Here is a 68,765-nt window from a genome sequence, read left to right on the forward strand (position 1 = left end):
TAAGTTCCTCCAGTTCTTTTATAAGCCACTAATCCATTCATGAGAGTAGAATTTTCATGACCCAAAGTCCACACCTCTCAATATTGTTGTATTGGGGCTTAAATTTTAATGTGAATTTTGAAGGAACATGAACATTCAAATAGTAACAATTAATTTACAAATTAAAATAAAATTAGCATATAAATACAAATTAAGAGTATATGTTAAGATAAATATATTAAAATGATAACATTCTGATTGATACATTGATACCAACTGAATTTAGTTATAAGACTCAATAACCAAAACAATGATCCTAACTAAGAATACTTTGAATGTCTTGCTTCCTGACATTCATATGGTAGTTTTAACAAAGGTGATTTCCCTGGAAGTTTGAGTCAACAGATGCATACTGCATTCTCATCCTGGTCCCTCTTTCCACAAGATCAACATTGAAGGTGGATACTGGAAAATAATTTTATACAAGTACATGAGCTTTTCTCCAAAACTGCTTATCAAGACAGAAAGAATTAGAAGGACAGGAACTTGTGTGAGGACACTAGTAGGTAGGGGTGAAGAGAGGGGTATTGAGCTACTCTGTAAGAGGTTCTATTTACCTGGCCTGCCTTGCTCATAATTGCTTATAAGATTTATTTGCCATCTCAAAAAATTCCTGGAGACACTCTTTATCAATGGATATCACACAGATAACTAAATCCCACACTGTGGAATGAAAACTACACACACACACACACACACACACACAGGTATATACACATATGCACATGTTATATGTGTGTATATTTAAATAGGTTCTGGGGTACATCCACTGGGCATACATGCCAGCTGTACGCCCAGTGGGTGTACCCCAGTGTTCTAAACCCTGCCCTTTTGTCATTCTGCCACCTTGGTTTTCGAGCTGCCATTATATTATTATTTGACACTAAATACTTTTCTTTCAAATACTTCATCACAGCTAAATTCCTGTAACAGGTGCTCTGCATCTGCTGCTCCATCATCTCACAATAGACTTCTTAAAATTTTACTTTTATTACTTTATTCTGTATTATTTCTACTTTTTCTTAATTTGTTTATTCTTGTTTGTTACTGTATTACTTTTAATACTGGGCTAGAATTCATACACTCTCTGTATGCTCTAAAATCACCAGTTTAGGAAGAGAACCAGGAGGTCAATGAGCAATGAAGAGCCACTCACCAAATTCCAATTTCAGCTGGACACCATGAATACATCATAGAACAGGTCAACTGCCCGGAACTTTCATAAAAGCTTGGTTTTCATTAGATTCCCCTCCAACTTTTTCATAATCTAGGCTTCCTGCCCTGTGTTGATTATGTTTCTGACCCAAAACCAACAAACTAAGAGGCTGCACGTTGTGATGGAAAGTGTCCTGGACCAGATGCCAAAAACCATGAAATTCAGGGCCAACTCTAGAGCGAACCAGCTGTGTGACCTTGAACAAGTCACTGTTTCTCAAAACTGTCATCCCTTCATGTTTTTATTGAATAGTTAATAAAATTATGTCTGTAATTTCTCCCAGATCACAATTATGTCATCCTTTGACACTAGATGCCTTTCTTCTTACTAGAAATATACCATGTATAACAACATAGCTTACAACTAAGTTTTTGACTACTTCTTACTAAATGTAAATTACTACTCTTGAGCTATATAACACCAAAAATAAACAATATGTGCAATTTCAAAAACAAGTTTGTTAAACTTATTATTTCAGGTATGATTCAGCAAATGAAGTATTTAACACACCACTGTGAGAGCAAAGCTTGCTTTTAAAATTTAGCAAATAAAAGCTGGATCTGAGAAACCAGCTAAGATTGGCAGAGGTCCATCATCTTTATGAGAGTAGAGGGATTTAAAATATACCATTTGTCAAGGAACAGGGTAGATAATCTGGAACAAGAGGGCAGGGGGTGGTAAATTGGTGGGAAAATTTAAGATACATTTTTCCCCAGCTGTTTGATTTTTCATGCTGTTGAGTTTTAAGGTTACAGAATGTAACCAGAATATGAAACATCACCAGGAAGGAGGAAAGGAACTCATTTAATATTATGTTAGTTGTAGAATTATAACTAGGTATAAAACAAAGAAAGTAGTTATCTATTATTCATTCTTTCTGAATAGACATTTCCTGTCTGTGAATACAAAGCATGATTAGAGTTCACCTGCTGAAACTCAGAGATGCTCCAAGAGAACATTTCATTTTCATTTGATCTGACCTTGTATATGATAATGGAGCCTCTTGAAAACACTGACACTTGTCTGTTCGCTTTAGATTGTACCCCTGAGAATGATTTCTATCCCTGACCTCAAAGGTAGGGAAATTAACCTCCAAGGGTCTCAGTGACTTGCCAAGGTTGCTGCAAGGCTCTGTCTTTAGGCACCCCTGAAGAGGTCTGGACATGCAAACCTTTCAAGCTTATTATCTACTCTGTCTATAGGTGACTTCCCATATTATATGAAGGATTTTTCTCATGGATATCTGAGCACACTCAACCTACCAGTGCAGAATGACCAAAAATTAACCTACATCGTTCATTATGCCAAGTGTCCCTCGCTGCTGAGTGAACCTGCAAATTAATGAAAAGTAGATTCTCAGCATGATTATAGAGGAGAAAATGTCCCAGCAATGATGTGGTGCCAGACACAGATGTACTGGTCATAGTGTACCAGATACAGATAAACCTTGTGCTTAACTGCTGAATCAGGTGTTTTTTGACAAGGCCCTGATCTTAACCAAAACATAGAACCCCAAACTGCAAAGAATCCCAATAAACTGAGATCAGACCTACTTGGTTTTCTTTTTGTTTGTTTGTTGTTGTTGTTATAGTTGTTATTGTTGTTGTTGTTTTGTAAGGGTAAAAGAAATTGAAGTTAAAGTGTAAAAGTTAAAGTGTAAAAGACCGGGCATTGTAAAGTTTCTAGGCTGCAAGGCCTGAGTTAAAATGTAAAGGATTAGGTATTGTTAACCTGAAATTCCTGTGGCTGTTAAGACAATGCTTGGAACCGCCCAGTAAATATTCCCCCTGACTGCTTGGTTGTTTAATAACTCAGGGCTCTGTATGATCTTGCACATAGGCATTGCAGGGCCTGGACCAATCAGTTTGAATGTGTACCCCGTTTAGAACTGACCTATCACCCCCGCCCGACCTGTTCCTGCCAATGAATGAACTAATCATGTTTAGGAATTGTTGTTTGATTTTCCCGCGGTGTATGATGATTTGTTAAAGGAGACTGTGATGTATGTAAAGTTCCCGCCCTCCCCAAAAAAGTGTACTTAAGCATTGCACAACCCCTGCTCTGGGCTCTGAACTGCTTTCCCTTCCTGGGTGAGCCTGGAGCCTCAGCGCGCTGAATCGGATCCTCATAAATCCCCTTCTGCCAATTGCATGAGTGGTCACTTGGTGGTCTCTTTCTCCGACGCTTCGCGACGCTTCGCCGGACCCTTACAGTTTGTCTACCTCCAACTAAATTACGAACTAGATCAATTTTTAAATTCGGTTTTAAGATAAAAATATACTCATTTTCTAAAAATCATTAAATCAAAACAAAATCTTATTGAATTGATATGTCATCTGGTCCAAGCCAGACAAAATCTGATCAGTAGGTGAACAGAGAGATGAATGTGTTAATGGGGGGGAGTTGGGGGATGGAGGGAAGGAGAAATGGGAAGGGAAGAAGGGAAGATGGGTGAATCTCTTTTCCCCAGATCTGTTGGTTCCAGCCTCCAAGGCTACCTAACATACTCCTTCACCTAACTATCCCTTTGCTCAAATCCTGCACTGATTAAAAAGTGAACTTAACAAATTTTCTCTGATGAGCTTTTTATCATGTTCACAAAGAGACATCTGATATAAAGTAGTAAAACAAAAACAAACAAACCTATAATTTGGAGTAGCAGCTCCAGGGACAATAACAAGGTTTTCCAATCTCCAAGATCATAATTAACAGTGTAAGGAATTAAAGAGAAGTTCAGGAAGGAGTGTTTAAACCTTTTTGTAAATTTAAAAACAAGTAATGATCTCCTTGCTGTTCTCCAGGTTTATTCAAATTTGGACAATTAGGACAATTAAACATAAAACAGAGACAGTTCTAAAGAGGGAGCTGCAACAAAGCAGAATAATTGCTGGTCGGGGCTATCAAATTTACATAAAAAAAGATTAAAAAGCTGATTTACATTTAAAAAACAAGATCAGGCAATATCTAAAATAGATAACACAACCTGCTGAGAAAAGCTCTTTTCATCAATAAAGGCGAAGCAAAGGTGATTATACATAACAAAACTAATCTTCTATATTGCTTTAATCACCTAAACCACTTTAACTGTTTATTTGGGAACTGTTATATTAAAAAAAAAAAAAAAAAAAAAAAAAAAATTACATGTGAAAATGTCTAATTTCCAGGTTTGCAATAAAACATAGACACTATTAAATCATGCTCATATTCTCAGCTTACTACCTGCTCTCCTTTCTAGATCTCATCTTCTCTTGAAGACCAAAATTTTCACAAATTACAAATCCACCCATTCTACAACGTGAAAATTTACCATGTAGTTGATCTAACAGATGCTTCCAGAATAGAGGTTCTGTTTCTGTGTGTTTACATTTCACACAGAAAAAGCAGATTATAAAGTCTTTTCCTTCCAGTTTTATTAAGTTTTGAGCTTTTTTAAAAACAGAAAATAACATAATTACCTAATTTTAATACATGCTGTAGGGAATGAAAAAGCTACACTCTCTACCCATCTTAGGTTCTCCAGGTGACACCCTGCTAGTTTGCTAATAAGAGGCAGATTAACAAGAGAAAAACAGACAAATTTATTTAACAAGATTTATGTGACAAAGATCCCTTCATAATAAAAAGAATACCCAAAGAAATGATGAAGCCTATGTGTTTTTATACTAAGTTCAAAGAAGAATGCAAAGTCATGGGAAAATGTGATAACACTAAGGGTGTGAACAAAGAATAGTAAACTGGTAATCTCACAAAGCCTATGTGCTCAGATTTTTCTTAGCATCTCTCCATTTTTGAAAGTAAGGATTTTCCTTTCCTCCAGGTAAAGGAATAGCACATGAAGATACTGTGACTTGCCTCAGGAGAGAAAGGGAAACCTTTCTTGCACCTACTATTTCTCAAATTCCTTCAGCTTAAAATATTTAACATGTCAAGGTACCATATTTGGGAGGAGTAGTTTCTAAACCCTACCAATACCAGATCCCTTATTAATATTAATTATAGAGTGGATTTATCTGAGAATAATTATTTACTTATTAATACGGCATATTCATGACTTGAGCCTAAAACACAAAATAAACTTAGATCTCAAAATTGAGTAACTAATTGCCATTAATACATACTTTGTTAAATCACTCTAGAAGTTAAGAAGAATCTTACAATTATCCAAGCCATGAGTTTGTGTTAAGAAAAACAGAGTTTTGGAGAAAGGGCAGAGCAACATAGTCGAATAGGACTCTCCAGCAATCATTTTCCCTCAAAAACATTAATTTGAACAAGTATCCATGCATAAAAAAAAAAAAAAAAAAAACTTCTGCTTGAGTGGAGCAAATTAAGTGAGAGGTCACATGACCTGGTATACTATCATGATAAGAAAGCTGCATTAAAGAGTGTAAGAAGAACAGTTTGACACACTCACATCACCCATCTCCAAACCCCAAGCAGCACAGTGTGAAGAGAGATACCACAAGCCTGGGGAAAGACAGGAAATTGAGCACAGAACTTTGACTTAAAAACCCAGCACCAGACAGATCCCCTGAATCCAGGTCAATATCCATGGATTGAATCTCTACACCTATTTGGGCACAAGATGGAAACCTGTAGACACAGCAAGACAACCCACCTCAATGCTGCCCAACTACAGTGGAACTGGGCTCAGAATAACTCACAGTGACAGGAAGACTTCAGCAACCAGGACTGGGATTCCAGCCTGGCACAGCACCAGTCTAGCAGTCTTGGACTTAGGAAAAGAACTTGGACTACAACAGAAGACCTACCTAAAACTGCTAGACAGACTTACTGATAAGCAATGCCCCAAATAAAGCCATACTGAAAAGTCTGAAGTGAACACCTATATCTTCAATGTACAGACATTGATACATGCCCACAAGGGACAAAAATAGTCAAAAATATCATCATATGGACAAAACAAGGTACCAGTGACTGAATCTAAAGAGATGAAGATGCATGAACCTGCAGACAAAGAATTCAGAAAAGCTGGGCTGGGGATGTGGCTCAAGCGGTAGCATGCTCATCTGGCATGCGTGCTGCCCGGGTTCGATCCTCAGCACCACATACAAACAAAGATGTTGTGTCAGCCAAAAACTGAAAAATAAATATTGAAATTCTCTCTCTCTCTCTAAAAAAAAAAAAAAAAAAAAAAAAGAATGCAAAAAAAAAAAAAAAGAATTCAGAAAAGCTGTTTTCAGGAAGTTCAACAAACTAAAAACAATTCAGAAAATTAGAGAAATTTAATAGAGATTGAAATAATTTTTAAAAATCAAATAGAAATCCTGGAGCCGAAAATTATAATGAACAATATAAAAAATGCTTATAGAACACATCAATAATAGAATTGATCAAGGAGAAGAAAGAATCTGTGAACTCAACAACAGGTTATTTGAAAATACATAGTCAAAATATTAAAAAGAATAAAAGGGAATGAAGAAAGCTTGCAGGATTTATGGGATAATGTCAAAGGAGAAGATGTATGAATCATTGGCATACAATAGTGAGTAGAGATAGAAAAGTTTAAAGAAATAATCGAAAAAAAAACTTTCTAAATTTAGAGAAAAATATAAATATCCAGATACAGGACAAAGAATACCAATAAGAATCTATTCAAATAAGACTATCTTATGCATATTATAAGAAAAAGATCAAAGATAGGGTCCAGAAAGCAGAAAAGGAAAAGAAGCAAATCACTTAGAAAGGAATTGCACTATGCCTAGCAACAGACTTCTCAGCATAAACATTTCAGTCAGCCTCAGGAAAACAAGTACCACATCATTTCATATATATGAAATCTATAAAAGCTGATCTCATGGGCTGGAGATGTAGCTCATGTACGTGCGAGGCCTTGGGTTAAATCCCTAGACTGGAGGGAGAGAGAGAGAGAGAGAGAGAAAGAGAGAGAGATCTCATAGAAGCACAGAGTACAATCGTAATTACCAGAGACTTTAGTGGATAAGAGGGAGGAAAAGACGGGGAGATGTTGATCAAAGGATATAAAATTATAATTAGGAGAAATACTGTTAGAATATTTAGAATAGGCTATTTTTACAGATAGAGAGATAAGTGATTGCCTGTTGTGTGGAGTACAGTTGAGAGAAAGAGGTAGGTGATCAGGGAAGAGAAATGGGAAGTAACTATGAATGTTTATAGAGTTTCTTTTTGAGGTATTGAAAATGTTCTAACATTAACTGTGGCAATGCCTGCACAACTTTGTGAACAAACTAAAGAACCAATGGATTGTACACTTTGAATGAATAAATTGTATGATAACTGAATTATATTTCAAAGAAAAAAATTAAAAGCTAGAAATTAGGAGAAATTCTCATTTCAGTCTGTTTATAAAGAAGGAATTTTCCGGGTACAGTGGCACACGCCTATAATTTCAGCTTGGGAGGCTGAAACAGGAAGATCATGAGTTCAAAGCTAGCTATGTGAGGTGCTAAGCAACTCAATGAGACCCTGTCTCTAAATAAAACATGAAATAGGGCTGGGATGTGGTTTAGTGGCCGAGTGCCCCTGAATTCAGTCCCTGGTACCCATCCCAAAAAAGAAGCAATTAGATTTTGATAAAGTCAAGAGCTTTTATTAAATAAGCAAACCACAAATCAAACAAAAACCAAAACAAAATTCAAATTTTGAGCAAGCAAGAAGATGCATTCAATTTTAAACTGTTCTACAAATTCTCTCAAAACTTATTCTCTTCACTAGCAGTCATGTCTTAAAACTCTCCATTTGCCTATTGTATATTTTCATGGACTATTTCCACGTGCATGTATTTGTGAATCAAATAATAAGTATTTGTGTGTTATTGAAGACTTCAAATATTATGTGTCCAGATTTGCTTCAACTCTTTTTTATCAAATGAATCCTGTTTTTCAACTCATTTCATTTAAAAATCAGAAACATGATCCCATAGGAAAGAAAACTTTTGGTCCCCCAAAATAAAAATGATGAGAAGATAGGCAGTAATGTGGCCTTTCCAGACTCATGGTCCCCAGTATAGTGAACTCCCCAGAAACTTCAAATATCATCTGCTTTTACTATAGAAAGGCATCATTTAATACCTCCTTTATCATGTTTGTACATTTACAACTTCCCCTATTTGATTTGTTTAAAATTAATATCTATAAAAAGCATCACAAAAGTTGGAAGAAAAAAATAAGTGTAAAGACAAGCCATCAGCCCACACACACACACACACACACACAATGAAAGAATAGCATAATAAGAACTCATATAATAATAGTATTCCAAAACTTTCAACTTCTAATACTTGTGGTTGTACTAATGTACCTGCTTCCATGGGGATAATACTAAAGCACTTCCCAGGGATGAGAACACCCTGGGATTGGATCCAAGAAAAAGAATAAGATAAAAGTAAACAGTTCCTCTGTTTTGCCACTCTGTTTTCTAGGACTTGGGATCAGTGTCTTCTCAGAGCATCTTAGCTTACCCATGAGCAAAAGGGTAAGCTTTTGATGCCTTTACTGCCAAGCTCTAAGAGAAAATAAAAAGATGAACTAGAAACAGAAAGCCAGTCTGAATCCATCGGATAAAGTTCCTATTAATATCTATTACTATTGTTATCATTGCAATAAAACATGCTATAGTCCCAGATTCGACTATTTCAACTATGCGTGCAATACAACCAGGGGAGAAAATAAAAATTCATTTCATTAAGTAATAGTATGAACTAGATTTTAGTCAGCAGTCACCTGCAGAATATAATAATATGTGAAATATTCAAAGATAATCTGAACTTTGACAAGGATTCAAGGTAAAAGGGAAGACAAGGCAAAATATAATAATGAAACAAAAATACATAATAAGAAAAGCTGTATTCCTAACACCAAAAAATAAAAGTGACACTATAAATATAAAAAAAAAAAAACTGTGGGTGAATCTCACATAACAATGAGTGAAGGAAGGCAAATACAAAGGAATACAGATTGTATGATTCACTTATATGAAGTTCAAAAGCACATGAAACTGTGTTACTGGAAGCCATGACAGTGTTTACCTCTAACAGGTGGGCAAATGATAATGTACTGATAAAGTGCACAGGGCACTGGAAATATTCTAGATCTTGATCCAAGTGGTGGTTTCCTGGACAAATGCATATGTAAAAATTCCTCAATCTGCTCACTTAAGTATATCGTTTGTGCATATTGTACCACAAAAAAAAACTTATAAATTAATAAAGAAAGGTTATAGGTGCCTTAAGTATGATAGGGGCAGAAAAGTATAATACCTTTCCTCACCCATCATCAGGGGCACAGCCATCACTCCTATAATAAGACAGGATAACAAGAGAAAAGCATGACACATTCACTTCATCAAATTTTTTACATAACATGGGAACCTTCAGAAATAAAGACCCAGAGCCAAGCATGATGGCACATGCCTATAATCCCACCATCCCAGGAGGCTGAGACAGGAGAATGGTAAATTCAAGGCCAGCCTCAGCAATTTAGCGAGGTGCTAAGTAACTTAGCAAGACCCTGTCTCAAAAAACAAAAAGGACTGGGGATGTGGCTCAGTAGTTAAGAACCCCTGGGGTTCAATCCCCAGTACCAAATAAATATATAAATAGCCAAACACATGGGAAAAACTATTTTTATACTTAGAGACTAAATGTAATGGGACAAAAAGGTATAATAATCTAATAGTCAGAGACTGAGGGGTCTGTCTGTCCTTCTTGAACTCTCTGTGCTGCCCTACTTCCTCCTGCATATGGGGCAGGACTGGTCAGTGTGTATGTGTGTGTGTGTGTGTGTGTGAGAGAGAGAGAGAGAGAGAGAGTGTGTGTGTGTGTGTGTGTGTGTTGCTAGGGATCGAACCCAGGGCCTTGCACATGCTAAGCAAACACTATCATAGAGCAACATCTCCCGCCCTAGAATGAGAGTCTTCAAGGGAGAAAAGAAAAGGGAGAGAGTGACCTCTCTAGGTTTGGTGGCTTGCTTTGGGGAAAAAAAGTTCTAGTGTCTGAATTGCCTTGAGGAAAAGAAATTCTGACTTCTATAACTCACTTCAGATGAGAAAGTGAGAAGAAGACAGGAAGGCAGGCAAAAGTCAGGTCTTGAGGACTTTGCTTCCAAGACTTCCTTTTTATGTTGCCCAGGCTGACCCGGCACTGGTCAGCCTCGGCCTCCTGAGTAGCTGGGATTACAAGCATTGTGCCACGGTGCCTGGCTTCTGAGGCTTCTTCTGAGGCCTTCCAATCTCTTTCAGCTCGCAAAGTGAGATAGTTTGGGTTATTGTGTTTTGAGCCCTGACAGATTGAACACAGTTGTGTGAAATATAATGAATGAAGGTCAGAGAGATGCGGGAATGACTGGAGTGGCTAGAAAGGGTCAGGGTCCCTCAGAGAATTATCCAGGAGTGTGGTTTCAATATGATGAAGAGTGCAGCAAATGCGGAAGAGAGAAGGTATTCTCTACAGAGGAACAGCAAGAGGTTCCCAGATAGTTACATACTATTTTAAAGTCATCAAAAAGATACCATGAACTACAACAAAAGCCTCAAGGACAAAAGAGCTGGCACAAATGCTCTCAGCAGAACAAATGGTGGACATTTTCTGATGCAAAAAAAAAAATGGTGTACATATTGTCTATCCTGAGACGGTTTCAGGTCAGAATGTTCAAAGTCTTCTCACAACAGGTGAAAGTCAGAACTCAACTATTTATGTCCACAGATTCCTCAGATGCAGCCATCAAAATGGTTCCTATTCCAAGAGCATTCTGAGAAGCAGCCCTGGGCAAATGAACTGAATGCAAATACGGCAAGTGCACCTGTCTCTGTCTACCTTTAACCTAAAATTCCTTCCACAATCCGACAGAGAGAAGGCCTGGGTTCCCTAGAAGAAGAGCTGGAGATGAGGATTCAGGAACACATGATTTATGGAGGACACATTCATCAGAAAAAAGTGGAGAGGCTAAAAGGAAATGAGGGAAGCTGACTGGGGAAGTTTAGGAGATCCTGAGTAGACCATAGGAGGCCTTGGCTGAGGTGAACCTCCATATCAGCCACTTACAGGCTTGGTGGCAGCGGCAGGACCTCCTTTAGGGAGGCTTCTGCCTGCCTTGAGCAATTCTTTGGAGAAAGAAAAGCTGGGTAATATTATCAGTCAACACTACCAATAACTGGGATGGGGCCTTAGCCTGGGAAAGGGATCTAGGCTGGGCAGTGTCCATCACTATAGCCTCTTCCATCTTTAATTGAGCAGCTCATGTAGGCCATCAGACAAGACATTTGCCTTAACACAGTCCTCATGATTTTGCACAGCCAACCTCCATATATATATATATATATATATATATATATATATATATATATATATATATAAATTATTTGGCTTTCCAACAACAGAAATCTCATCTTGACTAAGGATATAGATCAGAAGCAGAGGGTTTGTCCAGCATACACCAAGCCCTGAGTTCAATCCCCAGTACTGCAAAAACAAAAAAGAAATCTCATCAATTCCAAAGACACAGGTTGGTCTCAGTAATCTATATCTCCTGCATTCACAGCAATAGTAAAACAATGTAATCACAATTATCAGTAGGTGTGATCATAGGCTTCAGTTAGACTTCAGAAAAGAATTTCTCTCAGATCCTGAGAAATTGGGGAGTAAGAGAGAAAAAGAAGGAAAGTGGGAAAGGGGGATAGAAAGTGTCTTCTCTCGAGCCGTAAATCATAGAAATTGAATTAGATCATCTCAAATTGAGGGACAAAAAGCCAGTTATAGATCCATTTCACGACACTGGCTGACATGGATTCCATTTGTGACTCACTGAGCAACATTACTTACTCTAAGTGCTCCTCTGACAATGCAGGCACTTAACATGAAGACACACGGAACGCTACAGGAGGAAAAAGAAAGAGCAAACTCTGACAATCTGCCTAGAAAGCAAACTCTGAACGTCAGCATGTGCATGTCTGAAGCCTGCTCTCAGTTTCTCAGTTAAATTCTGTTTTTTGCATAGCTCCCCAATTTCCAGGATCCCATTCTCTTTCCAGACACGATCAACACAATTAAATCATTTTATCTTAACATTAGGGAATTCAATCAATTCTAGAAAACTAAGTATATGGTAACTGAATGAGTCGGGGATCCAGACAAGGTAACTGAGGAGACCTCAGTGGAGACTATATTTGTGGGTGTGGGTTAGGCTGGGAAAGTGCCCCAGGGATTATGACAGCACAGCAGTTACCTGGCATAGGTGAGAAGTCAGAAAGGGAGGGGAATTCTGACAGAGAAGGGCTGAGACTTGAGAGCTGTGGTCCCCAGGGAAGAACTTTGGTAAAGCAAGTAGGGAGAGTAAATATCCTGATGGCCTGTCTGTGCCACCTTTGTCTGGACCCATTCAGAAGCCAGGGAACCAAGGTCTGACCGATACATCCTCATAGGTACAGAGTAGGGTAGAGAAGAGTAGAAAGAAGATCTGAGACAATAAACATCATCTCCAACAAAGCATGGCATTGAAAAAGGTTGTCATTGATATCTTTTGTGGACAAGTTTGGCAGTTATAGTTCTAAAAACAAACAAACAAACAAAAAAAAGAACTGTGACTCACTTTGAATTATTCCTTTTTAGAAACTCTTCACATATTATCCATAACAATGGCCACTTGTCAGGCACTGTAGCAGTTGCTTTACCGTTACTTATTTTATGCTGTTAAGTTTTCACAATAACTGTGCTGTAAAGCCAAATTAGCTTCATTGTGCAAATGATCAACTGGAAGCTTAGTGTGAACTCAGGAACTGGCTGAAGTTCACCCAGAGAGGACGTGAAGGAGGCAAGGCAAAAACCTCTGACCTCACAGCCTGTGTTCCCTCCTCTGTCCTGCTTTTCTAGAACAAAGGCACTGCCATTGTTCCAAATGTTTAGAAGTCTTGATCACTTTCAGAATGTCTTTAGGAGTCTTACTCTCCCACCCCTCCAAAGAAAAAAATCAATGGCATTACTTTGTAGTCACACATTATTACCAAAAACAAAAAAAAAAAGAGGATGATGATTCACTCCACCACGTTCACCAGATGTAAGGCCAGATGATGTTTGAATATTTCTAAAAGTCAAATCCAATTCACCCTCCAAGAACTGAGAATATTAAAAATAAGTTTTTGAAAGGTAACTCCAAAAAAGAAGTCTCAAAAACAACATCTGTAATGCGGACACCCACCCTGGCTCAGAAAGCAATGCCTTTAAAACTGACCGTGGTTTTCCCACAGAATAATCCCTAGGCCTCTCAGAGGCCCAGACCTTATTTACAAGAGCATGACAATTGGAAACAATCTAAATCTCCAAAAATAGGAAAATGAGTAGATACACATGTGTGTGTACTACCGTCCCCTGCTCCCACTCAACCCTCACCATATGGAAACCAGCATTGGGGCAGGAACTGGCCGCCTCATGTCGTTCTGTACCCTGCATCCCATGTCTGGCCCATGGTGAAGCCTCAGTAGCTACCCACTGAATGAATGGTGACTGGAATGAATGAATGGTGACTGGAATGAATGAATGGAGAGAATTCTTCCTTCCTAGACGTGACCTTACATAAATATCACATGCCTTTTGATGTTATTTTGCATAAAGGAGAACTGGCAATAATGAGCACAAAGTGTTTTGTTCCCTCATGTATAAGACCAGCAAATCAGCTACAGAATTGTCTATGGGAAAGTAGGAAAATAAATGCCCCCCCTCACTGCTCTCATCCACACCCGATTCCCCCACTCTCTATCACATTCCAAGGTCAAACAATCACCCGGGTCCCTTTGGCAGACATCAAGCATCTTTTTCCTGCAAGGCTATCCAAAATATAATGAGTATTATTATATTTCCTTCACAGCCATGTAATTGGCTAATACTAAAAGTGCTAAGAGAGATGGCGTTTTTGCTGGTTCACATCTAAAATTTAGACAATCAACCATGAATGCCTCAGGCTGATCACATGCTGGGAGAAGCAATAATAATACGTCTGGCCAGATTTCCCTGCCAACTGGAAGGCCCAGGTTTGGGAGCAGATGTGCCGTGGAGGTGATGCATTTGGTTTTCAGTGGGGAGGGTCTGCAGGTCTCATCTGTCTTCCGCACCCCTACTGGTCAGCTCCAAGCTCAGCACTAATGCCAGCTGCTTAAGGGCTTGCTCTTGTGTGAGGCATCCAGACATGGGGGAGAGAAATATACCCTAAGGAGGAGACAGCCCCAAAGCGTTCTGTGACCCAGCAGCACTGCCAGCTTCTCTTTTGGATATACCATCAACCCTTCCCTTCCCCACAGCCAGAGTTTGGTGGCCTTCTGTTATGTGATCGCAGTGTTCCCCTGCCATAAATTCTGCTCCTGCATATCGAATCAGCCTGCAGATCTCATGTCGGCTGGAAGCCACAGATGACCAAGTGCAAAATCAATAGGCCTCTGTCGCTGCCACAGGAGGGAGATTCCAAGCTTATCAGCAGCATCATGATAAGTACCTATTTGCCTGACAGCTCCTCAATCAATAACTTTGTTATTGTTTGCATTATCTGACTATAAGTTTGGTCAATAGTATATCCAGGCTAATGGGTAACATGAGCCAAGATTGCCTTTCAACTTTTTTTTTTAAGTTTAACTCTCTCTGTGCCAGTAGGAGTCACTAAGTGACCCTTACCAGCCCTGCATCTGCCTTTGCTGAGTTTTATCAAATCCTTCTATGATATGGGCTGTCTTGAGACAAGGAAATTAATGTTGCCCAGATCTAAAGCAAATTGAATAAACCCTGCCTCTCTTTGCTATTACTTTTATTAGGTTTTCACAAGGATGGACAGATGGTTTGTGTGTGTGTGTGTGTGTGTGTGTGTGTATGTTTTCTTAATGCACTTGAGAGACGAGAATAAACTTGCTAGTGGGTAGAACAAGATGCACAATGGTATCAGAGCCTGCAAAACGTGTGTAGGTCCAAAGAGGTTTTGAAACTGTCTACATGATTAACCTAAAATAAATAAGGCAATGCCATAATAAAGATAAATATTCTTGAAATGGGTGATGAATCAGCTCCATGCTCCCTACAAGAAAGGCCCTGGCCACTATCTGGGGAATTACAAGAAAATGGTCTGGCACCTGGAGGAGGCTCCACCTGGCCTCTCACCCATCTCCTGGTGGCACAGGGCTCTTGTACTAGATCAGGCCCAAAGGTTATAGTTAATAATATTAATAATAATAAAAGAAATAAATCTCTTAGTCACAACAGTGCGCAATGCACAGAAAGCTTTGAAATTTCTTGTCACATTAAAAATATTTACTGGTTTCTCCAGCCCAGCTTTAGTGGCAACCCCAAGTACAGAGGAAATAAACAAATTATTCACCAGAATGAGCCGGGTAGGACCATTGCCTTCTTCATCATTCAGCCGTTTACTGCTTTTTTTTTTTTCTTTTTGTGATTGGCTCTAATAAGTTATTCATATATAATGGCATTGGTAATGGGGTATAAATATACAGATCACAGGAAGAGTAGGGATTTTTATTTACATAAATTAACTCTCAAAGCGTGCTGCCGGATTTTCAAATTGCCAACTGCCATTTCCTAGTTCATGAACTCAGAGAACCCTAGAGCCAGCCTTACTTAGAGCACATCCAGTCTGGTTGCTTGATTTTTACAGCTGAGATAACTGAGGCCCAGAGAGATGATGACTGCTCAAGTCAAATCCCTCCTTCATCTCAGTGCTGGATCCTAAGTCCCTGCCACCAGACCCCCTGCCCAGCAGGCCTCCCATAAATCTTTTTGGTGGTGGTGTTTGCTTTGTTTGTGGTGCTGGTGATCAATACCAGGGCCTTGCTCACGGTAGGCAAGTGCTCTGTCTTAAGACAGGGTCTCACTAAATTGTCCAGGCTGACCTCAAACTTAGGATCCTCCTGCCTCAGTCTCCCAAGTAGCAGAGATTGCAGGTGTGTGCCACCATGCCTGACACCCACACACCTTTTTATTTTGTGGTCCTGATGTCCCCACTTCTGATTCCTCCTCAACTTCTCATCTCTTTTGTTCATTAGAGAGGGCACAGTGATGAGGGACAACCGCCAAGGGGGAAGAAAATACTTGACCACTACCATAAACCCTAGTCTTGTCCTTCAAACCCTCTTTGTGATTTGTAAGGGGCAGGAAAGCAAGAAGGGAAGGGTAGAAAACCAGAAAGTGCCAGAGAGTAAGGGATACAATTAAAAAATAATAATAACAGGCAAGCGGGGAGGCTTGTGCCTACCCCAGAGCTCCCCTCCCTCCTCCCTGGACTGTTGACTTAACCTAAAGTCCTAACAAGAATTGATCCAGCTAACAAATAGATCCGAAGGGGCTAATGGGGTTGATACGGATGTATCATGGGAAATAAGGCATCATGGAAAATTATGAATGAAAAATAAGTGGGATCAATATATGATTATAGACACAAGGGATGGGGTAATGATTCTGAGCCACAGACTCCTTTGTTTCATATCATGACCCTGGACCCTGAGAGCTCGAGGCTGGACCATACAGTTATGACCAGCATTCAGCGCCCTGTGCTCACTGGCTGAACCGGATAAAAGTTACTTCTTCAGCTCTCTTTTCTTCTAGTTTAACCAAAATCACACCTTTGAGTGCTGTCATTCTGCCTTTCTGTTCTATTCTCTTTATCCCTGTCATATGATCCTTCCTTTAAATTTGGGGAGGGTGGGGAAAGAAGGTGGGGAGAGATGGCGCACACAGTGACCATGTAAGCTCATGAGCCTAAGAGAGAAAAGAGACACCCTGGGTTGTGCTGGGCCTTCCTGCATGTGGCATGTCTTACTGATGGCCTGCCCTTTTTACCTTCTTCTACATCTTTTTAGGATCCCAGATGCTAACCCTAGGTGTCCTCATTGATGAACCGGGAGGTGTTAGTGATGGGCCCATGCGCACACTCAGTTCTGATAGAAGGCTAATCTGGGCTTCCCAAATCCCCAATGGCAAATAACAAGACTCTTAAGAAGTGAGTTCAAGAAACTCTGTCCTTGGTACTATAATCTGACACCCAGCAATTCAGCCTCTCTGGCCAACTTCATCTGTGTGTCTCTGGCTTGCAGAATTAAACTGGAAGGTCAGAGTCTGCCTAGATAGGATTTCTTGCTTCATCGTCTGGCAGGGAAGTGGCCTCTTCTGGTATATTTACATTAGCCCTACTAACACATTTCCAAATTCTCTAGCTGCCGCGTTACATGAACCAGGTCAAGTCTGGGAGGGAGAGGTGTGCTTTTCCTTCCTGTGACCTCAGGACTGATTTAATTAAGCATCTCCTCCAGCCCCGATTTATAGTCTGCAAAGTGTTCTCGCAGAGGCCCTTCGATGTGCTCTGCTTTTCAATGAGTTGCAATGCAATCAGTTAGATGGAAACACCATTCTGAGTGTCTGCTGCCACCCCGAGAGCATTGCAACAAGCACATCTGCCTCCAGCACTGAACTGCTGGGCAGTCAGGGAAAGCAGCAGTGGTTTCCTTTGGCAACTTAGCACACTTCCGCAAGACAGATGAGAGGATTTGAATTTCTCCCTGAACTCTCAGGACACAAAGCTTTCTCCCTGTATTCCTGCAGTGAGGAAGAAATAACCTTCTAAATAATAGTTCATGTATCTTTTTTTTTTCAAGATGAAAAATAAAAATCAGGAATCCTTCACACATAAGGGTGGGAAGGCTGAGCAATGAATGGGGAAAAGGATAAAATATGTCACCGTGGAACTGTCCCTAGTGGCTTTTTGTTTTCCCATCAGGCCACAGCTGTCCTCCCCAGTTTGACCATCCTGACCTTACAGCCTGCCACCTAGGGATGAATGAAGCAGAATCTCCCACAGGATATGCTCTCTCCTAGCCTCTCAAAGCCTTCAACCTCACAATGAAATCTGACAAAAGAAACAAATTAGATTACACTGCAGAGCTAAAGGCCTTGGATTGCTCAGATAAAAGAATCTAGAGAGAGTTGTTAGGACTGAGAGCAATCATCTACAACTTGGAGGAAAAAAAAAAAAAAAAAACCTGTTATCTTTCATCTTCTTTCCTACAGCCATTCCTGTTGGCTGTGATACCAATTTTATCATCATATGAAGATCAAGAAGAGACAATGAGAAATGGAAGAATTGAGCAGCCACAAAACACCAGGCAAGTAACCTGTAGGACCAGAAGCCAGGCAAGTAACTTGTGTGATAAAACTGGATCAAGTGGTGGTTTTTATATAAACTCTCCCATATTTTTAAATATTCACAATTCATTCGATTTTTTAAAAAGGAAAGGAAGAAAAAGAAGAAAGAAAAAAAAAACTGCTGTTCCTGCAATGTTTACTGAGCGCTTTCTGTGCACCCAGCACTTTATATATCCATTATGAAGCCCTGTGAGGTAGAGGCTATTATTACCTTCAATTCACTGAGGGGGAAGAGCAAATCTCTAAGTGGCAGAATCAACACCTGCCCACAGCTGAGGCCCATTTTTACCCACTACACTAGATCGCCTAAGAGCTTTAAAAATAGTACTGAAACTGAGCAACTGACTGGGATCAACTCACATGGCCAGGATCTTTAAAGAACAGGCTGATTTTTAAAACAAATAATCAAACTACAAAAATTGGGTACAGAATATGAAGACAATACACTGGGAAAAAAGAATAAAATAAAAGGAGGGTAAAAGATATGTGCCATGGTTAGACAATAATTAGCTTATTCCTAATGACTACCCAGACCGAGAGATTAAAAATGTTTTACTGAAAAAAAACGTGAATTTAAGCATGAATAATACTGCTTCTATTATTATTCCTTGTGTCTGAAACCAAATATGGTGGATGGGCTTCACAAAAATATCTGAGGTTCAAATTTAGTTGCAATTCTGTGATTTGTGTAGACAATGCTGCCCTCTCGTGGTCAATTTCTTAATAGCATGATTCTGTTTAATATCAGGTCGCTTTTTTGTCCCTTGTACTCCCAAAATGCTTTATAGAACAGTGCATCCACTTAGCATTGCATGTGTGCATAAAATAAATATATTACATGCATAGCACATCACCCTTTTTACATTTATATCTAATTTGGGATTGGGTTTGTACAGTTTTTTACATGTGTTTTACAGGGCACTGGAAGAAATGAATAAAAAATAACATTGTGCTACTGTTCCCCTGAACTTTCAGAATTCAATTCCTTGGGGAAGAAATGTTTTTCTCATGAAAGCAAACTTAGAAGAATTCTAGAACAGAATATGTTGAAGTTTCTCTAATCTGAACACCATCTGAGAGACTACTATCCTCTTCCTCCAGGGAGAAGAGTTTGTTCTATTTGAAGGAAACAAGTTCATTAATATCTTTTTAGGTTAAAAAAAAATAATGGCTTATGGTTATGAATGTAAAATTGCCTTCTGGTTTTCTTCAGGAACAGATCATATAAAATGACAAAGAAATCACAACCAAAAGGAGAAGGTGAGATATGAGACACTGTGTGGCAATTTGCTTACACCTGACTTCGGAGGCCTACACCTCCCTGTCTGTTCATAAGTCCCTGTCCATGAGAGGGCAACCTACACAGGAACTAGATGTGGAGAGTGTGTAGACAACAGCCCTGAGGAGAGGAAATGCCTTTTACAGAAACAAGGTTAGGGATATCTATCGAGTAAGAAAGACACTCGTCATGAGGCCCCTCATGAGGAATATGTACAAGTGAAAGGAAAAACTATACTCACCAGATCAATCCTTCCTTGGTGGCACTCCAACTCTGAAAATATGTGGAAAGCAAAAATCAAATATGCCAAGAATAGGCAGAGGCCTAGAGGTCACACTTCACTTGCAAACATACTAAAATGAACTATAGTGGGTTTCTTTACAAAACGTTTTACATAAAAATCCAATTTTGGATTTCTTAGTAAAATCAGAAGACTTGGCAGGACTGGGCTCATTTTTTCACCGGAGCTGAGGAGTGACCACCTCCTGAGATGCAGCATGACCTCTATCAATTGCCACAATCCCCACCACTCCCTTACATACACCCAGCTCATTTCACTGATTTTCACTATTGTCTGTGCCCAGTGTCTTTAGGTTAAATCCTTTTTGCTCTATCTCTGAGAATTGTGATGCATATATTTATTCTTTAGCAGCCATAGAACTCAGCAAATCTAAATGCAAAAGGGCAGGAGGCAAAATTTGCATACAGGAATTCTCATTTATCCCTTCCCACTTCCTTTGCCCTTTTCCTCCATCTTCTCCCTTCACCATTACAACTTCCCATTAAAGGTTTTAGGCTTTATTTAAATAATAAGTTATCTCTAAAGTACCAAAAGTTTCAGGAAAAAAAAATGGTTTTCACATAAATCTACATTTTAAATCATTAAAATAGGCTGATGGAAAGCACACTGAATTAGGGAGCCAAAAACCCATGGCCTTATTCAAATCTTTCCCTTTGATAAACTTAGTGACATTAAGTAATCCTTCAAAACCCTCCAAATCTTTCACTACTCCATCAATAAGATGTGATGATACTTGTTCCTCATACTTCACCAGGATTTTGAAAAGTAACCATAAGGCAGAGGACATTTGTTAGATATAAAATACATATTATTAAAGTGTTATTCAAAGTGGACCTGATAAAGAATTGTAATATGATCACATGTTCAGAAAATACATATCAAAATGTTACTGTTAGTAACTTCTAGATAATACAATTTAGGGTGATTTCCCACCTCTCAGTAGCTTCTACCTATTTTTTGCTTTCTCATTTGTGAACATGTGTTAGCTGTGTGATAAAAATTATCACAAATAATAATTTTTGAAACGACAAAGATTTTGGAGAAAGGAAATAAAACCTCTTCCATTTTTAATACACTTGAATAATCACTAATTGCTACTGAAATCCTTTCTAAAATTTCTTTTTTGTATACTAAGAATATGTATGTATTATGTTGGGGTTCAGGACAGGCTGTGCCAAGGTGTTTTTAATTGAAAAAATTTGGGAAGATGGCAGAAACAAGTAGGTTACTCTCACCATTCCCCAACCTTTTTTCCCCTGGAACAGGTCATGAAGGGTCCTCTGACCTTGCTCTGAAGTAGATTACAAGAGCCTCATGGGAAAGAGCCCTCCCTATACCAGAGGGAAGGGGACACCATTCTTCCTGAACCACAGAAGAGGGTCTGAACCATCAGACCTAATTTCCCAGACTCTCACCACCAGGCCTTTGGGCCCTCTGATGTTTTCCCATGGCTTTTTACTCTTCATCAAACCTAGAATAAAAACACTCAGATTTGTTCATTTCTTAGAGGTCTTAATTTCCTTACAAAGGCTCTTGTTTCACATTAAAACTTATATTAGATGAATATGTATGCTCTGCTCTTGTAAATCATGAGGGCCTCAGCCATGAACCTCAAATGAGTAGAGGAAGAGGTATTTTTTCCCTCTCCTACACAATTAGAATATCCCCAGGAAACAGCCCACAATGTATCATGAGCATCCTGGACTGGTCAGGGAGATGCTCGGTTTTGTTCCTTCACTTTCCCAGGATTTGCTGGACCAGTCAATTAGGCAGACTGAGGCCAGTACTGGGAAGCTGACCCCTGATCCCACTTTATGACAGACTGGGTGTGTATAAAGTGTCCCTGAACTGCCACATCAGCAGTTGAGATTTCTAATCCCTGACGTCCTCCAGCCACTTTGTGCTTTGTAGAGAACCTGTCACTACACTTCTGGACTGAACATGACGGTGAGCCTGTGGTTCCCAGCTGGGGACCATATTGCCCCAGGGACATTTGGCCATCTCTGGATGTTTTCTGTTGTCACACTGAGGCAGGGTGCTACTGGCACCTGTCAGGTAGAGGCTAGGGATGCCACTGAACATCCTATAATGCACACGACAGCCCCTTGCCATAAAGAATTGGTAATGCTGGGTTGAGGAGTCTTGCTTAAATGAAAAATGCTCTCTAAGTTCACATATCGTGAGGGTCACAAGGGACTTTCTGTAGTCACAGAGATGAAGGTTCATCCACTGTCCAACAGGGTGGGAAGTTTTAACAGATTTGAAAGTTCAAATCACTTACCTGGTGATTTTAGTATCTCACAAAACTTTTTCTAGTTCTTGTCATAATAGTTATTGCTTATTGTTAAATAAGATCATTTCTTCTTACATGTATTTGAACTCTGTGGAAGGTTAAAAAAATCAGGGAAAGACTTGTGAAGAGCTTAGTCTATCACTGTTTACATTTCTCTCTATGCAGGGAGAGGAGAGAGAGAATGAGCTAAATGCTTTTCTGAAATAAAATAAAATGCACGTCCTCAGCACCAGACATGCTGCCAACACATCACGCACCGGAAGTTCAGAGGGAATGGAACCCTCAACAGGAGTGTGGAAGCTCAAGGTAGTAAACATTTTACAAAGCATTTTTCTTTATAACTAAAAAGAAAAAATAGATTTTTTTAAAAAAGAATATTTCTTAAAACTTATTCTGAAAAACAGTATCCTTAACAAAGGAAGATCAACTCTACACAAGAATCTTAGAAACACTTTCATTGAAGTAGAGCAAAAGCAAGAAAGTATATTTAGATACAAATGCAGTACTATTTTCCTTTATCACTCCAGAAATTTCTCCAGTTAGGAAAATAAAAGGCTTTAAAGACATTCTGATGTGTTTATTAGTGTGGATTTTTGTTTCTTTTATGTTTTCAAAAAGTATAAGAGAAAACGGGGTTTTGGAAGTCACAGAATTATTCAAAATAAAAATCAGCAAGTCAGTTTTTTGGGCAAAAGTTTTACTCACTTTTAAAATCCTGTTACCACTCTAGAGAGAGACCCTTTAGGAAAAAAGAACTGAAAAATGAGGAGACAAGACATATGGTGCCTTTGTCTTTTGTTATCTTTCAGCTGAATTCTTGACTCTATGTATTATTAATATCTTATGTTTATAATTGACATTATCATAGAATCATTTGCCTGATTATTCTATTTTTTGACCATAGATTATAGAGCATCCTACTTATAATTCTACTTCAGGAAGAAATATAAGAAGGGAAACAACACAAAATAGCCTCAATGCTTCATCACTTAGCAAGCTAGTTGGGCCTCTGAAACCCTGACCTCACTCTTGGATTTACTGCATTAGAGAGCAAGAGAGAGAGCTGAACATTAGAAGAGGTCTTGAACAGAATATTGTCCAAGCATGTGGTACTATCTTGTGTACTTTAGATCCCAAGAAGAAAAAATAGATATAAAGATGTAATAAAAGCCTAATAAAATCCATTTCAAACCACTGCAGGGTTGAGTCAAGAGTCTTGGGGAGAGTCCAGGATTAAAAATGGGTGACAGCTGAAATTAACATCTATCCTGCCAATCACTTTGCTGTGACTGGCACCCACATCAAGAGCCTATCTCATCCCAGTGGTTCATGGCATTCAGCTGCTAGGCTCCTTCTCCCAGGCACCAAAGCCACTAAGCTGTTCCCTAAAGAACTCCCTTAGGAGTTCTTTTCTGAACCAGAGAATAATGTCAAAGCAGACTCAGGAGAAATATGGTATTATTTGTTTATTTGTTTGTTTTTGCTACTGGGGATTAAATCCAAGGGTGTTTAACCACTGAGCCACATCCCCAATGCTTTACATTTAATTTTGAGACAGGTTCTCAGTAAGTTATTTAGGTTTTGAACTTGCAATCCTGTCTCAGCCTCTGAGCCACTGGGATATTACAGGCATGTGCCACAGTGCCCAGCCAAAATATGTTTTTTAAAGAAGAGGGTGAGGAGAAGGAAAAGAAGACGGCAGTGAAGAAAACCCTCATGAACTTAGGTGTGGTAGAAGGCAAGCCTGTACTTTTGGACTAATCCCATTTGTTTTTAAATAAATAATTGGAAAATACTATATAATCATAGCTAACTTCCGTGGAGTGTTTTATTATGTGCCCAGCTCTTTCTAATCTCTTTTTATATATTAACTCAATTACTCTTCACATCAGTACCTGTAGTTTGTACAATCACCCCCCTTGACAGACAGAACAAGTGGGACACATACCCTTGGTTACACAGCTAATAAATGGCAGCCAGGAAGAGGACTCAGGCAGTGTGATTTGGGAACCCACTCATTGCGCCTCATTGTCTTGTGTAGCCTCTCGTCCACCCAGTGCCTATGCTGGATGTCATGGCCGTGGTTCGTGCTTTACAGAACAAAAATGAGAAGCAGAAGGCCTGTGTAAGCATCTCACAATCATCTTGCAATGAACATTTAACTTCCATTTAATGGCAAACAGGATAAAGTAAATATTTTCAATCAAGAACAGAAGCATCCTCCCCTTCTTCCTTACCAAGAAAATTCTATTCCATTTGCAATGATAAAGCTTTCAGTTCAACCCCTCCCCTCCCTTGGATTCCCTATGGTTAGAGGCAGCCATGAAATTCATGCTGGCTGATGAAATGTAGGCACAAGTCAGGGTGGCTCTTCCAGGAAAGCATTTTATTTATTAATTTATTTATTTATTGGGGAGGGCGGTGTACCAAGGATTGAAGTCAGGGGCACTCAACCACTAAGCCACATCCCCAGCCCTATTTTGTATTTTATTTAAAGACAGGGTCTCACTGAGTTGCTTAGCGCCTCACTATTGCTAAGGCTGGCTTTGAACTCACGATCCTCCTGTCTCAGCCTCCAGAGCCACTGGGATTACTGGCATGTGCCACTACACCTGGCCTCCAGGAAAGCATTTTAAAGGGTATCAGGTCTACAGGACTCTGACCTTCACTTTTGCTCCTCATCTCCCATGTTTTCTTGTCTGGAGCATAAACACAATGCCTGGTTGTCCTGCTGAGCCCACTGTGGAGAAGCAGGAAGGAGGTCCTCTGTGACTTCCTCTGGTACCAGCAACTGCTCTGGACCATCCCACTCCATGCCACACAAAGAGTACATCATCTTCCTGTCAGAGCCTAAGAAGCCAAATATCCCTTCCACATATCTGAACGTAAGCCCAGTTGCTAGTGGCTGTTGCCCGAGTATCCCTGCTTTCTCCCTATGGCTTTGAGAAACACATGTCTAATTCCAAATGAATGGCCACAGGTACAGATCCAAAAAGAAGAAAAAGAAAGGCTAAAGGAGATTCAATTAAACATTACTAACTGCACATTACATAATTTTTACAGGTTTGATTATTTTGGGAAATTATTTGGAAGGGAAACAGATTCGCTATAACAATTTTTTTTTCCTGCAAGGTCCCCATCTGTTTATTTTTTACACCTCATTTTGATGAGGTGTTCATGTTATTTTCCTTTTTAAAGAGTTTCTAATACGAGGCTTTTGAATGATCTCTTACTAGACTTTTCCAGTCGATTTTAATTTCCATTTCCTGTTCCAAAACTAAATTCTACCATGACATCTAGGATCCTTTATACAGTGTTGGATTTGAAACACCATGTGGTTTATTCTTAGAGTTGAAATCTTTATCACTCTTAAATCATAGTTGTTCCACTAAGAAGTCTTCATATAACTTTTAAGAGGCATATCCAAATGACTTATCAAAAAATGCTAAAGAAATCAATTTGTTCTATCAGATGTTGCAAAATCATGGTCATCAGATACACAGAGTAAAGTACTTTATCCTCGGCTAATATTTGTCCCGTCCGGCAGGACACATCAACGTGGGCAGCGAACCTAGATGGGGAGGAATGAAGGGACAAGAGACACGAAAGGTGACAGCAAGACAAAAATTCTGATCAAGCTGCAAACTTTTATTGTTCACATAGGGGTATTTATATGCTGGGGATGGGGAAGCTCTCTAATCAACAACTGCTGGATGTGGGTGGTAAAACTGCCAGGTGCAAGATGTCTGATGATCCTGATAACCACAGGATGTTCCAGGGAGATAGGTAGCTGCAGGATGCCTCCCAGGCAGGATGTCTCCCAGGGGGCTGTCAGGCTAATCTTTGAAGGAGAATTTCCTTCTAGTCCCTGACAAATATTCCGTAATTAAAAGTATTTAAATCAAGCTCAATGTTTTTTTGGAACTTTACATATTTTTTAACTTCACTGAACTGCCTCACAAAGTTGATATGTCAAGATGCCATCGGCTAAATCTACACACATTCATATTTCACAAGTAAAAAACACTACCCTGCTTTGTTTAATTGCCTCATAGTTGCAAGAAGAGTTGGCTGATGATTGGGGGTTATCAGAACAACTGTCTTACTTACCCCAAAACATCAGTACTCTTCACCTTTTATTGTGAGGATCTAACTTATAATTTGGTCTTAGGAAAAAATATTGTAAAATAAACTTACAACTGAAAAAACAAACATTAAAAAAAACTTGCCTGGCATTTATTCAAGTTCTACAAACTCATAAATAACTAGCAGGTGAAGTTCAGGGCTGATGAATTGCTGTGTGGCACGGGAAATTTATTTTCTATGACAACCTCTGGCTTTCAGATGCCTAAATTGCATCCATCTCTTAAATACAAATGACTGCATCAGCCAGTTGGCTCCCCAAACACCCTTTTCCTCTCCACTGTCATTATTTGGAATTTCTTTCTCCTGTCTCCTTTCTCCTTCTCTTCCCTAACTAGAACCGTATGCTGTTGAGGGATAAAAATCTTTGGGGGCATGAAAAAAAGAAACAAAGGGCAATGTGAGGGAGGAAGGGCATGACCCTTCATTGCCCATTGCTTCTGTCCCTTTGAACCTTCAACTTCTTGCACTGCCTGTTAAAGTGAATGGATAGGGAGATCCACCTTACTACAGCACACAATGCCCTCCATGACCTGGTTCCTGAGTATCTTTTCTGATGTTATTACCTAAAACACTGAGTGATTCCTGGAAGAAACTCTATGTTAGCTCCAACATCAGTCCAAGGTGGGTTTGGCTCCTTCCTGACCTCCCAGAGTGAACATTGAGCATTCTCCCCATTTACTCTTTCTCAGTCTATCATCTTCTTCTCTGCACATTCAGGAACTTCAGAACAGAAAATATCAATTCATCTGCATCTTTAAGGCCTAGCAGCCCTAAGTGTCTGGTGCTGAATTGATAGGGAAAAAAAAAAATGGTGCTCTAAAATCACCTGTTGTAGCATTAATGAATGGCCCCAGCACTTCTCCAAGTGACTTATTTCAGAGACCCTTCTCTGGCCCACACCCCACTTTTCCCACTCCAGAAGTTACTCACATGATAAAGTAGGCAGAGGAAGTTCACTGAGCTGCTCTCCCAATGTGAAAATGAAGCTGCTTAGCTCTGTCAGCCTGAGATCCAGTTGTCAACTTTGTCTCTAAATGCTAAACAGATGACAGGGGTCACTACAGAAGCCCAGATTTTCATTAAATGGATGGGTCTTTTAGAAGAAGAAAGGTGAAGAAAAGGTTATAGATAATAACAACCATCATTTAGTTAGTCTTTATTCGGTCTAGATTCTACTGTCAATATACCAAGGATTGAACCCAGAGGTGCTTAACCACTGAGCCACATCCCCAGCCCTTTTTATTTTTTATTTTGAAACAGAGTCTTACTATGTTGCTTGGGGCTATGCTAAATTGCTGAGGCTGGCTTTGAACTTGAGATCCTCCTGCCTCAGCCCGCAGAGCCATTGGGATTATAGGAGAGCATCACCATCCCCAGCTGTCACCTTTCATTTTTTTAATCAAACTTCTGATATCTTTAAGTTCTCCCCGAATCAGAACTCAGAACACACTTTCTGTTCTCCATTAACATTCACTCAACGGAATATAATAAGGCATTAAAAATAAGTGAGCAGCAGAGCACAGTGGCACATACATGTAATTCTGGTCATTCAGGAGGCTGAGGCAGGAAGACCAAAAGTTCAAGGTCAGACTCAACAATAGAGCAAGAGCCTCTCTCCAATAAAGTTTTTAAAAAAGGGGGGGGTGACTACTGGGTAGGATTCTAGAGAAATGTGAATATAATTAGCAAGAATAGTAAGATAACCCATAATCTACAGCTATATATCAATGTAATAAGGACTGAAATATCTAAAAATGAGAGCACTTGAGTTAAATAAGCAGTGTTTTTTCTATATGTTATAAATTATTGTTAAAAACTTGTAATATAATTTGAAATGTTCTGGACTTATGTTCCAATGAATATAAGAACCAACACATACTTCAGTGAATACTTAAAAGACTCCTAGAGAATACTTGAAATTCTTACCTTTCCTTTTGCTCTATAATGTTAATCTCATCTAAGTGCTCATTTAAGATACTGAGAGGGGAAGAAGGGGAATTCACTCTTGTGAGTTGGGCAGGGGAACTGGGGGTGGGTGAGTCATAGCCCAACCTCCATCACTCATTCAGTCCCACCCTGTTCCACAGAAATGTATGTCAAATGTATAATGTCAGATATATGCCATCCTTCTGTCCCAATAAATCAGCACCCCTGAGCCCTGCCTATCAGGAAATGCTAGAGCCACCAGAAGCTGCGTACCTTTGGCAGCCTTTGAGAAGCTTGGCCAAACAGTGGCCTTTCTCACTCAGGTCAGAAACAGTAGAGCTGTATAATAAGAAGTAAAAGCAGGCCTAGCAAAAAATCAGTGAGGGATGACTCTAAAGCTCAGTATCGAAAGTTGTTCCAATTCAGAGATTTGGGCTGGCAGTTTTAATGCCCCATATCTCCTGGCCCCAAATTCCCAGACCATCTATCCACAGAAACACAAATCCAGACTGTCCTTACCAGATAGGTATTCTACCCCTAACCAACCTTGATTGGCTCAGAAATTAACAGTCCCTGCCTTGGTCTGTTTTGTGTTGCCATAACAGAATATTTAAGATTTGGGAATTTATAAAATATAAAAGTTTGTTTGTCTCATGCCTCTGGAGGCTGGGAAGTCTCAGAATGGGTGTCTTCTGGCTGCATCATAACATGTCATAGAGAGAGAAAGAAGTTTATAAGAATCCTAGACACTCTTATGCTAATTAACCCACTCCCATGATGATAAGAGCATTAATCCATTTAAGACCTAACCACCTTAAAAGTTCTGCCTCTCAACACTGTTGTACGGAGATTACCTCAACACTCATGTGTTTGGGGGACACATTCAAACCATTTAACAAACTGATTGGAAAGGAAGCAAGAGGTATACTATGCTTTGGATATGAAGTGTCCACAAAGACTCATGTGTTGAAGGCTTGGTCCCCAACGTAGCAATGTTCAGAGGTAGGAATTTTGAGAAGGAATTGGATCATGAAGGCTCTTTATTATGGGGAGGCGGCCAGCGCCTGATTAGGGAGGTTTTTCTTCCTGCTCAGGAGGGTGTAAGCCACCTAAGAAATTAAAATCTAGAATAATTAGTGAAGAACAAAAGACAAAGTCAGAATTAGGTTTAAAGGATGGAGCACCTAATAGATCCAGCCCACACTGGAGCTGGAGCTGGACAATTAGAAAATGTCTCCTGTGGCTTATTTAAGTGGATACATCAAAGGCAGGGATAAGACTTCAGGGATGGAGTCTTGCTGCTTCCTGATGTCTTCCAGTCAGTAGGTTGACTGGCATCTTAGCAGGTCATACCCATCTCAGAAGGGCTGTGTGAATGCAGCAGGTCACCCCATCTCTGGTGCTGTGTGGGACCAGGCAGAGCTGAATAGGGCTTACAATGTGTCTGGGCAGTCTTACACAGAGGAAATGTCCACTGGAAGTTTCCAGACACCAGATCCTCCTATTCATTAGGCTCTGATGAGCAGTAGTACACTCATAGCCCCAGGATGGCTCCAGGCAGCTCTTACTTTATCAAAGAATTAATTCATTGACAGATAATTAGACTACTGGGAGGTGGCAGGCACTATAGGAGATAGGGCCTAGATAAGGGAGTCGGTAATTGGAAGTGTAAGGTACTTGCTTAGCATATGAATGGCCATCTTAAGTGAAAACAGCCATTTTAAGGCTTTCCCGCCCAAGGGCCTTTCAGAGAAAGGCTCACCACTCCTTCATACCAACCCCACCCTCCACGTTAGGGCCCACCCTGCTCTAATCCCAGAGCCTTCTCCATAAAAGTCTCAAACCCCAAGTCTGTTTTGTCTATGTAGAGATGGATTTTATTTGTCATCTCTGATAAATAAACTCTCTTGTGTATCTCTGCCTGGTCTCTGTTGCCCATCACCTGTCTCCCGGTTCCTCGCTTTCCTTTCAGAAAGCATGCACTTGGGGACCATGTTTGATCTCCCAGCCCCTTTCTTTTTCTCTATTTCTATAAAGTGAGCAGCTTTGCTTTGAGAAACTGATGTGACTCCATTTTTGAGAAACCAGCCTCTACCTCAGAGCAAGGCCTGTCCGAAGGAAGGGGGTGTAACCCCTGTCCTTGGAAAAACCCACAGGAAAAACCATAGGCAAATAAGCACCCTGCTGAGTCATTTGTCTATAAATAATAGGAGACATCTGCAGCGCCAGGTGTCCCTGACTCAGTTAGGCTAGGTGAGGACCCATAGCAACCCCCTAGCAACCACCAATCAGCATGAGACAGGGAAAATACCTGGAATGTCAGATGACCCCACAGTAGTTTATGGTAGTTGATAACAAGTTGGGAAACTTGTTATCAACTACCATAAACAGTTCAAACAAATCCCCCTCTTGTACTGTCCAAACACCCTTACCCAACTTGTTCCCGCCAGTGAATGTGCTAATCAATGTTAAGAGTTGTTGTTTGATTTTCCCGTGGTGTGAAATGATTTGCTGTGTGATGTTTTGATACACAGAGTATCCTGCAAAAAAACTATAAATCCTCACTGAACAAAGGACCAGAACTCACTCCTCGGGACCACTGAGTCAAAAAGGTTTTGAGTCCAGGCTAGAGCTTGAAATAAAGACTCTTGTGTGATTGCATCGGATTCAGCTCCTGGAGGTCTAGTGGGGTCCCATGAGTCTGGCATTACAGCTTCACAACACAACAGGCCATGATGTTCTGCCTCACTTCAGGCCCAAAGCAATGCTGCTGACCTTGAACTAACACTTCTAAAAGCATGAGCCAAAATAAACTTTTCCTCCTCTAAGTTGGTTTTCTTGGGTATTTGTCACAGCAGTGATCAGCAGCTGACTAACACAAAGGGAGTATTAGGAATAGGTTGCCAGGGAATGGGTATGTCCCTGGCTCTCCAAGCCAGAAGGAACTTTCCCAAAGAGTCACTTATCAAACTTGCTGCTCTCTTGCTTTTGGTTAGGCTGGTTGTGAGGTCAATAGGTTTCTCCAGTCGGGGCAGATAAGCCCAGTGTAGGCTTTTAGGAACTGCCTGAGTATCCTTCAGGCAGTCATTGAGGTCCAACTATTTTGTTTTTTTTTTTTCCAACTATTTTGTAATGAAACTAAGATATTATTTGTCTTATTACCCTCATTCTCTCACCAGTGTATGGTGAACTTTTACAGAGACTCCCTGACATGTGGTACCACATCAGACTAACATAGAAGCAGACATAGGCACCTGGCTACCTTCTATTAAGCCAGACATTAAAGTCAAAATACACTCTACTGTCATGTGTATCTAAAAAGAACAAATTTTTAAAATATATAAAAAAAGAAATTTGCAAAAGTGTAAAGTAATGCCACTTTAATTATTCTTGTTTTGGAAAAATAGGCTATTTTTTATTTTTAAAAAGATATATTAAGGGGCTGGGGATGTGGCTCAAGCGGTAGTGTGCTCACCTGGCATGCGGGGGGCGCTGGGTTCTATCCTCAGCACTACATAAAAATAAAAAAATGAAGATGTCGTGTCCACCGAAAACTGAAAAATAAATATTAAAAAATTCTCTCTCTCTCTCTCTCTCTCTCTCTCTCTCTCTCAAAAAAAAAAAAAAGATATATTAACATATAATGGTTTTATTCTTTGTATTATGCTCGAGTTCGGGACCCCCAAAAGTCCACCAGAGACCCAGATCGATGTAAGCTGGCTCGGTTTGCAGCAGTTTCATACACTCTTTGGGGAAGGCAAGGACTTCACATACATCATAGCATCATAGCAAATCATCACACACCACGGGAAAATCATAAAACAACTCTAAAACATGATTAGCGCATCAAGTGGCGGGAAAGAATCTGGAAAAGATTACTGGTTAGTTCAAGGGGTTGATGCACTTAAAAATGATTGGTTTAAACTGTGAGGGTGTTGCAAGGGGGGGTACGTTCCAAGCTTCAGGGCTTCTAGTTTAGATATTGGTCACCACACTAGGTGGGGGCCATCTGGAATTTCAGACATTTCCATATCTTGGCCTATCTTAGGCTATCACCATCTGCAGCTTTTCTGAGAACTGTTTCCACAGAGCTTTCTGTGGTATTTTCCTGACTTTAGGACTGCAGTAGGAAGTTTCAGAGCAAAATGAAGTCCCAAGTAGAATAAGGTTGCTTAGGTCTTTCATTTGCACGATTTAATAAATATTTTTAAATATTTGAGTTTTAATTTCTTTTTTTTTAACTAGTTGGTGGGTATTTATTGCTTTTGTTTTTGTTTTCATTTTTCATTGGTGCATTATGATTATCAGATTTAATTTATAATGTGGCAAATATCACTAGATAGACATATAAACAAAAGGTTTCTGAGGTCTTCAGTAATATTAAGAGTATAAGCAGGTGCTCCTTAGACCCAAGTTTGAAAGTCACTGTTATAGGTAATATAATATAATGTCTGTTTACTGCCATTCCTGCTCAAACTAATGCCAGAGACATTTAGAGGGTCCTGCCCATGGATGGGGCATTGTGCTGGATTCCAGAGGGCCACTTTTTCTTTTACCTTCAGGATACTCTGGTAAAGCAGGTGCTATGATGGCCCCTTTGGCAGGAGGGTACACTGAGACTTGGGGCAGTTGAGGAGAGCACCAGGGTTGTAAGGCCAGCCAGGGAAGGGGAAGCCACCACAGTAGGGGCCTCTGAACCTTTTCCAGTTTGTTCCTCTTAGCCAGTCACTGAGTCAGTGGCCTTGAAACCATCTACCCACTTCTGAATCATCTTTCTCCTTTTTCCTTAAAATGATCTGAATTCCCTTCCCAAGGCAGCAGAGGAGCTCAGGGCTCTGAGACTGAGTTCTTGGAAACAGGAGCTACCAGTAAGCATAACCAGGTCCCAGAAGAGCTGAGAACCAAGGGGATTTGCAGGATGGAAGCCAGGAAACAAACTTTTTTTTTTTTTTTTTTTTAAATAGGACAGGATTAAGAGGAAAATGTTTACTAGATCAATTCCAGAAAGGATGATTGCTGAGGCCCTGGGATCAGGCCCATAGGTGTGAAAGAAGTATTAAAATCAAACATCTCTTAATCACATCCATCTCTTAATCTCTATTCCCTCTATTTCCACTTTATTTATTTATTTATTTATTTATTTTTTTTTTTTGGTACTATGGGTTGAACCCAGGGGCACCTAACTGAGCCACATTCCCAGCCCCTTTTTATATTTTTATTTTGAGACAAGTTCTCATTAAGTTGCTTAGGACTTCAGTAAGTTGCTAAAGCTGGTTTTCAACTCGAAATCCTCTGGGCTTAGCCTCCAAAGCCACCTCACCCAGCCCCACTCACTTTCTTCATTCAGCAAATACAAAGGTAGGGGGAGGACTGGTAGCACTTGCCTATACTCCCAGCTACTTGGGAGGCTGAGGCAGGATGATAGCAAGTTCAAAGTCAGCCTGTGCAAATTAGGAAGAACTTGTTTCAAAATAAAATTAAAATTAAAAGGGCTGGAATGTAGCAAGAGGCCCTGGGTTCAATCTCAGTACAAAAAGAGGGGAAAAAAATTATAATGTTGTGATAAGTGGGTTGTGTTTTAGTAATAAAAACAGCTAACATTTATCAAGCACTTACTAAATAAAAGACACTGTTTTAAAGGCTTTGCATATATTAACTCATTAAGTAATTTAATCCTTATATGAACCCATTGAGGGAAGTACTTACACACAGGGGAACCAAGGCACAGAAAAGTGACATTGAAGTGTATGGATATCAACAGGAAAAGCATTGACCCTGCCCCTCAGAGAAGAAGTGATCAGGAAAAGTTGCTCAGGCAGGACATCTGTGTTAGTTTTCTCTTGTGCTCTAAGGAATTATCACAAATTTAATCATTTAAATCAATCTCAATTATTATAGATTTATTTTCTTACCTTTCTGTATATAGGTCAGAAGTCTGAAGCAGGGTTTACTGGGTCAAAGTCAAGATTGTTGCCAGGGCAATGATACCTTCAGAGATTCTAAAGGACAATGTCCTCCTCTCCTTTCCTGGCTCCAAGGGACTGCCTGCATCCCTTGGTTCATGGCTCCTTCTTCCTCTTAGCTTCAAAGCCAGTGGTGCAGCACTACCTCTCTGACCACTGCTTCTGTCCTAACATCATTTTCCTTATTCTAATGCCATTGCCTCTTTTTTATGAAAAGGGAGACTGGTGATTACTTTGGGACTGCCTGGACAATCCAAGATAGTCTCCCCACTCTAGATCCTTAACCTGAACATATCTGCAATATCCCTTTGCCACATTAGCCCACATATTCACATGTTCTGGGGATCAGAACATTAGGACTCTTTTTGTTGTTGTTGTTGAAGGCCACATTTGGTTAGTTTTTTTAATTACTTTTTAAATTTGTTCTTTTTTAGTTATATATGACAGTAGAATGTATCCTGACATATCATATATATGTGAAGTATAACTTTCCATTCTAGGACATCACTATTCTTGATGGAGAGGGCATTATTTAATCATCTAACCAAGATTTTTCAATGATTCAACAAATATCTATTGGGAGTCTATACGTGCACCCATCTAGACACTAGCAAGAAAGTGATAAGCAGAATCCAAAGATCATAGGAGTCAACCAAGTGAAACAGGACACAAGAAAGGTGCTCCCTGCAGAAAGAGTGGCATGTGCAAAGGCTTATGAAAAACCAGCCTCTATCAAGGAGCAAAGCCTGTCCAAGGAGGGGACATGACCTTTGTCATTGGAAAGACCCACAGAGCACTCCTAGGCACATTCCCACCCTGCTAAGTGGTTAATCTACAAATAACAGGAGAGATCTGCTGCTCCAGGTGTCCCTGACTCAGTCAGGCTAGGTGGAGACCCATAGTAACCCCCTAGCAGCCACGAATCAGCATGAGACAGGGAAATACCTGGGATGCCAGATGACCCTCCCAGTAGTTTATGGTGGTTGATAATGTGTTGGGAAACCCTGTAGTTCAGCACCAACACCCCTCTTGGCTTAAACCAATCAGTTCAAATGAATCCCACTTTTGTAGTAACCAATCACCCCTACCCAACTTGTTCCCACCAGTGAATGTGCTAATCATGTTTTAGAGTTGTTATTTGATTTTCCTGCAATGTGTGATGATTTGCTAAGAGATGCTATGATGTATGTGGGGGTCCTTGCTTTCTCCAAAGAATGTATAAAACTGCTGCAAACCCTGGGCTCGGGGACTCTCAGCATCACCAGTCGCTGTGTTGCGTGCGGAGGACCAAGCTAGCTCGCAATAAACACATCTTTGCTGTTTACATCAATCTTGGTCTCTGGTGGTCTTTTGGGGGTCCCAAATTCGAGCATAACACTTAGACAAGGGAAGAAAGCAGGTTCTTTCAGAGAGTAGAGTCTGTCCAGTCTGTCTGTGAAGTAGACATTGGAATCAGCTAAGAAGACTTTTTTTTTTTTTTTAAGTCTTCTCTGCCTGCCCCTGTCCCCAAGTTTGTGATAACAGAGGTGGGAACTGTATATCAGGTGATTCTAATGTACAACTGGTAGGTGAACCATTGGTCAAAAAAATGGTGAGGGGCTATGACTGTAGCTCAGTGATAGAGCTTGCCTATCATGTGATATACTGGGTTCAATCCTCAGCACCATAAATAAATAAACAAATAAACAAACAAACAAATAAATAAATAAAGCCTTTGCCTTGCAACCCTGGGAGGAAGAAAGGAAGGAAGGAAAGAGGTATCTGGACATGAGACCAGAAAGGAAAACAAGAGCTAGCTCATGAAAAACTCTGTAACCCAAGGGTGTGGATTTTACACAGAGGGTTTAATTAAAAGAGTACCATGATCAGATGTGTTCTTTACAAAGACTTTCTGGCTGCACTGGAGGTAAGCAGAGTAAGGGGCAAAAGTTGATGGAGACTGGATTTAGCATCGTCTGTGAGAATGGATGAAATCCAGTGATGGAGAGGCAGGAAGCAACACTAAGCATGGTGTCTAGGATGTCTAGAATTATGCCATCACCTCCTAATTGGATTTCCCAACACTAGGCTTTTCTTCCTTCCCAGAGTATCATCACCAGACTAATCTCCCTTAAAAAACCATCTACCATGCTGAGGAGTACTGGCCCACCTAGTGAGTAAGTGCATTTGCTGTAGAGGTGAAAAGACTGTGTTCAAATCCTACCTTGGTCATTTCCACATCCATAAAAAAAGATACTAAAAACAGAGTTGGGGGCTGGGGATGTGGCTCAAGCGGTAGCACACTCGCCTGGCATGCGTGCGGCCCAGGCCCAGGTTCGATCCTCAGCACCACATACAAACAAAGATGTTGTGTCCACTAAAAAATAAATATTAAAAAAATGCTCTCTTTCTCTCTCTCTCTAAAATAATAAAATAAAATAAAATAAAAACAGAGTTGGTGTGAGTCAAGAGATGGAGAAGCTGGTACAGTAATTATTCAAAAAAAATTATTACTACTACACCATTCTTTCACTCAGAAACTTCCATAGAAAACTCTATATTTTTATCTGCTTTATTCCCAGACTACCTGCCCAGATTCTTCATCTTCCAGATCCCCCCTAACACTCAACCCCCAACCCCTAAAATATGTCCCTTGAACACAATAGATAAGAACACCACTGTGCCTTGGTCTTACTGTTTCCCTTATATCAAATGGCTTTCTTGCTCTTTTGTATCTTCTACAATCCTTCTGTCCCTTAAAGGTCCATCACCACTTCTAGAAAAGTGGCTTCAAATGCAGTGACTGGTGACCATATCCTATATAATCTTCTTCCCCCAAGCAGTGCAGCCCATCATCCCTACCAGGAGGCCATCTTTCCTAATAACTCACAAAGTCACTCAGCTGGTACCTGTCACTGCTATCTAAATGCTAAGCACTCTCAGAAGGCCCAGAGCATAAACTTGTCTTTTCTGTGCTTTGTAGAGCACCATAAATGCCCCCGAAGCCCATAAATAAAAAAATTACTTTGGTACAAGTTAAGTTTTTACCAGGACTATCAGCTTTGAAATATTTCAATGCTTTCTTGTGTCATTAAACCAAACCAATGTTGTGTATTACAAAGATATAGGGCGAAAAATATGTGAGTTAATTGCCAAACTGTATTTCAGCAAGTGTCCTGGTAGGGAAAGAAACATCTTACCCTAAGCCCTACTTCCTAAAACTTGTGTGTCCTTCTTTGCCTGATATGTCCTTTTATTTTTAGAGATTTCTTGAGGCCTGATTGACCAAGAGTAGACTGTGCAATATTAATGTTGATTATTAATTGATAAATTTTGTTTTTTTTAACCATCATGAAAAATCATCATACGTTATTAGACCACATACCATTTTTTTTTTTAACTTTCAAACAGGATAATGTACTGTTAAAATTCAAGTTTGCCTACAGTGAGGATTTCTGCACTTCTAAGTCACTAGAAATTCCCCTTGATTAGAAAAATGTGCTCCAGAATTTGAAATTCAGAAATCCAAAGGATCTTTTTCTCAAAGAAAAATGATAGTTTTAATTTTAAAACAAGACATTGGAGGCATTTAATTTGCTTTTGCATGGAAATAAAATATTTTCTACACATCAGGCCCCTCATTAACTATCAGTTCTCCAAAGATGGCTCTCAGCTCAGTAGAGCATGCCAGGAGTCAGGAAGGTTTCTGGCCATGTTCCTGGGGAGGCTGAGAGTGAGAGAGTACATGCAAGTGGCACCAAGCACCAAACCTGGGCAAGTGTTCATAATGACAGTGAATGCTCACTTCTTTCTGATTCACCTAGTCAATCAGCACTAACTGCATTATACTCGAGTATAAGGATAGTCCTACTCCATCAGCAACTTACAAATTGCTTTGAGATATAAGACACAAGCTGTCAGCCCCTTCATTGAGCTTACCTGCAGCTACGGCCTGCTCAGAACCTGAATGACCCTAACCATCCTGTTTATGAATTGTAGGAAGCCAAGAGCTAGTGACTGGGAAGGAGGTGATGGTGGTAGTAAGGGGGTCAGAGTACTACATACACACTTCACCTACCCTGCTGTGACAGTCCAATCTAGATGGTTTGGTTTCTAACTCAGGTTTTCAGATTCTCAACTTCATAATATTTTCTCCCTGAGAATATTCCTGCTAAAACTGAAATATTCCCTTGAATTTTTGATTGTTTAGATGAGCTCCAATTGTTATTGTCCTTCTCCAAGAGCTGGTTCTTATGTCTATATCGGTAGCTGCTGGTTAACGTCCAGGTTTGCTGGTCACTAAGAATCACCTTGGGAATTTGTCAAAATTACAGATTCCAAGGCCCCCAACCCAAACATATTTGAATCCGAACCTCAGGGAGGGGAAGCATCCCAATTGAGAAACTGAGGATCAGAGAAAATAAATTCCAGGGCCAATTATTTGCATTTGAGTGCAGAGAGAGTATTAGAACTCAGTTCTCTTCAATCCTACCTTCTTGTATATTATAATTACATATAGGGGAGGATATGGGCCATAATTGCCTTAGCTCATCATGTTTCCTCAATCAGAGCATTTTTATTCTATTTTCTAGGGTCATACATTTCCTCCATTTCTTCCAAAATGTAATCTTGGGTCCCAAACTCAAATGTCTGATATAGACAAATGGGCACAGTAACAATTAAAGCAAGTCAGGTAGGAATGCATATAAGGCATCAGTGGAAGACAAGGATTTTTAAAAACTAAAGAAACCTTCCTGGTCCAAGGGGGCAGCCACTACTCAGTTCCCATTAGCTGCTTTCCAATTAGAATGAAAGCCCAGCTTTTCCTAATGGTCTGGATTTCCAGATGAAGTCTCAAAATGTCACCTCCACAATTATATTACACAAGACACAATTCCATCTCAGGAACTAGAGAGAAGGGGCACCTGGCCTTGAAAAAGCTGGTTGCTTTGCTGTGATCTGCCTATGGCCATAGAACAACGTGGTGGGGAGCTGCAATTGGCATCTAGTTGCTGAGGAACTCAGTCCATCAACCACAAGGAACTGAATTCTGCTAATAACCATGTGAGCTTGGAAAAGGATTTCCAGTTCCAGAAAGGAACACAGTAGAGCCAGGATTCTGACTGCAGTTTTATGAGACCCTGAGCAGAGAAAGCAGATAACATGTACCCAGACTCCTGATCCATGGAAACAGAGATAATGTGTTTTTTTTTTTTTTTTAGCAACTGACTCTGTGGAAATTTTTAACACAGCAAGAAAAAAAAACAGTATACCCTCCCAGGCCCTACCTTCTCAGACAGCACATTAAATTCCAGAGGTTTCCTCTCCCAATCTGCCACAAACACTACATCCCTAACTACCTTGATCTTATCTGGTTTCCAAGAGGGATGTTAATTGAGTTACCATTTACAATTGACCTACTCTTCTAAGGTTTCTTTGCATTTGTAAGAGAGGGCTTAGGGAGGTACCAACCTCTAGTTGATTAATCCAAACTAAAGGAATTTTAGAAATGCATGCAGAATAGCAGAAGTAATTCAGCACCTAGAGATTCTCTCACTAGGCCACAAGCCATAGCACTGTCTTTACCTAGGAAAGTTCAGCAGAGCCCAAAACACTCTGAACAGTGGAACCTGGAGTCAGGAAATACGTCCTAGTTCACACATCCCCGTGGCCTAGGAAAATCTATGAAAGAAAGCTTCCATTTTCTTCTCTGTAAAATAGGCTGAGACTGCCCCTGGCCTCCCGGATGAGGCTGCTATTGAAGCCAGATTTAAAGTTAGGTAGTCAGTGTAGTTAGATAAATCGGGTCTAATGCCGAGTGAAATCTAAAATGGAGGCCATGCTGGCAATGATTCCGGGAAACGCAGGACAACTCATGGAATGTTAATGAAGTCCCGAAAAGGCCCTAGGCCAAAGTCCACCTCAAAGAAATGTTAATGAACAGCCCCCAGCAAAAAGGTGCTGACTCAGAAGTCCTTCCTGACCAGATTACTTCTTTGGCCCACCTGTGTCCCACCCCTCGGGCCTTCCCACCTACATTCCATCACTGAAAGAACTATAAAAAGGGGAGACAACATCCCTTCCACGGATTCCACCTCTTGGGTCCCCTTCTTCCTCCGGGAGAAGTCTTTTCTGCTGTCCTTTAATAAACTTCTAATTTTTACTCTGACCTTGCCTCGGCCTGCTTCTTTGGTGTTATTCTTCAACATTGGGGAAGCAAGAACTCGTCACCGATCAATAGCGGTAACACTATGAGGACCATACTAGTTGGTATATAAGAAAGAACTCTGTAAATTAAAGATAACATTCACAAACTTGGATTATTGAAGTGCAGGCACAATAACAGATCATTTGAGCCAGAAAGATCACAGACACACTCTGATTTCAACCCTGCAGCTCCAGTACTGACCTTGCCCAGGTTTGTTGGCAAGCTTCTGTTTCCTCCTTACCTCTCAGTGTCAGCCAGAGGCTGACATTCACTTCTCTCTGCTTCCTTGCAGCTGACAAAGGCCAAAAAGGACTGACATAGTGTTCCTTTCACCTTCTAGCAGTCTGGGTAACCACGGAGGAAAAAGCACCCAGCAAGTCACACAGACATCTGGGAGTCCCCAGTCACCAGACCAAATCAGCCTATCAAACACCCAAGGCTTCAAAACAAAAATCACCCCTACAAAGACTCGGAGCACCGAGTCCTTCAAACCTAAGAAGTCAGGCTCCTGAGAGTTCTAGAACACTATCTCTTCCAACAGGATTCCACTGTGCCCACATCCACATTTCAAATGGAAAGAGCAAGCAACCACTTTTCTCTGCTGTCATATGGCTGATGAAATCTACCTCAAGCAGAGTTTTATTGCATTTAAGTGGATGAGAAAAAAGATTGGGATTGGAATGGAACAGAAAGGTTTATTCTCCTTAAATTCCAGCAAATAGGATGAAAAAAATGCATAAGAGAAACTAAGCCCATCCCATCTTAAGGTGGAGGGTAAAGTCAAGGATCACATGACTACTTGGAGGAAGAAATAAAATTCTTATTCTTCAACTAAACTACATTATTAAATTATAAAATTTGATGATAATAATAATAAAGCAATATAATACTAAAAGAATCATAACAATACTAAACATTTATTTAGTGTAACTTGTGCCTGGCCTTGTGCCAAATATTCTCTCCCTTGATCTTCAGTGGAACCCTGAAAGAAAGGTATCATTATTGTCCCTATCTAACAGATGAAGAAACCAATGCTCAGTGAAATTATTTATGAAAGTTCATACAACTGGCAAATGATAGAGCTGGCTCTTGAAGCCAGCTTTGTCTGCCTGAAGACCCTGTGCTCTTAGCCATTATGCCATCTCATTCCCTGAAAATGGATATGCAAAACTGTGCCCCTGCTCCCTAGAAAAGACAAGGGGTGGACCACAAATCTCTCCCAGCTGCAAGTTCATGGGACTCCCTTCTCCCATTCTTGCCCTTCCCAGAGCCTTATTAAACATGCCTGAACAAGTGATTCTCTCCCTAACCTCCCCAAACCTCACAATGACCTTCCCCATTCTTCAGAGAAGAAATAATAAGCACCATGCACTAACTGGTAATATGCATTTGTATCTTTATTCTCTACAAATAAATTGTTAATAATATATTCAAGAGTTCATGTGCTTTAATATTTTCAGAAAGTGAGAATCCTCTTTATTGGAGACAATCTAGATAATTCAATCTCCCTCAATACCAAATAAAATAGTCTTGGAATCCAAGCAAAAATTGTTTGTTTTCCCTGAAACAACTTCTCTGTATGGTCAGGACTTGACCATAAAACAATACCATTTTATATTATTGAAGTATTTTGCCAGTCTAAATTGGATTTTAATTGTTCAGCATCATCTTTAAGGACTTAACAAGCAAAACAAAATCTAAACTACAAGTTTACAGTTGCATTTAAGAAAGAAATGTGAGTTTAAAAGGATAAAATGATTGCAACCTGAAATTAATATTCAGTGCATTTGGAGACTGGAACATTTAGGCAGAAATGAAAGTGAAAGCAATAACTGGAGCAATGGCAGCCTTCATGGAGCAGATCATCACTTACTCGGGTTCATGGAAGCCAAAAGGTAGGTGCTAGCTTTGATATGGCATTCTCAGAATTGCTGTTCCACAAAATAGATCTAGTCCGTCATGCCATGGAGTTTTCTGAAACAGTTTGAAGGCAACCTGATTATTAAGAGGAAGAAAACAAAGACAGGAGTATCAGAAGGAAGTTGTGAGGGGAGGGAAAAAGGTAGAAATAAAGGAAAAGCAAAAACAGACTCGGAATTAAAATTTAATATGGGCAAAAAAAAATCTGTATAACAGCAACAAAATGATTTTCAAGTTTCCAGATCTGAAACCCCCTGAAATCTAGGCATTAAAAAATAGAAACACAAAAGTATTGGCTATCATATTGGAATTCTTGGTTTCAGAATTTGCCTATAATTCAAAAAATAATATTAACAATGCTTAAGGCACAGAAGTGAGAAAAAGAACATGGAAATGGACAATATTATTTGGGATTATATTTGTGGCATGTAAGTAAACTAAAGAGTGGTTTTCCAATTTTTGCTTTTCATAATAATAGCTATTATGCTCTGTGTGCCATCTCTGTGCTACATACTACTTGTAAAACTATCTGGTTCAACCCTCCTGACAAACCTACTAGTTAACTATAATTATTCTCATTTGTACACAAGAAATCTGAAGATAAGAGAGGATGAGTTGCTTAAAGACACACAGGAAGAGGCCGAACTGCTCCTTGGTGCCAGCTCTAGACTCCAAAATATCTTCAGTTTTAAAACATCATAAGCATCATCACCACCAATAGTCACAACCATATTTATTGACCAATTTATATAGAATGACACGTGAATCCCCACTATGACCCCATGAGATGGTCACTATTGTTACTCCCATTTTACGGAAGAGGAAACTGAGACTCAAAGAAGCTTTAATAATGCCCAAGATCAGTGGCTTTGGATCCCTCCCACTGGAGGAAATTTCTTGCTAAAACTCTGTAGAAAAGGGTTATTTGGAGAGTGAAGTTCCCCAGAGCTTTGAGAATCAACTTTATTTTTTCATCTTTTTAAACCAAACTTCTGAAAAATCTCCCTAAAATATATTACACAAAAAGAAGAACTATACTGAGTCAATATGGCATGAAAAGATATAATAGCCTAAAATAAATTATTCATTTCCTTGCCTAAAAGAGCACTGTGGAAGCAATTTTAACGATTCTTTCTGACTGTGAACCCTAGTTTTTTACTGTTCCCATGGAGTAGATAGAACACCAATCTTCTTTTGCATGTGCATGACATTTTTAAAAAGGTTTTTGATGTTGCATTGTTTGTTTGTCTTTTGCCTCCTCTTTTTTCTATCTGTGGTCACTTTTTTATTTTGGTTTTTCCAGTGTGGCTTCCTTCTCTTCTCCTTTGCTGTGGAAATAGTTACTAGGATACCAATCCAGTTAGAATTTTAAATAAAATGAGGTTAAATGGGATCCTAATAAAGCTCTCTTTCACAAATGAAGAGTATGAGGTTTAAGACAAAGCCAGAGTGACATTGCACACAGAACTGCCAACTCCATCTGGAATTCCTGGCTCTGTCATCTATTTGGCTACTTAGAAGCTATTTTTACCTCTTTTCTATTTTCGTTCTGAATAGGTTAGTATGAGATAATTGTATTTTGGCAAGATAAAATTTTCTATATTTTTAAATGTGCCAATTTTTGAAATAGAATAAAAGCGGGGTCCCTTGGTCTTAGAATCAAAACCCTAACCAAAGCCATGCCCCTTTCAATGCTTATGGCAACTTGAGATAAAACTTGGACTGTGACTTAAATGTCCATTAATAGGAGAATGGCCAAAGGGTAACTCATCTGTATAGTGAAATATGATGTAGCTATGAACTGTATGTGCTGTATATATGTAGATACTGAAGGAAGCTGTGTTCATTGTCATATTGTCTAACTGGGGACAGAAGGGATGGAGAATCTTGGATTCCCCAGGATAATGATTCTAAAATACATTTCATAGAGTCTCTTTGGAGGTCCTAGCAGGACTGAGTGCCAGTCATCCCTAGCACAGTCACTCCTCTCATTAACTGGCCCTCTTTCCCTGCTTCTTTCCCCTGGTCCCTGATCCTGCACCCTGCAATCACCTACCCACCTCACTATATACAAGCCTTTGCCTCAGGCTTTGCTTTTGAGAGAGCTTACAGAAGCCATTGTTCAAGTGAAGACATGATGTTTACAGCTACCTTATCCATTGCAAACATGGGGGCATGACTTAGAGAACTACAGAAAAGTTGATCCATAATGGCAGCATTGGATCACAAGCAACCACTTAACTCTAGACACCTTGATCTGTGAAAAGAATGAGTTCCTATTGTTTAAGCCACTCCAAATTGGGTTTTCAGTTGCTTCTAATCAAAAGTAGTGTAAACAATACAACAGGCCAATCAAAGTCCTTCTTAGAAACAATTCATTTAGAACTAAAGGCAGAAGGACCAGCCCTCTACAGGGGGAAACCCAAAGCTATGAGCCAGACAGCTTCTGGTGACCATAGTTCCTGCTTGTGGAATATGCTGATTCGAGAGAGGCAGAAACAAGAGAAAAGAGTGAAGCCTGTGGTTTAAATTCTCTTAACAGGGAATTCCTCTATTTGCTTTAGATATTTCTCATAGGGTTTCTATTACTTGCAAACAACAGTCCTAATTGAAATATGAGCCATTCTCTCTCCCTCACTCACTCTCTTTTTAATAATAGTGGAGAGAAAAAAGTAGGTTCATGTGTGAAAGTGTCTATTCATCTAAGCATAGGAAAAAATCTGAACGGATGAACTGAACACAATCACCAATAGTAATTTCTGGAGAAGAGTCAGAACAAAGGAGAGTAAGAAAGACATATATATCCCTTGTACTTTATAAACTTCTCAATATTTAACTTGTTATAACCAGGTAGCATCATTCTGTAATTACAACAATAGAAAACTAGTACGCAAAAGGAGTCACTGTAAACCTGATGACCACTGTTTGCAACCCACCTAACAAAATTCAGATAGACAACCATAGATCCCAATGCCTGCATGAAACCAGTAACAATGTGCCAAGAGAAGGACTGATGTCAGGAGACGGTATCTGATTGGCCTGTGACCATGGCCCCTCACATGAGCACATATAATTTTCCCCAAAATCCAACCCAAATAAGCCCACAACCCAAGTTTCAATAACACATCCTAAAAGGGAATGCTTGCCCTACAAAATGCAGCTTCAAAGCAAGCTCATCTATATCTCTTTCTAGCCCAATGCATTTATGGACAGAAAATTGGGAGCTGCCATAAGTCAATGAGCCTGTGTAAGAAGCCTAATTGCTACAGAAGGAGGGACATGTGCTGGACCAACCAACCTCAGCACACATGCTGTGGGATGGAGCCAGGACTGGAAGGGATGGGATTATGGGAAATGGATTCAAATGTTGGCTCAGACATGGGCCACTAGGTGGATGGACCAAAGCACCTACTTGTAACAACATGATATTCTCAGGGTGGAGATGACATTACCAAATGGAGTAGAGACAACTAAAAGTAAAGCAAATAACAATTCTGAGTGACACCAGGAAGACCTTAAATGGTGGCCAGAGGTTGTCAAAAGCAGAATCCAAGGGAGAGGTCTAGGGAGATCCTGTGCAAGGCTGGGAACTTAGGAGACAGTAATCTAACTGAAAGTAAGACCCTGAATTCTGAGCAGGGATACTAAAGCAAAAATTGAAGGTTATAAATAACAAGGCTACATGTCATACTATATGTTATGGACTTTAAATTCATATTACACTTAATTCTTCCAAAAATCCTGCAGGAAGGGAACTTTCATCATTTCTGTTCTTGAGATTAATAAATGAAGGTGACAAAAATACATGATTTTTTTGGTCATATAGCTTGTGGATTAGTCTGTTCCAGCTGCCATAACTCAAATGCCACAAACGAGGTGGCTTAAACAACAAAAATTTATTTTCTTCAGTTTTGGAAGCTCAAATTTAAGATCAAGGTGCCAACATGGTTAGTCTCTGATGAAGTCTTTCTCGCTTGCAGATGGCCACCATCTTGCTGAGTCCTTACATGACCTATTCACTATGTGCTTGTGAAGAAAGAGACATTTCTGGTTTCTCTTCCTCTTTTTATAAGGACACCCTGTCCTATCAGATTAGGGCCCAGTATACTTTGGATCTAGAATGCACTTCAAAGTCTCATGTGTTCAAGGCTTGGTCCCCAATGACAACAGTATTCAGAGGTAGGGTTTGGGGAGTGATTGGATCATGAGGGCTCTGACCTTATTAATCCATTTGATGGCATTATTGGGAATTGATGGAAACTGTGGGAGATGAGACCTAGTTGAAGGGAGTGGGTCCTTAGGGATGTACTCTTGGGGACTGTATTTTGTTCCTTCCCCCTCATTCCGTCTCTGCCACCATGAGGTAAGCAGATCTGCTCTACCAAACCCTCTCTATCATGATGTTCTGCCTCACCACAGGCCCATACCAATGGAGCCAGCCAACCATGGATGGAAACCATAAACTAAAACAAATTTTTTCTCATTTAAACTGTTTTTCTCAGCTACTCTGTCATAGCAGCAAAAAGCTTACTAACATAGGACTCTACCCTTATTACCTCAGTTTACCATTATTACCTTCTTAAAGGCACTATTTCCAAATACAGTCATGCTGGGGGCTGGGGTTCAACAAATGAATTTGAAGGAGACAGTTCAGTTCGTAATAGTTTATAAGTAACAAACACAGTATGACGCTGGAGCATAACACTCTTGTATGTTTATGCTAACATACATTTTATTAAGGTACAATTTAAATATGATGGTTCAACAAGTTTTCAATAAAGGCATATACACCCATGTGACCCATGTTCCTATAAGAATGTGGTATTACATGGAACTCTTAACTGTACCAGATCATGTGATGGCTGGAGGTGCTGCCACTGTAGATTTCATGCTAGCCAGGAGTCACCCCCACAACAGTAGACACTAAGTTCACACCCAATAAGACTTGATCCTGAGCTCCCTTCCATATACACACACTGCATGATGCTCCCCACAGGAGCCTGTCCTTGCATGTTCCTGCTCTGTTCTGGATCCCAGAAACAGAACCTTGAGAGCCCTCTTCCTCTCCAGGATACTATATCAGTATCTCCCCAGCTTTAGCTACCCAAAGACAGTAGTTTTCCTCCAGCTGACCCTAGTGCCTCCTCCTCTTTAATAAGAGTGCCTCCCTCCATTGACCTCCAGTTTAGAAGCTGTAGCTTCCTGCTGTTGTTATGCTTTGGATGATTTCACCAGCCATTGTTTGGTTTCTCAGTTCTTCTAGCTCCTATATAACCAGTTCTCTGCATTCACTACCCTCTTGTTTCAAATCCCCAGCATGGCTTCTTTCTTCCAGTTTATACTTTCCTAGTATGCTGACAGACTCCTACTTGATATGACCAGCTTAGAAACTGGGGCTCTTCTAGGCATATAAATGGAGCTGATGCACAGAGCCTGGAAGTCAGAGAACTCCTAAGCAGAGTTTTCTCCAAGAGGATACCAGGAATTGCACTGACATTTGTTCTCTACTTGTTGATGTATTAGCAAATTTGCACTCTCCCCATTCATTGTCTATGGCTCACCTATTCTGCAGATGGACCTCTAAAGCTGTCAAGTCTAGAGATGCTTTATCACCTGCTCTTTCAGCTATTGTTTTGACAGTAAGCTACTAATTGGATTTGTCAAACTGCCACATCTTTTCAAAAACGTGCTCATCTATGACTAAGGAGTGTCCAATCCTGAGAAGTTCTCAACAGCCTGTAGGTATCCCCAGGGATCCTGCCAACCAGCTGGGAGGAGGAGGAGGAGGAAACACAGGCAGAGTCTTGAAAGAGGCAAAATGCCCGGTCTGCTCAAGTTCCAGTTTACTTTTCGGCTAACTATAAAATCCATATTGAGTAGATCCCCATGACTACTGCAGAAGGACCTCCATCTCTAGTTTGGCTACAAAACTAAGCCCTGCCTTCCAAAGCCCTTGCTTGAGGCGGGAGTACCAGAAGGCAGACTGCACCCACTGGCTCGCTGCCCAACATGCCGGGGGACTTCTCCAGAACCACAGTAGTTATGAGTCAAGTTTCCTTCCCTCAGCTCACACAACCGAAGCAATGGGCTGTCTGCCTGCCCTGATGGCAGGAATAGAAGCCCCGCCGCCTTTAGCGAGCGGGGAAAAGGAAACCAGACGATTCCCACTTCTTCATTCTATGTGATAAATCACTTCAGCCGGAGAGCCGTCATGAAGTGACCTGGCAGCGGAGGAGAGAAATGTAATCCAAAAAAGAAAGGAAAGAATAAAGAATCCTGTTAGTCACAGAGCTTTTCATTCGAACCACAGAACAGGCTCTTGCTTTCTGGGGAAATAATAAAATCACGGCCTAGTGCTCTATCAGCTCCTCAGACAAAAGCAACTTCCTCGAATGTGACAATTTGGGGTTGAATTTGGTTTTCACCGGGTAAAGGCATAAATTAAAAAGAGGGACTGGGCACCCTTTAAAAAAGTCAAAGAAGTAAATAAGCTTGCTATTCAAACCAGAAAGCGCAGGCTGTGAGCAGCCCCGCTCTGTGATCTGTCTGACACCTGGTGAACAAACAACACAGCCTCTGCCCAGGCTGGAATTTTCCCACAGTGGACCAGCAACTTCAGAGGTCCCATTGAGTGCCAGGGCTGAGGACTGAAAGAGTTATTTCATTCCAAAGCAAAATCAAAAAAGCTTAAAGACATTACAGGAGAAAAGCCTCAAAGCCCATTACTAGAGATAGGATATTAAAAGTAAAGAAAGACTTTGTGTAGAAAATTGCTTAGGAGGAAAACCACAAAGAGAGAAAAACTATCATATGATGGGAACAAAAGGTTCTATCCAAAATGAACAGAGGATATAGAATTGGTTGTTTTAGCATCACATAAGCCTAATTCGCATCTCCTAAGCAGCAGCCTGTAAGACAGAGAAACTTGGGCTCAGGACTTGTAACTTAGAAGTCTTTCTTGCAGGGAGGGGAGGGGTGCTGGGGATGGAACCCCAGACCTGGCACATGCTAGGCGAGCACTCTATCACTGAGCCATATCTCAGCCCTTACCAGTCCATCTCCCCATGCACTGCCTGCCTCTCGGCATCCCCTTCCTCCAAAGGCTTCTGGGACTCTCGGAATTCTTCCACAGAGGAGTGTTCTAAATTATTCATACTGTAGTGCTACTTATTTCCTGTCCTGTCCTTCCCAGAAGTACTTTCTGTGTTAGAGTGCAGTGAAAGTGAGCAATGCTCAAAACAATCAGTGACTCACTCCTGCATTCTGAAATCTCAAGCGTGTGTAGAAATGCCATGGGGTGGGGGTGGGAAGAGGAGTCTCTGTCCACATCCTAACCAATACCTCATATAAAAATATACTATAAATTTGACCTCTTTCACAGTGGCAATCACATTCTCTGGGTAGGATGACATTATTTTTTAAATATTGGCTTTCAAAAGTTGAAATCCCCATCTTTCAATCAAAATAGCCATGTATTTAAAGAAGGCTAACAGGAAGTTATTTATGAGCTTATTTCCAGAATTTGTTCTCAATCCTCATTTTTGAATTTTCATATCAATGAAGGCATAGGAAAGATTTTTCAATAACCAAAAAAACTTTCTAAAACCTCATTTGATCTGGCCACACTTTTTTTTCTATCTTTTTTTTCTATGGGAAGTGTTTTCTCCAAATTACACTCTGGTCCTGATAGAGATAAACCCCAGTGAATAACAAGTCTGTGTCTGTATGATAATAATATTGGCATTCCAGTTCCTGTCTGTGGTGGACCATGCAGACAGCTGCAGTAATTCCTCTCAACTACATGCTTTTTTTCCATGTGTTTTTGCCACTCCTCCCATAAATAGGTGACCATGGTCTCCCCTCTGCTTGAATCTGGGCTGGCTTCATGACTTGTTTTGACCAATAGAATCTGGCAAGATGAACTCAGAATGACTGGTAGGCTTGGGCCTCAAGAAGACTTTGAATTTCCATTTTGATATATTGGAGCTTCTGTGTAAGGAAGTCCAGGCTATTCTGCCAGAGAGAGTTTCAAAGAGCAGACCAAAGTGCCCGCTCTTAACAGCCCAAGCATGTGAGGAGACCATGTTGGACCTGCCTGCTCCAGCACAGGCACACCTTCTCCACTAAGTCCTGCTCACATTGCAGATCCACAGAAGCATAAGCAAATAACTACTTAAGCCTCTGGGCTTTGGAGAAGTTTATTATGTAACCATAAGATAACCAAAACAGGGACCTAATACCAAAATGACTAAATTGTGTTTAGCTACCCAGAACTTATACATCAAAGATGAGATACTTGACCTCATTAAGCCTCATCTCAATTCAGTAATGTAAATGATCAAAGACCAAATGACAGTCTGCATCAAAGACTTCTGCCCCAGTATCTAGGCTCATGGCAATGAGTCTCCAAATGTAGTCTTGGATGAGCATTATCAGCAGCACATGGGAATTCCTTAAAAATGCAAATTCTTGTCCCCTATACTAAATGAGAAACTAGGCGTGGAGCCCAGCAATCTGTATGTCAACAAGTCCTACAGATGACTTGCTATAGTTTTAGAACCACTGTTCTATAGCAACAAAACTGCTGATATTTAGTTGATATACATGCCCACCTGAGTAAAAACTAAGGGGTCTGGGTGAGGCCATTTTGACTGAGTTCTGGCATTCAAGAAGTAAGCAGACAGGGAAAAGGGAGGAGGTCTTTGTCCCTCTTAATTTCATGCTGGCTGGAATTCAGTTGTGACTGCTGGAGCTCTAGAAGCTGTCTTAGGCTATGAGCTGATCCTGAGAGAATCCATGCAGAGCAACAAGATGGAAGGAGCCTGGGATATTGACACTACAAAACTTCCATATTAGCCCTGGGCTAACTCCCTGACATGTTGAACATGAAAATATCTATCTTGTTTAAGTTCCTTATTTTAATTATTTTATCTCTCAGAGTTAAAATTCGAATCTAACTCAGTAGAATGAATCAGACATATGTTCATGTATGAATACACTACCAGTGTAACTCTGAATCATGTACAACCACAAGAATGGGAAGTTATACTCCATGTATGAATGATATGTACTGTCATGTAGAATGTATATAAGTAAAAAGAAAACAACAACAAAAAAGATTAGCATCTAACTAATAAAAGATCTTAGTTTCCCTTTCTCGCACCTACTGATATATTCTTTTTTTTTTTTTTTTTAACTGATGTTCTCCTCACCCCAAGTGCAAGTGAAGCTTATTTTTTTTTTTAACATTTTATTTTTTAGTATTTGGCGGACACAACATCTTTGTTTGTATGTGGTGCTGAGAATCGAACCCGGGCCGCACGCATGCCAGGTGAGCGCGCTACCGCTTGAGCCACATCCCCAGCCCAAAATCTTTATTTTTATTTTATGTGGTGCTGAGGATCGAACCCAGTGCCCTGCGCATGCCAGGCAAGCGCGTTACCACTTGAGCCACATCCCCAGCCCCTGATATATTCTTTAATATAAGGATATTTCATTTTCTGTACTTCTTACAAATTATCTTTCATATTTTTTATTTCTCTAGTTGTTTATTAACTGTCTGCCTACTTGACTTGAAGTTCCATGAGGACAAATGTTTTGTTTGTCAGTGAATTCCCAGCATCCAATATCTTCTACCTTCATAATAGGGACGTGGCAAATATTTACTGAATTGAATAGACAGATGGAAGGTTGGATGTGGGCAAGCCGAATTTTATCCAAACAGTTCTTTCAGCACTGATAAACTGACCAAGCTTTAAAAAAAATCAATATTTCTTTTCAATAATGAATCTTCAACAAAACTTTCCACCACCCACATTACACTTCTGTTTCACATTTTAATCTGAAAACTAAGCAATAACAGTAATCAACACTTTCAGATGTCTTAAAATGTGCCAAAGACAAATTTCAACAGAGAGGGCCCCTACAATGTATCTGGTTAGTGTTTCTCAAACTCTCAAGTTCATCAGAAACAGAAAAGCCTGAGAAACTGTCGCAGCCAAGGGAGACTATGGAGATAACACAATTAAATGCAATAAGTATCCTGGATAGGATCTTGGAACAGAAAAGGACATTAGGCAACAACTGAGGAGTTCTGAATGAATTTTGGCCTTAGGTAATAATGATGATGCAAACAATATTGGTCATTAATTATCACAAAAATTCTATATTTTTATTTGTTCTAATTAATTATACATGGCAGTAGAATGCACTTTGACACATCATACATAAATGGAATATAATTGCTCATTCTCTGTACATTATGTAGAATCACAATATACATAAGGTAATAATGTCTGATTCATTCTACTATCCTTCCTGTCTCTATACTCCTCTCCCCTCTTTTTACTCCTCTCTACCTAACCCAAAATAACTCTATGCTTCCCTAGCCCCTGCCCTTACTGTGAATTAGCATCTGCATATCAGAGAGAACATTCAGCCTTTGGCTTTTGGGGATTGGCTTATTTTGTTTAACATGATATTCTCCAGCTCCATCCATTTATTGGCAAATGCCATAATTTTATTCTTCTTTAAAACTGACTAATATTCCATTGTGTATATGTACCACGTTTTCTTTAACAATCCATCTGTTGAAGGGCACCAGGGTTGGTTCCATAATTTAGCTATTGTGAGTTGAGCTGATATAAACACTGATGTGGCTGTGTCACTGTGGTATGTTGATTTTAAGTCCTTTGAGTATAAACCGAGGAGTGGGATCGCTGGGTCAAATGGTGGTTCTATTACAAGTTTCCTGAGGAATCTCCATACCACTTCCATAATGGTTACACTGATTTGCAGGTCATTAATCATCACAAACATTCCATATTAATTTAAGATATTAATAATAGGGAAACTAGATGGTATGGAACAGGGAGGGTTGTCTAGGAATTCTCAGTATTAACTGTTCACTTTTTCTGTAAGTCTAAAACTGTCCTTAAAAAATAAAATCTATTAATAAAATAAGTTTTACTATTAAACATATTAATATAAGAAATGTGCCAAAGACTTTACATGAGTAATTCATATGACATTCACTCATAAAGACTGAGGTCAATACTATGATGAACCCTATTTCACAGGCACAAAACAGTGCATTAAGTTCTGTTTTCACAAGTCCTTAAGACTTACACTATGTTTCTTCTGGATCAAAATTTATTTGATTCAGTCATTTAAACAATGTATTTTGATTACTGTGTGCCAGGGAGGGACTGAGTTTAGGCCATTCTATAAGCAGAGTCAAAACTGGGAAGGAAGAGGGACTTAGCACCAACCCATTGAAATTTAAAGGTCACAGGCAAACATTTTCAAGAATGCACAGTTCTAAAATGTGTTATATTTTCATGTTGACAGTATATACAATCCTCCAGCAGCTAAAAACAACTAAGCTTGACATCTAATTATCAAGAATAATTACTTACATATGAAGCTAGCAGATGGCACCTATTGTTAAAAACACATAAATCATACATCATAAGTTAAGAAGCTGATTCAAGAATAGGTCTATGTCTCATTCCAGGTACTAATATAGCAAACACTTTAACTCTGAATACAATCCCTGGTATACACTAAAAGAATACTTCCAAGGAGAAAAACCTCTATCATAGAATTTCCTTCTAAAGATATTGAGTGTAAACTTCTTTAACTGCTATTCTGGCTAGCAGAATCTTAGAGCTGTGGACTTCTGGAACTGTGAGGAGTAAACATTTGTTGTTTAAATCATCCAGTTTAAGGTATTTTGTTATAGCAGGCCCAGCTATAAGACACCAAGGGAATATTTGCACCTTTGATTTCATTGTTAGTTCTTTTACCAGCCTCAGCCTTTAATTCTTAAAAGTTCAACTGAGGCATTGACTCTCAGTCTCTCTTAACCTCCTTTTTGTGTGGGCTATCTCTATATCCCCATGGCACTTGTGTGGCCTCAGTCATAGGGCCTATCACAATTCGGTGTGATTTATGAAACGTATTTGAATGCCTATAAGGTACTGTTTCAAGCACTCAGGAATATCAGTGGACAAATCAAAATGCTTCTACCCTTCTGAGGAAAGACATAATAAACAATAAACCATCATACATAAGTAAATTTTATAGTATATAGTATATTATATACTGGGATAAGGAAAATACAGAATAGCTTAGAGGGAATGAGGTGTACTGGGGCTGGAAGAGGTTCAGATTGCAGTCTTTAACAGGGTGGTCAAAGTAGGCTTTGATGAGGACATGAGATTTGAGCAAAGTCTAGAAGAAGATGAGGGAGCTAACTGTGCAGGCCTAGAGGAGGAGGATACCTGGAAGAGGGAAGAGCTAGCACAAAGACCCCATGGGAAGGACAAACCTTGAAAGACTGAGAAACAGCCAGCGAAGTATGGAGCAACATGCAACAGACATGAGGAAAGACGGAGAAAGGGGAATCAGGGAGCCTCAATTTTGTAGACCTGGGGGCCATTGCAAACACTTTCACTGTAAGTGAAATGGGAATGGTTTTTTAGTAGAGGGGAAATATGGTCTGACTGAGTACTGCAAGATTTGCTCTGGCCACTGTGTTGAGAACAGGATTGTAGCGGGGCCAACATGAAAGCAGAAAAACCTGTTAAGAGATAATTATAGGCAAGAGATGAAGAGATGGTAAGGCCACAGGCCAGAACAGTAGCAGCAGAGGAGGGCAGATTCTGGATTTAAAGCCTCATTGAATTGGATATGGGGTGTAAGAGACAGAAAAGATCCAAGGAGGACTCCAGGGATTTTTGTCCTGAAGAACTGCAATCATGGGGTTAAGAAATGAGAAGAAGAAACAGGTTAGGAGGTGAAGAGCAGGAATTTGGCGGGGGGGTGCAGGGAGGGTTGGGGGAGGGTTCGGGGTGGGGGGGCGGATATGAATGTATTTGTTGTCTAAAAACTTCCATTGATACTTTCTGGTAAGATGGAGCAAGCACAAGGAGAGTGGGTGTTAGTGGTTTGAGAGAGAATCTGGGATCCAGAAGAGGGGCACATTTTAGAAATGCTGCGTTTCTTATTTCCAACACTCCTAATGTGACAGACAACACCACCATGAGGGGGAAAAAAAACAAAACAGAAATCAATGTCTCTGCAAAGAAAAATGATTTAGAGGAATTAGACTCTGAACATAAGTTCTTTAGGACTTTTAGTATCTTAAAATACTTGAAATGATTTGACTTTTTATATATAACATAGGAAAGAAATATGATTTAAAAATCTGCCTAAATAAGTCTAAAAGTTTTTCAATTAATATAAAATAATTTTGGTGATAAGAAATCATCATGTCAAAGTTTAAATGGCAATTAATTTTTCTTAGTGACATAAGAAAGCTCTATTTTAATTAGATGCTATGAATTATGATAATATCCAATATCACTAATCACTTCCCATGTACCAGAGACAGTGTTAAATGATGTATGTGGGTCTTTTCATTTCATTCTCCCAATATTCTTATTACATGATTACTACTATTTTTCCCTTTTTAAGAGAAATTTCAAATAAGTAAAGAAAACTTCATGTCTGTAAGTTCTGTAGGTAACACATTGTACTTTATTCGTTTTGGGGAAAAAATCCTCAGTTGTCATTTAACATAGGCATATCTCAGAGATACTGGAGTTTCAGTTCTAGACCACCACAATAAAGCTAATATCACAATAAAACAAATCACAGATTGATTGATAAAACTTATATTTATACTATACTATAGTTTATTAAGTGTAAATGACACTGGTGTCTAACAAACAATGGACATGCCTTATTTGAAAGGATCCTTTATTGCAAATGATCTTCTGAGCCTTCAGTGAACCATAATCATTTTGCTGATGGAGGATCTGTTGAGGGCTGCCGACTGATTGGGTGGTGGGTTACTGAATGATGCATGACTGTGGCAATTTCTTAAAATAAGACAAGAGTGAAATCTTTCACATTGAATGACTCTTCTTTCAAAAGAGTTTTCTCCATAGCATGCAATGGAATTTGGTACCATATTATCCAATTGGCACTTTTTTCAAAATTGGAATCAATCTTTTTAAACCCTGCTACTTACTGTTTTATTAACAAATTTTAGTTATCATTCTAAGTATTTTGTTGTTGTTTCAACAATGTTCACAGCATCTTCACCAAGAAATCACTTTCTTTGCTCATCTATAAAAAGCAATTCCTCACCCACAAAAGTCTTATTATGAGATGGTAGCAATTCAGTTATGTCTTTAAACTCTGCTTCTAATTCTAGTTCTCTCGCTATTTCTGCTACATCTGCTATTATGCCCCCACTGAAGTCTCAAACCCCTCAATGCAATCCATGAGGGTTACCCTCATGTTAATGGAATCAACTTATGTTGGTGCTGGTATTTTGACCTCCTTCCATGAATCACAAATGTTCTTCATGGCACCTAGAATGATAAATCTTTCCCAGAAGGTTTTCAATTTACTTTGCTCAAATCCATCAGAAGAATGACTATCTATGACAGCTATCACCTTATAAAATGAATTTCATAATAAGACTTGAAAGTAAAAATTATTTCTTGATATATAGCTACAGAATGGATGTTGTGTTAGCAGACATGAAAACAACATTAATCTCATATAGCTCCATCAGAACTCTTGGGAGACAAGGTGCATTGTCAATGAGCAGTAATATTTTTTAAAGAATCTATTTTTAGCTATGCGAGGTAGTACATGCCTGTAGTCCCAGCTTCTTGGGAGGCCAAGAAGAAAGTGTCACTTGAGTTCATGAGTTCATGAGCTCACAAGTTTGAAACCAGACTGGGCAAAATAGTGAGACCCCATCTGAAAAAAGAAGAAGGAGGAGGAGGAGGAGGAGAAGGAGGAGAAGAAAATAATTTTTTTTTTCTCTGAGGAGTAGGTCTCAACAATGGGCTTAAAATTCATCTAGGCTTGCTCCATTTATAAAGCACAGGCAGAGTAGATGTAGTATAATTCTTAAGGACCTAGGATTTGGTAAATGGGAAGTAAGCACTAGCTTCAATTTAAAAGTCATTAACTGGATTACCCCCAACAAGAAAGCCTGTCCTTTGAAGCTTCAAAGCCAGGCATGACTTCTCTCTAGCTATTAAAGTCCTAGGTGCCTTCTTCCAATAGACGGCTATTTCATCTACATGAGTTTAGCCACCTTCATTAGTTATCTTCTGGGTAACTTGCTGCAGCTTCTGCATCAGCACTTGATGCTTCATTTTGTACCTTATGTTATGGATTTGGCTTCTTTCCTTAAACCTCAGGAATCAACTTCTGCTAGCTTCAAACTTCTCTTCTGCAGCTTCCTCACCTCTCTCCACCTTCACAGATTTGAAGAGAGCTGGTTTTGCTCTGGGTGAGGCTTTGGTGAAAGGAGTGTTGTGGCTGGTTTCATCTTCTATCTAGACCACTAAAACTTTCTCAACATCAGCAATAAGCTATTTGCTTTTTTTTAAAAAAATTTTTTTTAAATCACTTGTGTGTTCATTGGAGTAGCGCTTTTAATTTCCTTCAAGAACTTTCCTTTGCATTCACAGCTAGGCTAACTGTTTGCCACCAGAGACTTGGCTTTCAACCTTTCTCAGCTTTTGGTTTGTATTCCTCACTAAATTTAATCACTTCTAGTTTTTTATTTAAAGTGAGAGACCTGAACCTCTACCTTTCTTTGGAACGCTTACAGGCCTTTATGGGTTATTAATTGAACTCTTTTTAATGTTGTTGTGTCTTAGGGAATAGGGAGGCTCAAGGAGAGGAAGAGGAATGGGGAATGAATAACAGTCAGTGAAGCAGTCAGAACATAGGCAAGGCCTACTGACTCAGTTGGCCTGTTATGTGATGGACATTCATGGTGCCCCCAAAAAACTACAGCAGTAACATCAAAGATCATTAATCATGGATCACTGCAGCAGAAATAATAATAATGGAAAAACTTGAAATATTGTTAAAATTACCAACATTTGACCCAGACACATGAAAAAATGGTTTGAACAGGCTTGCTTGACATGGGTTTGCTACAATTTGTAAAATAAACACAGAAAGCCCACAATATTTGAGAAGCACAATAAAATGAGGGATGTCTGAAATTTCTCACCTGTAAGAATATGAGAACACATCTTCACCATGGGTCTTCCATGACTGCTCTGTTATGTCACCCCAAGCTGTGGCTGCTCTCTCTGCTCCACTTAGACTACTTATTTCAGTCTTTTGGGTCCTGTGGGTTTTTTTCCCCTCTGTTCAGGTCAAAAAACAGGCCCAGAAGAGGTATTGAGGTAAGGGGAGGGTTCCTGGTCTTGAGGCACTTACAAAGTCTAGTGGGTTAGACAACTACATGAGTGGCTAATGTAGCTCCTAACACCTGTCAAGTGCTGTGCCTCTGTGTGTGCAGCAAGCTCTGACAGGGAAGGGATGACTTAGGGAAAACCCTAAGGGGAAGAAAGGGTGTGTTTAAAAACCTCTTTTGGCTTCATCATATATTTTGGATAATTCCAGAAAGTATTCTTGGCCGCAGAAAGCCACTTAGGGAGTGTTTCAGCTATAACCCTTTCACATTTTGTATAATGTAGGCCATAGGCACATACGGTATTTGTTTAATCTTGGACTAAAGATGATAGACTAAGTTATATAAAAGTTCTGAAAATAATTCAGTTCCAGCTTCCTGGAAAAAGCACCAGAAACTCTGACACACAATTACAAAAGCATTCTACTGGCTCAGCTCAAAACCACAATAACAAAACTACTTAGTATTATGCCACAGAGTAGATATGAAACAGTAACATCTACACAGTATCAGACAGTAACATACTAGATAACAGTATTTTCGAGTTCAGTCTGTAAACCTGGCCAGGGTCATTGTACTGAAAGAAAAGAGGGACAAAAAGGGTAGTCTATTCTAGAAGATCACAGTCTAGTTCGGGAGATTATGAACTTTGATTAAGAAGCAGTACTATTAAAATCGAGGGCTGGAAGCATACGAGAACCTAGCAAATTCAATTTCATTTCACCATTTATAATCCTTATTCATAGTTTGAGAATATATATACACTAAGGGTTCTCTTAAACAGATCTCAGAACTGTGAATGTATCTGTTCTGACCAATAGGTTGCTATGGAATAGAGTTTTTTTTTTCTGATCTTCAAATATAAAACACTAATGATAATTTTGTGGTTTTTTTTGTTTTTTTTTTTTGCTTTTACAGGAGAGCTATAGATATTATAGTTTGGATGTGAGGTGTCTCCCAGAAGATCATGTGTAAAACAATGCAAGAACATTCAGAGCAGAAATGATTGGGTTATGAGATCCTTAACCCAATCAATCAATCCCCTGATTGGTAACTGAAGGCAGGTAGGGTGAGGCTGAAGGATGTGGGTCTCTGGGTGTGCCTTTGGGGTGTATATTTTGTATCTGGCAGTGGAGTTTCTCTGTTTCCTGATCATCACTGCTTCCCTCTGTCACACCTTCTGCCATGATGTTCTGCCTCACCTCAAACCCTGAGGAATGGAGCAGGCTATCTATGGACCGAAACCTCTGAAACCATGAACCCTCAAATGAACTTTGCCCCATTAAAATTGTTCTTGTCAGAAAAAAAAGTGTGTCACATTAAATTGGATAGAGAGAAAGGATGGGAGAGGAGGGGAGGGGTAGGAGGATAGGAAGGGCAGCAGACTAGAATAGACAATATGATTGATGTATGTACATTCCATGTATGTATTATATGTCAAAATACATTCTGCTGTCATGTATGACTAAAAAAAATAAATCATATGGTAAAAAAAAAGAAAAAGAAAAAAATTGTTCTTGTCAGATCTTTTAGTCATAGCAGTGAAAAAGTTGACTAAAATACATAGATGTTGTGTCCTCCTCTAAGTCCTGTTGGCAAGAAGACATTTCCTGGAAGTGGTAACAAGGTAACAGGTATGATATACACAAGCACACACACTGTACCATTGTCATGTTTGACAGGCTTTTTAAAAAGTATATCAAATAATAGACTATAAGAATCCAGTCAACATGACTAGATTCCTTGCTAAGAAAAATCTACACCAAAAAAAAGGTTATGAACAATCATGACATTGAATTTTTATTCTCATTTGCTGCCTAAGAATTTATATAAATGAGAAGACTTATTCTTGGCTCTAGAGATCTATTTGTATAGAATGGTGACTATAGTAAATGATAATGTATTGTCCACTCAAAACTTGCTAAGAAAGGGCTGGGGTTATAGCTCAGTGGTGGAGCACTTGCCTAGCATGTGTGAGGCACTGGTTTTGATTATCAGCACCACATATAAATAATTAAAATAAAGGTCCATCAACAACTAAATATAAATATATTATATATATATATATATATATATATATATATATATATATATATATATATATTAAATTGCTAAGAAAGTGAATCTTAAATGTTCTCATCACAAAAAATAGTGTGTTTGATGATGAAAACATTACTTGATTGGATCATTTAATAATATATGTATGAGTATATCAAAACATAACATTACATATTGTAAATATATACAATTTTTGTCAATTATACCTTCATAAAGCTGGAGGACAGATCCTGAAAAGAGAGGTAATATTTTACAGTCTCATTGTCATAGGAAAAAAACCAAGCTTAAGGTAAAAAAACAATAGCAAACAAAATGTTATTCTTCCCTGTCCCATTATTCTTACACATATAAATAAGAAATCCCTTCATAAATGCTTGCAAAAAGGGGAAGGTGGGAAGAAGTTTTAAAAATACAGAACTAAAAATCTTTGGAAGAGGTTTTGAAAATACAGAACTCCCTTCTCTCCATCTTTGGATGCTATTGATGGATATGTGCCTTTGTGTGAGAAAAATGGAGAACATGAAAACTACCCAGTAAGTATTGGACAGCTGAAAAAGATTAGTTTTAGGAAACACAAGAACTTCTACCTTGTAAGTTTACCATGCTGTGATAGCCTTTCAGTCTGTGGTGATAGGATGCTGCTTCCGGCATGGTTTGAACCACTGTTTCCTGTACCTGAGCTTAGGTCATGTTAGGGCATGCGTCTGCTCTGTTCTGTTTTCCAGGGTTACCACGACGACATTCATAACTGAAGGAAAACCAACACAGAAGAGTTTTAGGAAGATGGGTATGAACTTCTGCATTTAGACTGGCAGAATTACTGACCATTTTATCATTTTTATTCATATATTGAAAGAAATGTTACTTAACAAGAAATGCTCTTGGGAACTTAGAATACATCCTATGAGAAACTGTTCTTTACTTTTATCACAGTAAAGCACCAGTTTTTAAGCCCCAAAAGACATTTAATGTATATTTTTATTCACTCTTCTTTAATAAGCATTAGAAAGCATGGGCATAAAGCCCAAAAAGAAAGGAGTCAGAACCTAATAAGCCAGTTAAAAAGGCAAGAGCCTCACTGATTTTGGGTGATTAGACTAATGTAATGCTTTGGATATGTGACTAACAACATTTATATGAGAATAGTACAGTCAGAAATGTAGAATTTGGGTGGGATTACAAAAAAAGTAAGCTTGTTATCTTTGCAGAGTTCAATGTCTCCACCTTGTCAGGGTTACCAATGCTTCCTGGAAAATACCATTTTTCCCATGGCTTCTTGGAAAATACTACTGTTTTCTTTGGGTTCTTTCCAGGTGCTTTATTGAAGGGTCAGGGTGGAGGAAGAGGAGTATGTTGTAAACAACTTAATTAGGCAGGACAGGCAGTGAAGACTTAATGTGCTTCTGTTCTTTCTACATCTAATTTCTCATGGATATAACTGTGGAGTGGAAAGGATAGTCAGAAAATGTAGTTTTGGCCATTTTCTGATTGTTCTATCACAATAATTCTCAAATATTTTTATCCTGTAGCATTTCCTTCATACCCAAAACCAATGTTTCTAAGACAGTTGGGAAGGACCAAATTTTTTAAATTTCCAATGACCAACAAATACTTTTGTAAAATTCAATAAAAAATGAATTGCCAGAGAAAATATTTTAAATGCAAAGAATAGAAAACATAAGCCTGCAATTTGTATTATTTATTTTAAGACATAAAAATATTCTGTCAAATTACTATTAAAGATGATAGATGTTTCTGTACTTGGTCTTTTTGTAGATTGGAAACAAACTATTCCTAACTACAATTTGAAAGGCACTGTCCCATCAGACATACACACACAAACATAGGACACATACACATCAAAGAAGCACACACCCACAAACTCGTCAGACAAAGTAGAACTAAATTTCTATCCATTTAGAAATAATTTAAATTTGAGTTATTAATTTTTTAAAAATCCACCTCATACAACAAAGATAAGGAAAAAACAATCTTTCACTTCTCCTCTCCTTATCTTGTAGACTCCACCCAGAGAGGCAGGCATCTAACAACAAAATCTTTTAGAAAAGCCCACAATACAGAAACCCGCTATTTAGGGGCTGGGGTTGTGGCTCAGCGGTGGAGTGCTCACCTAGCATGTTCAAGGCACCACATAAAAATAAATAAATAAATAATTTTTAAAAAAGAAACCCAGTATTTACAGATGCACCAGACACAATCAGCCTAAGAAAGACATGCTTGTGCAAACTAAATGCCCAAGAGATGAAATCTAGAATTTCAATTACATTCATCCAACAAACATTTGAGTAATGACTATACACCAGGCACTCTTCTAGATATTAAGGACACTGCAAAGGAAAAAGAGAGACAGAGAGACAAAAGTCCTTCTCAATAAACAAAGGAGATTGAGAATAGTCACCAGTATAGGACTGAAACCAGGAGAGTGAAGTGTACTGCAAAGTAAGGGAAGACAATGTCCAGGAAGGAGGGAGCCATCAGTTGTGTGAAATGCTGCTGACAGGCCAAGTGAGATGGAGACTGGAATCAGCCACTGGATTCAGCAACACTGAGAGTACTTTCAGTGGAATGCTGGGTGCCAGAGCCAGTTGAGGTAGATTTAATAGAAAATGGAAGAAAGGAACTGGGACAATGAATATAAAACTCAAGGGTATTTATTGTAAAGGAACAACAACAACAAAATGATAGGGTAGCTGGAAGGGGGAAGTTGAAGTCAAGAGTTTTTGTTTCTCCAGTGTTTTCTTTTTTTTTTTTTTTAAGAGAGAGAGAGAGAGAATATTTTAATATTTATTTTTTAGTTGTATTTGGTGCTGAGGTTCGAACCCGGACCACACGCATGCCAGGTGAGCGTGCTACCGCTTAAGCCACATCCCCAGCCCCTCCAGTGTTTTCTTAAGAATAAGTTAATGTTAAGATGCAATATATTAGGGGCTGTAGCTCAGTGGCAGAGTACTTGCCTAGTATGTATGAGGCACTGGGTTTGATCCTAAGCACTACATTAAAAAATAATAATCAATTAAATAAAGGCATGTTGTCCATCTACAACTATAAAATTTTTTTAAAAAGGTGCGATATATTAATTTACATGAGGAACTCTAACTGGCAAACAGACTACTAGTAGTTGTGAGATCAGTGTTTTCTCTGTATTTAGAGAATCAACTTAAAATTACAAGATTGCTTAGTAAGCATTGATAATGGTGCGATCTTGACCAAAGATTTCAACTATGAAGGGTCTCAAGCTTTCATCTATACTAGAGGGAAAGAAGTACTGAGTGGACCAGCTGCTTTTATCAGCTGGACAGGGCATGCCCCCTTGACAAATCCCATAGAAACTCTAACCATCCACTCACTCTTTCATTTAAGAAACACCACCAAGCACCTATAATGCGCCTGTCTACTAGGGATACACATCCAGCAAAACAAGCTTTGCCTTCAGAGAGCTCATAGTTCAATAAAGCACGTAGACAAGTGAATGAATAATTACAATGTCATAGAGTTAAAAGAGATGCATGTACATATATGGGACAGAAATGAATTAAGCAGTCTACTAGTGGAGATATTTGGATCATTCATGAATTTTGGGATTTTGCCATTATAGAGGGATATTAAGAATTTCAATAATACCTCATCCAGAAATATTTGATAGCTATCATATTAACACCGTAGGAAAAGCTATCAAATAAAAGGGAAAGCTATTGTATATCTCTCCATTTTAACTGATTGAATAATCAAGAAAAGGAACCTAGACTGAAGACAGGCAGGTTGGAAATTCATCTGACAAATATATATTGAAATTTATTATGTCAGGGCATGGTTCCAAAGATTCTGGTTATTTGTTTGTTTGTTTTTTATTTTTTGGTACCAGGGATTGAACTCAGGGGCACTCAACCACTGAGCCACATCACCAGCCCTATTTTTGTATTTTATTTAGAGACAGGATATCACTGAGTTGCTTAGCGCCTTGCTGTTGCTGAGGCTGGCTTTGAACTCCTGATCCTCCTGTCTCAGCCTCCTGAATTACTGAGATTACAGGTGTGCACCACCACACCTGGCTAATTCTGGTTTTTAAAGCTTGTATTTTAGCAGGGGAAACAGTCAACATTAAACATATAAAGAAATATATTAGTATGTTTGAAGGCAGTAAGCCCCATGGGTGTGGGTGTCAGAGAAGGTTAACAGGTAAGAAGATTTTGGAAAACTGGAATCGTATATGGGGTGGTTGAGGAGAGTATCAGTTGTAATTTTAAGTTGTTATGAGAATTTCAAAACTTCTCAGTGGAAAGATTTGAAGGTGAGGGAGTTAGCTCTCTGGTTATTTAGAAAAAAAGCATTTTAAGCATTAGAATAGCCAAGGTGCTAAGGCAGAAGTGCAGTTGGGCTGCAGCAAGATGCAGAGGAACTTCTTAAGATGTTCTTTATTTATTTACAAATAAAGATGTTGTGTCCACTGAAAACTTAAATATTAAAAATTCTCTCTCTCTCTTAAAAAAAAAGAGATATATTTTGAAGATACCCATAAAGTTTCCTGATGGAATATATTTGGGTGAAAGGAGGGCTCGATGAATCAAGATTTTTTTTTAATCTCACCAATTAAGGTGGGAAAGACTGTAGGTGTAGGAGCGAAGGGAACAACCGGTTCTACTTTGGACATACTGAATTTAAAGTCTAGTGGAAATCTATAGCACCTCAGTTCCTCTTGATCTTGCTTGCCTGTGGGCCTTCAGCCACTGGTCAACCTACTCAGGTAGTAGCCCCCGACAGTGCTCTGACTCATGCCCAGGTCTCTTTTATCTTTTAAGAGTCTATACATACGCCTCTTGTGGAGGTATGTTTGCACTAGGGCAAGGGTTAGCATTCTTTTAACTGAATCCTGACCCTCTCCCCTGATTTACTGCTTTTTCCCCACCCTTATTTCCCTGAGATTTGACTCCTTAATAAAATAGCAGCACAGAAACTTTTGCCTCAGGTTCTGCTTTCTGATGGAACACAAGCTGGAACAACATTCTAGTGGTTATATGAGTTAGTTGTTTAAATGAATCTAGAATTTGGGAGAGTGATTTGGGGAAAAAAGGTAATTTTAATCACTGTCAACACAGACAATAGTATTTATAATGAGACTAGATGAGAACACAAAGAAGTGATCAAAAAAGACAAATGTCCGGTAGAGAAGTTGAAGGTTTAGTTTTTTGATAGTAGAGATGATGTTTTGTTCACTGCCAGGGCCCCAGTTTCTAGAAAATTAAAAAAAAAAAAAAAAAAAACATAGTAAAAAGTCGGTGCTCAACAGATATTTTTAGAATAAATAAGTCATCATGGCCTTGGGGTTAGGTAGGAAAGAAAATCAAGTCATGAGAGGTGATGAACTAGGAAAGACAGGGTTCCTAGAACTTAAACTTTGTGAAGGTGAAAATAAGATTCAACAGCAGGAGGAAAAAAAAAATAAAAACAGGAAAAGGAAGCCATGGTTAGCAAAAAGTTCTCATATACCACTTTTTCCTTGAAAACTTTTATAAGCATCTCATGGGACCTTCCCTTTTTTGCTGCCTCTTTCAAGATATTCATCTATATTTAACTGTGTTAAGTTATACCCATGTGCTTCCCTCTACTTTGATCTGTTTCTTCTCCTTAATATTGACCATATATATCTTCAAAATTGGGAAAATGAATTTTAAAATGAAGTGGCTTCCAAGTCCCAGAGACAAAAATCGGATGCTGAAAGTTTAACCTTTCCAGTTCATGTCTGTTTTATGGAGAGGCTGGAGTAGAATAAATGAAATTAGGAGACTGAATTTCAAATCTGGACTAAATCCAACTGAGTAAAATAACCTGAGTTTGAATGAATGGATAACTGAATGAATAAGTGAATGGGTCAAGTTAAATGAGTAGAGGCCACTAAAACAAAAATCAAGAGGAACATGATTTATTAACTTGAGTCCCACTGGTTTTATAGAATGGCACAAGTGAAAAAGGGAAGCAGGCTTGCAATTATAAAGCATGTAGGATTAGCAAAATAATAGAGATGTGATAAAGACTTCATGAAGATTAGTGTAAATAAAAGAGAAGAATAACCATGAGAAAATCTTAGGATAAAAAAATCATATTTGGTGGATTAATATAGACTATGGGTAGAACATTCCAAGACTTTGGTATTGTGTATAGGGCCAGGGCAAGAAAAGGGGCAGGAAAATAATGAACTCAATTTTGAAAATGTACTAAAAATTATTACATGCCAAACATTGTTCCAAGTGCACTTTACATGTTTGTCTCATTAATCATCAGATTAACACTATTACCATTTTTATTTTAGAAGCAAAAACTGAGGCACAGAGTAAACAATTTGTCTAAAGTCTCTAGCTAGTAAGTGGCTGAACCAGTGCAATGAACTGAATATTTGTGTTCCCCCCAGATACATATGCTGAAACCTTAACTCCCAATATTATGGCATAAGAAGATGGTGAGTTTGGAGGTAACTGGGTCATAAAGGTAGAGCTTTTTTTTTTTTTTTTGTAGTTGTAGATGGACAGAATGCCTTTGTTTATTTTTATGTGGTGCTGAGGATCGAACCCAGTGCCTCATACATGCTAGACAAGTACTCTGCCGCTGAGCTACAGCCCCAGCCCAAAGGTAGAGCTTTTATGAATGTTTATGAATGGGATCAGTGCCTCAAGAGAGCTCTTCCCTCTTTCATCATTTTGAGACTACAAGGAACAAACCATTATCTGCAAACTAGAAGAGGGTCCTCACCAGACCTAACTATGCTGGCAGCCTGATCTCAGATTTCCAAACTCCAGAACCAGAAGAAATAAATTTGTTGTTTATAAGTCACCCAGTCTGTTATTTTATTATAGCACCACCCCACCACAACTCACTGAGAACCAAGATTTGAACCTAAAAAGATGGGATGGGAGGGGGGAGGGAAGAGGAAAAGAAGGCAGTGAGACAGATATGGTCTTTCCCTGCAAAGAAATTCCAGGATAAAAGTATGATAAGTATGATAAATCTGTAAAGTTCAGTAGAGGGAGTGGGTTGAGAGAAGAATTCCAGGGAAAGGGGATGGCATGTGAAAATGCCTTAAGGTGAGAGGCTAGTAGGGAAAAGGGAAATGGCAGAGGGGGCATGATACATGACACAACGATACCTGGAAAAAAAGAAAGATTAATTAATATGGCTGAAGTACTGAGAGTTAGGGGTGGACAGTTGGGCAGGCTGAGAAAAAAGACAAGGAGCTTATATAATGTTCAGCTAGCAAAGGGAAGCCACTGAAGGAATTTAAGAAGGGTAATGACTTGTTCTGATTTACATTTTTAAGATTACTCTGGCAGCAGTGTGGCAAATAGATTGGAATAAGGCAAGAGCAGTTTGGGGGGACAGAGGTTATTTCAGGACTTCAAATAAGAGACAAAAGTAGCTTAGACTAGAGTGGAAGAGAAAAGGTGGCATGGTATCACAGAGGTCAGAAATCCATTTTTTTTTTTTTCAGGAATCTGGAAATTCTGATAGTCCAGATATACGGCCTCTACATGTCTAACTTGCACCAAGCAAATACTCCCAGAGGACACACTTTACAGAGCCTGAGGCTATAGGAAGAGAGTTTTGGAGAGAAACTATAGTTTGATGCCCCAGTTATGCAAACTAGAGTGTACCAAAGGTCACTGGTGAATCTAGAGTTCAAGGTAAGATCTGAGATAGGAATTGGAGAGTTTTGACAGTGAGTATTGAAGCACTGGAAGGGACCACCTAGTAAAGTGAATATTGTGGAACTCAAAAAGAGGATCTGAGCTTAGATCAGCAGATTCCAATATATGAGTTGGATAAAGACAGTGGGGGAATGATATCAAGCATGGTGGTGTGTGCCTGTAATCCCAGTCACTTGGAAGGCAGAGGCTGGAAGATTGCAAGTTCCAGGCCAGTCTCAGCAACTTAGAGACCCCTGCCCTCCCTGTCTCAAATAAAAAGTATAAAAGGACTGTGGATGTAGTTCAGTTGTAAAGCAC

At 39.4% G+C, this 68,765-nt stretch overlaps 2 long non-coding RNA genes across 3 annotated transcripts; one reads left to right on the forward strand and one right to left on the reverse strand.

Moving 5' to 3' along the window:
- Positions 1-24,042: 24,042 nt before the first annotated feature.
- LOC131424049 (uncharacterized) lies at positions 24,043-42,732 on the reverse strand. 2 transcript variants are annotated; one of them, XR_009226454.1, is made up of 3 exons: positions 42,406-42,732; positions 27,387-27,493; positions 24,043-24,400 (listed from the first exon to the last, which is right to left on the reverse strand). It is a non-coding gene; the product is annotated as an uncharacterized LOC131424049 (long non-coding RNA). The 2 variants fall into 2 exon arrangements; XR_009226455.1 differs by lacking the exon at positions 42,406-42,732 and adding an exon at positions 40,774-41,065.
- On the forward strand, positions 42,372-60,650 carry LOC131424048 (uncharacterized). Its single transcript, XR_009226453.1, has 3 exons — positions 42,372-42,427; positions 51,714-51,783; positions 59,614-60,650. It is a non-coding gene; the product is annotated as an uncharacterized LOC131424048 (long non-coding RNA).
- Positions 60,651-68,765: the final 8,115 nt, after the last annotated feature.

The sequence above is a fragment of the Marmota monax genome, unplaced genomic scaffold, assembly GCF_021218885.2.
Source record: "Marmota monax isolate L192 unplaced genomic scaffold, Marmota_monax_Labrador192_F-V1.1 WCK01_AAM20220418_F8-fsc00095, whole genome shotgun sequence".
Classification (NCBI taxonomy): domain Eukaryota; kingdom Metazoa; phylum Chordata; class Mammalia; order Rodentia; family Sciuridae; genus Marmota; species Marmota monax.